The following is a 58683-nucleotide window of genomic DNA, read 5'->3' as shown; positions in this document are numbered from 1 at the left end:
ATGCAAATGAATTAGACTTGTGTCCCTCCCATATCGGCTGCCACCCATGTCTACTAGTTTTACATCATCGATCATCTACGATTGTAACATGGCTCAGTTTCTATTGTTACGAGATCCATTTTGGTTTCACTGTTTGAAGTGTTTAGAAAGATCTAGCAGCATGCACGCTTGTAGTGCCAAGCAGAGATGATAATCTTCCATTACTTAAAAGAGCGATAGAAAACCAATCTTGTTATAGCTTTCACCCAGTGTTCAACTGAATGAAATCAAAATTATGAAGTTGAACGAGGTTGTGTGATCTTTGGTTCATATTTGGCCTCAAAAGAAGAAAAAATGAGCAGCTTATCCTTGATTCAGTCCCCTTGGGAATCTCTGGAGCTTTCAATGTGATAATTCTCTTTTGGAGCTTGCTGTGGAGGTTTCTCCTCCCTGTATAACTTCTTCCACGAGTTTTGAACTAGCATACACGATGATTGTAGGAGGCTTCAACCCATGACGTTAAAGTCAAACCCAGGGTTGGTTGCGTAAATAGTCGCAAACCAAAACCGAGTTATCACTAGGTAAGTCGCCATTTTTCTCAAACTTGAACTAATATTCTTGTGTGAATGGAACTGAAACATAGAAAGTTAGCAACCAGGGTTTAGTTTTTGCGGGGGAGGTGTCATTTGGCTTTCATATTTTCTTTGTTGATGTAGTCAATGCATAAAATAGTTGATTTCTGGACTAAAGAGACGCGGCGTTGACTCAAACCAATTTTAGTCTGAACTCATTTTGGGTGAGACCCTAAACCAGTCACTGATCCCCACAAGAAACACCACCCATGGGGAAAAAAAGTTATTTATTGATTATAGTTTCTATGGCACCTTTAAACAATATTTTTACAGGACTCTTTTCTTAATGAAACACCATTCATCCCTCTACTATTTTGCATATCTTATAAAACAATTCCTGAATCCACCATTGAAATTCTGAAACGAACTTGCCCAAGTTGGCAGCCTATGTGACATTATAATGATAAAAACTGATAAACAAGATTCCAAAATAGTTGTGGAACAAAAACATATATGATCCTGGTTTACATGTACAGGAAAACTGATCATAAATGAACTCCATGAAAGCTAGTCGTATACATGTTGTATGCACTTGTCTTTCTTTCTTCATCAAATGTATTAATGGCTATCTGAAGATATATAAAATCCCATTTAGAGATTAAACAACTCTATAACTATGCCTTTATTTAAGATTAAGAAAATCATGCCAACGGCAAGACGGCTGCAGAGGAAGAAAAATCCTAAAGCTGTGATCACACCTCAGTAGTCCTCAATAGTCAGGCGGGTCCTTGCCCAATTGTCCAAGTTTTCAACCCGGTAGGGCACAAATGGACCCCATAATATTTATGGGTCACAGTAACACGTGTCAAGTAGGTATTGGGAGCTACTTGCTATAAAAGGTCACGTAATGCTTTAGTTTTGCATCATCTGATCAGCCCAAACTCAAAAATGTCTCCCACATACTTGCTAGTGTTGTTCCTTGGACTGGTGGTTCTCACCACCCCATCTCTTGCTGATTACCCCAAGCCCCCTCCAACCAAAAAGCCACCACCGGAGCACAAGCCTCCGGTGGAGAAGCCACCTCCAGAACACAAGTCACCCACTAAACCTCCCAAGGGAGAGAAGCCACTCCCAGAACACAAGCCACCAACCCCAATTGGCAAGCCACCTAAGGGAGAGAAGCCACCACATTATGGTCACAACCCTGGCCACCCTCCTGTGGAGAGCAAAGAAGACTCGTACAAGCCGCCTCATAAGATTGAGCCTCCTTCAGCTCCGATGAAAAAGCCAGAAGCTCCTGGAAAGAAGCCATCAACTCCGCCCCACAAGCCACCGCACAAACCTCCATCTCCCTCCCATCCCAACTGAGTGACTTTGGTTGGCATAAGTAGTATGCAAAATAAGAGCTGCTGTGCACCGGTCTTATCCTTTTCTACGTGTTAATTGTGGCTATGTGTCAGTCACTACTACATCTTGTTGGGGAATGTCTATGTGGGTCACTCTTTGTGGTATTTGTACCTTGCTTGTAGGCTACGATCACTGTGACGCTATTTATTCTATTATATAGAGAATATTGAGTGTTACCAATACTGCTGTCTACAGTTTGGATTTCCTTCTATATAAATTCACTTAGAAACCATTGATTAAGGGTAAGAAACTATATATATCATGAAGTGGTTTATGATGGTCAGCCAAATGATGGACAGATAAAATACTATCAAAATCCAAACAGTAATTTGCAAACTAATTGAGCTTTTGTACACATGGTTTTCTGATCCCTTTTCCCTCCTTTTTTACTTTTTTTGTTTTAAATATTTATTAAAGGAAAAACGCCAATTTGGACTTTTGCACGTTCCATTCACAACTGCGCTGACACATAAAATAAAATACCATGCGATATTTTGAAAAGAACTTCGAGTGAGTGTAACAACCCCTTCTCTCACTAGCATGTGACATGAATTTTACTACTCTTTTTTCCTAGTTTGTTGTTGAGATTTTTTTCTTTCCCCCATTTGTAAATTATAAATATTTTTTTATTCTTGTTTTATTCGAGCATGGAATCCAGGAGGTAGGTGTCGGAGCAAATGGTCCAACTTTTCAACTAAGTAACATGCAAATGGACCCACTCACGGCTATGGGTTACCCAAGAACAAACCTTCCAGAACAGAACTCTAAATGTGAAATGCAAATAAAAAAGACAGTGACCTCAGTGACTTATACCCAAAAAAAAGTAAGAACCCCCACGAACGACCAATTTGTCTTTGATTCAGACTCCTTGGAATTCTCTTGGTGATATCTCCTTAATAATTATCTTTGGTAGCTAACTCTGAAGGTTTTTCCCTGCCTGTATAACATCTTTTTATGGTGTCCAGAAAACAAAATAATTATGGTGCGAATTAACCTCATTTGCCTCTTTTTAGCATGCAGAGCAGTGAAGAGTTTTGTGCCCTCTCTTTACTGTAAACATTGAATGGCAGATAAAGACGTGTATTATTGCACCTCTTAACAAAAATACAGTGGTCCAAGAGATAAAAGTAAACGATAAAATTACAGCCACATTGCACTCCGTTGTCTTTTGATAAAATATAATACGATTGACGGATAATATCTCATTTAAGAATTAAACAACTACATAATTGTGTTTAGTTGATAGAATGGGGCAGGAGGAAAACAAAAGGAAGGAGGGAAAAAGCAAGGCGGCTGTAGAGAAAGCAAAAGGCCAAAAGTGGATGTCGAAGTTTTCAACACTGTAGGACCCAAATCGACCCCATTACACATGGGTCATAATGACACGTGTCATTTCATTATTGGGTGCGATCCGCTATAAAAGGCTAGCCAATTCTCCTAGTTTTGCACCATCTGAGCCCAAACCCAAAGATGTCTCCTACATACTTGCTAGTGGTGTTGCTTGGCCTGGTGGTTCTCACCGCCCCCTCACTTGCTGATTACCCAAAGCATCCCCCATTCGAGAAGCCACCACCAGAGCATAAGCCTCCGGTGGAGAAGCCACCTCCTGAACACAAGCCTCCGGTGGAGAAGCCACCTCCTGAACACAAGCCTCCAGTGGAGAAGCCACCTCCTGACCACAAACCGACCCCATTGGAAAAACCTCCCAAGGGGGAGAAGCCACTCCCAGAACACAAGCCACCAACCCCAGTTGGCAAACCACCTAAGGGAGAGAAGCCACCACATTATGGTCACAACCCTGGTCACCCTCCTGCTGAGAATGCTGAAGACTCATACAAGCCACCTCGGAAGATTAAGCCTCCTTCAACTCCAGCAGAGAAGCAACCAGGTCCTGGAAAGAAGCTGCCAACTCCTCCGCACAAGCCACCCCAGAAACCTCCTACTCCCACCCATCCCAACTGAGTGACTTTGATCAGTATGAGTAGTATGTGAAATAAGAGCTGCTATGCACCCGTAATTTCCTTTCTTGTGACTCTTATGCAGTGTTCTGTATATATAGATCTGTCACCCATGTCCTATTCTGGAATTTTGACGTAAGTTGCTCATAGTAAGTGTTTGCCCCATGCTTATAGCTGATGAGCACTGAGACATGCGTACGCTGTTAATGCTATTTATGTCGATAATATTTTGTGCTATCTATATTTAGCTTTCTTGAATATATCCAGTACTATCAATCACAACTTATTTTCCATGGAGAGGTAGGTTTCTGAAGAGCAAAATTGTGCCAACAAGTCTCATTGAGAAAAAAGAGAATGAAAATATAACTACAAGTATTCATAATCATGAATGCACCTTTATCCCATCCAATGATGAAACCATCAAGCATTTGCATCCAAAAATAGAACAGGTATTGAGTTAGTACTGTCTTAATCGCATTAAACAAATGTTTGCTTAGTATTTAAACAGCAATTTATAATGAGACTAAAGGCAGAATTTGACTTTAAGTATGAAGACTTGTCCTTGATTAAAGTGGCTGGGCCACACTAATATATAGCCTAGTGATTGACTGTTCCAATCTTCACAAAGTGGCATATATGGCTGCAGACCACCTGATATGAATGCTCCAGTCACTTAAAAGCATCGATATGTACATTCTCTTTACTTCTTCACAATGACAGAAACAGCTTTCCTGGAGTAACAGGGAAGTGGGAAGCGGGAATTGGAAGACATGTTAGAGCCTTAGAGGATAAATTGCAACAGAAGGACCAGTAATAGTTGTGTTATGTGGACACAATCTTCTCAAATTTCAACCATTGAAATCAGCAAAGAAAACAATCCATTTTAGATCCTTGTTGAATTCCCAGAAAACTGAACATTTGCCAAGCCTTCCCTCTTATATATACACTCACTCCATTTTTCAATTGATGGACTCTGCAGACGGGCACCATCTATCACATGAGTACTTCCAGAATTTAGATTGAAGTTCACCTGGTTATATATCAATTTTAGTTGCAGAAAGCATGAACCATAAACACATGGTTGCTGATAATGTGACACAAACATGGTCCGAATTTAACATGACTGTCATCTGAACTAGTGCTAGTAATCCTTTATCACGATAAGGTTACTTTAAAGCCGGGAGAAAACTATAATGGTCAAATGCAAATGATATTGACTGTGCCCCACCTTAGCGTCACTGCTTACGCCACCCTCCGGCAGTGAATGAGATGAAGACACACTACTCTCCTAGTAAAGTAAAGCCACCGACACCATCTTATGTCCACCACGTGGATACACTCCTGAGCGTGAGAGTTCTGAAGTCTGGCACGTGCATCTCACAATTTGGGAAACGAACCAACCTTAGATCAGGAAAAGCACTATGAGGCAGTAGAATCTTCTTAGTTAAGTTCTCATTTGTTTCCAAAATGAGAAGAAATGTGGATCAGATTGCATCCACGATTCAGTCCCTTGAAGCTATTGTTTTTGTTCAAATGGCTTTCTCCCTTGACATTAGTGGTAAAGCTCAGGGCGGGTTTGGCAACTGGCTCCAAACCAACATCACTAAAGGTCTGTTACCATTTTCTCAAATTTGAACCAGTTCATCTCGGAATGGACCTGAATAGTAGAAACCAGAGTTGACGTGGTCCTTGAGCTCTCTGAGATAGAGCCAAATCAAACCAAGCCAAGGTTAGCATGGATCAATTGGTTCAGATGAGAGAGGAGATGAAAACAGAGGGAAACAGAGAGAGAGATGAGAGCAAAAATGTTAATATTATTTATCTCTGTTGTCCAGTGAGAACAGTGAGCTTGGACCGTAGAATGATGAAACGTTGGGTGGAGAGAGGCTTGGTCATGCAATCAGTAAGTTGATCATCAGAAGGTGTAAACTGGACAGAGAGAGAGCATTGAAGAACACCTTCCCGGACAAAGTGATAGTCGATTTCCACATGTTTGGTGCGGGCATGCAAAATAGGATTGGCAGCTAAGTATGTGGCACTAATATTGTCACAGAGAATGAGGGGAGGTCGAGTGGGAGTAATGGAAAGTTCACGAAGAAGAGATTCAGTCCAAGCAATTTCAGCAGCCCCATTTGCTATCCCTCGGTACTCTGATTCGGCGCTGGAGCGGGAGACCACTTTTTGTTTGGAAGATGACCAAGAAACCAGATTAGAGCCAAGAAAGAGGCAATAGCCACTGGTGCTACGCTTGTCCTCAGGGCAGGAAGCCCAATTGGCATCTGTATAGCAAGTGATGTTGAAGTCATAGGAAGGTTGTAGGAAGAGATCTAAATGAGATGTGCCCTTTAAGCACCGGAGAATACGTTTAACAGCCTGCCAGTAAACATCAGAGGGTTGGTGCATGAATTGACACACTTTATTTACTGCAAAAGCTATATCTAGGCATGTCATGGTACAATACTGAAGGGCACCAACAAAACTTCAATAATCTAAACCATTTTCAAGAGCCACTCCATCATGAAGAGAGGGATTTGTGTTGGAGGACATAGGAGTGGGACATGGCTTGGCATCCAACATAGCCGCCCGGGTAAGGAGATCAGTGATATACTTTGCTTGGCTGAGGTGAATACTAGTAGGGGTGTGATGAACCTCCAAGCCTAGAAAATAGTGTAAAGGACCAAGATCCTTTAAAGAAAATTGATGATGCAACTGTTGGATAAGGTGAGTAACCTGAGGAGAGTGGCTCCCAATGACGGTTATATCATCCACATAGACAAAAACAAGAAGTAACCCATGAGACGAATGGCAAATAAATAAGGAATAGTCATTCTTAGAAGTAACAAATCCCAAGGCATTATGAACATCTAGCTGTTTAATACACCAATACAAGGAAAGAGCAAGACTGAGCACAATATAGATAGTAGGAGGCTTGACAATCGGGCTGAATGTTTTGAAGTAGTCAATACCTTCAGTTTGATGATAACCCTTAGCTACTAAGCGGGCCTTGTATCTCTCAATTTGGCCATCAAGCTGAAGCTTTAGCTTATAGACCCATTTACAACTGATTACCTTGCTTGAGGAAGGTGAAGGAACTAGATGCCAGGTCTTGTTGTGTTGAAGGGCAGCAAATTCCAATTCCATGGCCTGCTTCCATGAAGGGTCTTTAATAGCTTGAAAAAAGGAAGTAGGCTAACTGAGAGAACCTTTGGAGACACTCAACAACAACTTAGGTTTATAGATACAAACCTTAGACCTGGTCACCATAGGATGAATATTGTGAGTGCGAGAAGAAGTAAGTAAATTTGTATTCACACAAGGTACAGGCAGGTCCACACTCGGAGAAGGTGGATGATTACTACTCAAAAAGTACTCTTTTATAGCTTGAAACTAACTGTTTTAAACACTTTTAAGTATTAGTTAGTACATTTTAACTCAATTGGCACATTAAGGAACTTAGCAAGGGTTACTAATAAGTTTTTGGCAAGTTTTGGTGTTTTTGGTAGCTTTTTTATCATTGAAACAAACCAAGAATGAGGGAGAAGTTGGTAAAATCCATGGCAAAGCAAGTTAAAGCTCAAATACATGAAGAATCCAAGCTTTGGAGTACTTCATAGCTCTTTGCCAAGCCAATCAGATATGTAAGGACGGAAATCTTAGGAAGGAATCCAACAACCAGCAGTTTCACATGGCTGTGCGTAATTTCGCACACCATGCGAAACCACTTGAGGCAACCAATGGATTTCGCACACCATGCCAAATTTCGCATGATATGCGAAATCTTCCTGTGTACCGACTCTGTTAGATTTTTATCTTCAGATATTTTGTGTAATTTCCTAGTTTCTCCTTGTAACCAACCTAGATATTTTCTTTTATATCTTTTTATATATCTTTTAGGTAGCAGATATATAAGGAGAGAGATATGTGTGATATATGTATGGATGTTTTTTCATAAAACAATTGTAAATTCTCGTAGTAAGAAATACAGAGAGCTTTTTGCTCTACCATTCCTTCTCATTTTTGTTTTCATTTTTTCTTTCTAGCCAAACAACCTCTGAGGATGATTTCTCAGGGGATGAGTGGCTAGGTTTTACGTTTCTTGGAGTGATGGAAGCTAGGTGAAGGACCCGAATGCAAAGGTGGGAGATGTCCTTGCTTTAAATGAAAGTAGTTGTTAACCATCAATGGTTTTTATTTCAAGGTTTAGCTTTAAATCCCTTAAAATCACCTTGAATGACCAATACTTGTTAAGCTTTTCGGATTCTATGGATGCTTATTTCTAGATCCATGGATGTCTATTAGTTATCATTTACAAGCCATTGGAAGGTGGTTTAAGGTGAGAATCACCTTGAATGGCCAATACTTGGTAAGCTTTTCGGATTCTATGGATGCTTATTGCTAGATCCATGGATGTCTATTAGTTATCATTTAGGAGCCATTGGAAGGTGGTTCAAGGTGAGGGTCTTTAGTGTTTGAAGCCATTAATGGGAAGCAATTACCATTTTTCATGAATCCTTTGGATCAAATCTTAATTGTTAAATACAAAACCGGTTCGGGAAATAATCATCTTTTATGTTATTGTCCTCAACGCGACGAGAAGATTTGGAATCTCCCTCTTTGCCTAAGGAACCCGATCCTAGTGACCTACAGTTCCAAGAGACCTTTTCTTTATAGTTAATTTCACTTATTGTTTTTTCTTAACTTAAATTCAAATTTTGCAACCACAATTCCATTTTCTTTAAAAGCTAACTTTCATTAGAAAAAGAGTCATGTTATTTCCTTCAGTTAAGTCAATTGTACCATGAAAACCCATCCATATGGACGATCCTAGAGTCACTATACTATGTTAGCTATGCTACCCTAGTGTGAGGTGATTTAGGTTTTATAAATTTTGTTGATAACACCCGTCTAAGCCAGAATCAAATGGCATGACTGCAATGGGGACGAATCAGTGGAGAAGAAGGTGGAATAGATGGAGACACAGAGTGTGAAGAGGAGGGAAGGGAGGTAGGAGCAATGAGAAGGGAACAAGTACTAGAGGTAGAAGAAGAAGAGGGAAAAGAATGAGGTATAGATGGAGAAATAGGATGAGATGGAGAAGCAAGGGAATGGACAGAGGAACTTATAAAGAAGGGGAATAAGAAATGGACTGAGAGAGAGAAGATTTAAATTCTTGAATGGAAAAGAATCTTCATTAAAAGTCACATAGCAAGAAATATACACCCTGCTAGAATGAATGTCAAGACATAGATAACCTTTGTGGTGTGAATTGTAACTAAGAAAAGTACACTCTAGTGACCTGTATTGGAGTTTATGGGTATTATAAGGGTGCAAATATGGAAAACAAGAGGAACCAAAGACCTTAAGATGAGTATAAGCTGGGAATTTGTGATAAAGTGCAAAGTAAGGGGATTGATGATGTAACACAGGGGTAGGGAGATGATTAATAAGGTAAGTGGCAGTTTGAAAGGCATAAGGCCAATAAGATAAGGGCATACCCGAGTGAGCAAGAAGGGACAATCCCATTTCAACCACATGGCGATTTTTTCGCTCAACCCGTCCATTCTGTTGTGAGGTGTATGGACACGATAAACAATGGACAATACCCAGATTTGAAAATAGTATGGAAAGAGATCCGAACTTACCTCCCCAATCAGATTGGACAACCTTAATGTTGGTATTAAATTGATTTTCAATGAGAACTTGAAACTTGAGAAAAGTAGGATATGCTTCATCTTTTTTTTTTTTTTTTTTTGAGGAAATAAAACCAAGTAAAACGAGTATGATCATCAATGAAAAGTAAAAAATAATGAGCACCAGAAATAGAGCGAACGGGAGAAGGACCCCATAGGTCTGTATGAATTAACTCAAAAGGTTTTTCTGCAATGGATGGAGATAGAGAAAAAGGAAGCCTGTGGCTCTTTGCTAATTGACAAGAATTACAAAAATTAAAACGAATTTTCTATGTTCGAGCAATGTTACAAGAATCCAAGATTTGATTAACAACAGATAAAGCTAGGTGGCCTAGTCTCTTGTGCCACATATTTGGATCCTTGACGTTGGCTATGAAAAGTTGAAGAGAAAGGGAAACAACAGAAAGAGAACATGATGACTGAACTTTGTATAAGCCATTATCAAGTTGACCCTGAAGGAAAACTCTCTTCGAAACCTGATCCTTGACAAGAAAATGAGTGGCATAAAATTCAAGAAAAAGTTATTATCAGAACACAATGTTCTAACACTAATAAGATTATTTGAAATTTTGGAGTGTGATAGACCCGATGTAGAACAAGAGGAGAATATGAGGATGGTAGTTTTGCAGTACCAAGATGTGAGATACAGAGTTGCTTACCATTCCCAATTGTCACCTGTTTTGAACCACTAAATGGTGTCACAGTGTCAAGCATGTTGATGTCCGGAGTAAAGTGATGTGTAGCACTTGAGTCCATGTACCAATTTGTATCAGAAATTGTGTTATGCATAGTAGCAGGATGAGCCATTGTAGGGTAAGAAAATTCTGGAGGATTAGGGAGCTAGGAATTTATGGCGAGAACAATATTCAAAGATTTAGGAAAAGGTTGGGGTGAATAGTTTAAATTTGTGCGATGGAAGCAAATAAGAGCAGTGTGTCCAAATTTACCACAAATTTGGCACTGAGGCTTTTGATTCTAGATTGAAAAATGCAGTTTCCATTGAGGTTGAGGCTATCGTGGTTGTGGTTGTGGTTTGCCCAAAATGCTGGGTTGATATTGACTAGTGGTTGGCCTAAAAGGTGGAGAAGAGTATCTAGGTTGAATGTGAATATGATTGAATGTAGGTTGAGGAGTTGATTTATAAGGTTTCTTGTTCAGATGAGTCATATGGACTTGGGCAAAATGGAGAGAAACAGAGTTTTATTGTTCAAGCAGGAAGTCATAGCTAAGCAATAGGCTATGGATTTGCTCAATAGTTGGTTGGTCAGATCGGTTTTGAATGGAGATAACAAAAGAATTATACTCACGATCTAATCCATTGAACAAATAGATAAGATGGTCTTTCTCATAAACTGGTTCTCCTATTGCTGTAAGACTGTTGCAAATGGATTTGAGCCTTTGAATATGTTCACCAACTGAGAGTCCATATTTCTTGAGTGTTTGAAGCTTGGTACAAAGCTCGGTAACCCGTGCCATAGAAGAGGCAGAGTAAATCTAATTAAGGGCGTTCCAAATCTGCACAGCTATTGAATACCCAACAATCTGAGCCATTATATCTTCGAACAAGGATGCGTACAACCAACTCATCAGAAGTCGATTGTAACTCTGGTAGACCGAGTACTCTGGATTGAGGGTTTGTTATTGCAGATCGAGAAATTGAGGAAGGCAGGGTCGAGAACCATCAATGAAATCATCGAGTCTGTTAGCAATGATGACATTTAGAAGCTAATTCTCCCAGATGAGGTAGTTCCCATTATCCAGCTTCACTGTGAGAGGTTGATTCATAGACGGGAAAGAAAAAGAGGGTGTGGCTACTGGTGAAGGAAGGTTGTTTACTAAGATAGTGGGTTTTGCACATTAACAGTGCTAGCAGAAGGTGATTCGGAGGTTTCTTTGAAAGAAGCCATGGAGGCTCTGATACCAAGATGAGAGAGGAGATGAAAACAGAGGGAAATAGAGGGAAACAGAGAGAGAGATGAGAGGAAAAATGTTAATATTATTTATCTCTATTGTTTTCTACAAAAATAGGGTAGGTGTTATATACAATCAGGTCCTAACCAACTGTACACGTGGAGCTACAAGACTAGAGGGAAAAGAATATCCTAACTAATTACATCTTTAGCCTTAACAGGTTTGTGACAACACAAGTTAGCAGCCTAACATTGCTAAAACAACAGAATCTACTTAGTTGAAGGTAATTGTTGATTTCCTAAGGCTATGTTTGGTTATGGAAAATGTTGAGGAAAACATAAGGAAAATAAAATAAAGAGAAAAAATAGAAGAAAATATATATATATATATATATATATATATATATATATATATATATATATATATATCTATATATGTAAGATCAATAAATCACTTTTATATAAAACTTAAAACTCATTTCATTTATATTATATCTTCAATATAAAGATTAAATAATTTGAAAATGTATAAATTATTAATTAATTTAAATTATATTTGATTTTTTTATGATATTTTTCATAATACAATCAAATATAAGAATATTTTTCTTAATATTTATTTTCCTTTTCTTAATATTTCTGAAAACTAAACATTATCTAAATGAATAAGGCTAATGTCATGATACACAAAAACCAATCACAAATTAATCAAAGTGATTTTGGTGCACTAAGGTCATACTCTTCTTTTGAGCATGCACGTGAAAATTAATTAGCATGACAGGGAATATAATTTTAGTCAAACCTATTAGTAGACCGCAAAGAAAAAACAAGTTGCCAAGAAAGAAATTTCTAATACTTCACATGTACATGAAGCACTTCACAGTAGATTTAGAAACGCCAATGTCTACTTATCCAATTAATTTAACTCCAAAACAAGCTAAATACATTGCGCCTCAACAACTCTAATATAAAAATCATGCAATCTTTGTAAGAAGAAATTTCATGTCCCATATACCCACTTGCATGTGCTCTATGTCGGTTGCACTCTTAAAAGTCCTCCACCTAGATATAATATAGTAGCATGCAAATGAAAATCATGCAAATGAAAAAAGAGACAACATGGCTGCAGAGAGAGAAAAAGGCCAAAAGTTGTGATCACATTTCAATGGTCCATACCTACCCTTTCACTTTAGCATTTAGAAACCGGACTTAGGTGTCGCATTGTCCAATTGTCCGAGTTTTCAAATTCAAGAAGGGAGAATTATGAACATGTGGTGGCCTAATTTTTAGGGAATTTGGACAAACAATATTATATAAATATATATATATATATATATATATATATATATATATATATATATATATATATATATATATATATATATATATATATATATCATCTCGATGTTGCTTTCCAAGTACACAATGCTCATGGATTTCATCAACATGCTTTACAAAAAGGCAAAGCACCATATTTTCTTTAGATAAAAGTTTCAAAGTTTTAAAATTTAGATGCCCATATCTGTGATGCCACGACTGAATACCATTAAAACAATGAGGCATTTTATATATGCCTAATACAACTAAGAATTGAATGAAAATTTTTCACAAATGGATGCTCCCTAACCCATCAAGCCTATAGGATATTACTAGACAACAAATATAGAGCAACTAAGTAAAAGAGAGTGAAAAAAAAGGTGCAAACAACGATGTGATGTGGTTTGGTGCAACCCCACCTATTTCAATAGTCTCAAGCTCTATTCTAAATTTTGAGAAAATCTACTAGCAAATGTTTTAATTCCAAGTACACAATGCTCATGGATTTCATCAACATGCTTTACAAAAAGGCAAAGCACCATATTTTCTTTAGATAAAAGTTTCAAAGTTTTAAAATTTAGATGCCCATATCTGTGATGCCACGACTGAATACCATTAAAACAATGAGGCATTTTATATATGCCTAATACAACTAAGAATTGAATGAAAATTTTTCACAAATGGATGCTCCCTAACCCATCAAGCCTATAGGATATTACTAGACAACAAATATAGAGCAACTAAGTAAAAGAGAGTGAAAAAAAAGGTGCAAACAACGATGTGATGTGGTTTGGTGCAACCCCACCTATTTCAATAGTCTCAAGCTCTATTCTAAATTTTGAGAAAATCTACTAGCAAATGTTTTAACTTGTACACTTAGTTTAAGATACACATCGATGAATCTTTACAATATTTATAAGTTAATTTTACTCACTTGAAAACACTCGCTTTCTAAGTTATGCTAAAAATAATACAACAATGAATACAAAAGCTAACTTTGATGAATTACAAAAAAAAATAAAAATAAAAAATAAAAAATAGCTAGGTTCTCATGGTACAATTAAGGGAGATGTGTAAGTTTTAGAACAAAAGTAAAAATGGTGTAATAAAAACTTTCAAAGGATGATAGGATCGTTATCCAAGAATTAGAAGATTTATAAATGAAATGCATTATAGTTAACTATACAGGTGAATTTTGTACAAAATAATCATTATAAACATATTTTTGGCCTGTTGATTGACTACTTAATTGATTAGATGACTAGCTATTAGGATAGCATATGACATTGCAAAGTTAATTGATCAACTACATACTTAGTCAATTTCCATTTTCAAATCCTTTTACTCATGCAAATCTCCAGATGGTCGCTTGGATTTTGTGTGCTTTTTGGTTTTGTCCAAACTCTGATTAAATATAAAATTGTCTTTCAATACTGATGCTTTTAAAAAATACTTAGAAAAAGTTTGATTTTGATCATTTTAACCATTTAAATGGATTTCATCTAATTTTGTACTTTTGATAGGTCAAGTTTCTTAAATTAATGCATTGAACTAACTTAATTGTACCTTAATTTAGCTTAATTCCTAGAGACTATCTTGCTTGAAATGATGTCATATCTTCATATTTGAACTTAGAAAGATTTTTACATTTTATAACTTGCTAAACATGCATTTAAAACAAAGGATTAAACAATAATGGTTTTTTTTTTTTTTTTTGTTATCATAAAAGTAAGTTTTAAGAAAACCTAGGGTAACACAATGTGAACTCTTTGATATAAGCCAAAAAATTTATTTTCCTTCATTGTTGGCTCTCCGTTTCATTTAATAAAAAGCTAGTTCTAGGTATATATCCATTTCTACATTTTTCCTATCTATCTTCATATGATCTACATAGGTTTACATTGCATGTTGGTAGACGTCATATTTCTTTGCAATTGGATGCCAACTCTCCATCCCAAAATTGACATAATCGCCACTAGATGGCTGCCACATGCTTGACACATCATCCAACAAGATAGTGCCACATGTTCTAGCCATTTTTATTCCAAACAGGAACCCACAAGTTACTACCCATGCCCAGAAAGCCAAGAAAAAAAGTTCACTTCCAGCCTTGACAAGCTACAACCAGTAGTCGAACCTTGCTCCAAGTTTCATTCATCTTTTCTACCTTGCGGAATTTGTGTGAAGATGGCTCTATATAAAGGAGGGAAGACTGATTAAAGATGTATGTAGAAATATGGAGTGGAGTAGAAGTAGTGTAGAAATGTAGGAATAAAGAGGAAGAATGTAGTCTTCCTCTAATGTTGTTGTAATTCTTCGTAAAAGTATCAATTTTCATTTTGGTTTCAAGAGTTTCTGTTTCTCAATTTCACCTTCACATTCTGAATCTAAGTAATGAGGAAGGCATGGTTGTTGTATTTCTACATAACGACACCTCATTTTTCTCCATTTTTTTGAGACCAAGTCTAGACTTGTTGAGGGCGAGGAGGGCGAGGAATAAACCCTCTTGGTGTCACCATGTTACCTCATTGCTTGAAAATGTCTCTAATTAATGGGCAAGTAATGGTGTGGTGAGGAGCCTATCTCATAACCTGATCTAGGTTAGCCAAGGTAGTAAAGAGAGAACCAAGGGTATAAGTGTAACCGTGAGTTGGCATCAGTCCAAGACATGGGTCACACTACATGCATGAAGTCCTTATCGTGTACTGCAAGACATTAACTCCCATTTTCTTTCTTTCAATGTAATTTCAGTATGTTTTGCTTGATTTCTCAAATTTTAGCTCTGCCACCTTCAAGAATAAAAACGAAAATACCAAAACAATTCCCTTTTGCACCTTTCTTGAACTAGTTTTCAATCACTTTCTTGGAGTTGGACCATCTAATTACTCATCACGTACTACAAATTTAATGTCCATACACTGGGGACTTGACATATCAACTAGAACACAATTTTGAGTTGCAAGTAATAAGCAAATTCAACATATTAGCCAATGAGTCATTTGATTGAAGATGATCTTATGTATGTTAAGAATAATTATTCTTTTACCATCTTAATAGATTTATCTAGTTAATCCAACCTAGGTTTACACCCAAGAAAGGGAAGGGGAAAGAGAATTAGTGTTGGTTAATTATAACCAATTTTAATATTAATGAATGCAAATGACAATTCAAGTAATAATAAGAAAAAGCAAATAAATAAGAAATCAAGAAATGGGGATTCAAACTCAATTTGTATAATGGTTTGACAAAATTTTGGCTTACGTCCACTCTCCTCAAGATTCAAACACATGTTGAGAGTTCCACTAATCTTCCAAGGCTTCAACCAAGTCTTAATGCCAAGGGACCTTTAACAATATTCAATCAAGAAATGTCTCACTTTTATTTTATTTTTTCTTAAATTTACAATTTAAGGGAAAGGGTTTTCCAAAATCCTAACAACAATTGAGGCTTAAGAAGTAAGAAGTTTAGGATTGAAGTAGATGCATTAAGCAAATGCTAGTTTAGATTCAATTGCACTCACAACCAAAGCCAAAACTTTTTTTAAAATGATGAGAACTAATCTTGTAGGTCAATCGATCAAGCTTCTAGCTCAGTTGGTGGCCACTGCCAAAAAGTGTATTTCAACTAGGGATGACAATTATGTAGGTTACTCAAGTAACCCGGCCTAACCTGCCTCTATTAGGACAAGTATGAAATATAAAAGTTGGGTACATGATAAGTTTGAGGATATTTTAAAAATCTGAACCAAGGTTTGGGACAGGTATGAATTTTGTCACAACTCACCCCACCCCACTCTAAATATTAATTTATGAAATTATCCTCAACTACTAGTAGAATACCAAAAAACTCCTATTATTTATAGGGATAATCATGCAACCATACACCAGTAATAAAAAATATAGCTTTTAGAACTTTGCTTTTACTTCCCCTTATTTATATACTTCTCTCTTCACACTCATACTAATTCCAACAGTTCCTTCTTTTTCTTCTTCTTCATCCTCTAACGCACCACCTAAAACCCTATTTCTAGAATCAATACCACTTCTTCCTCCTTTACACTAACTGAAAGACTCCGAAATCAATTCCATGTTGCTCTTGCTTTAACCTCAATGCCTAAAACTCTTGTACCACGACATCAAACTAGTCATAGGCTACATTGTTCTTATTGACCACTCAATTGTACCCATCATTGGCATCTTCAAGCTTCTCCAATCTCTCCACCCTAAATATGTGTAATGCAATCATCTAGAGCATCACCTCAAAGTCTTTGTTTGAGAGCACAACCCAAGAAGAACACAAAAGCCTTTGAAGTAGTAGATTTGATGAAGTCTTGGTTCAAAGATTGGCCTTGAAAGAAATCCAAATCCATAACTAATGTTGACCCATGTTCATATTTGGTTATTGTTCATTATGTTCTATTGTGAATTCTTTATATGATTTTTATTTTTTTTTTAGTATTTTGCATTAGTTTTTAATCATTTAAGTTATCTATAAGCTTAAAATTATTGATAGTTATGGTGTTAATTTGAACTTCCATACTATTTTTTCTTATTTGCTAGATTATTATAATCTCATTATTTTGCAACGAAAGAAGAATGCAATTAGGTGTAGTATCCACTCATTACCAATTAGGGTTAGGGCTTGGATCAATCATACCTGATCAAGTTTGACAAAATGTACATCTAAGATAAGGAGGGGATGAGGTTATTAGTCATTTCGTCAACAAAGATGGGAACAAATCAACTTGCTCCAACACAAGTTTAGGATAAGGATGGGAGATAACTGTGTAATTGGAATGGAAATGAGATATGAGTGTCATGTCCCAAACCCATCCTATTGTCACTATTTTCAACCCCCTTAGCCCCCAATGCATTTTGAATTAGTCTTGGTTTATGAATTTATAATATTAATTAGTCAATTTTTGAAATTTTGAATTATTTTAAAATACCATTAAACTCATTAAAAAAATCTAAATAGTAAATCTTTCTCAATTTGAAAGCAATATACCTAGTAAGAAAATTCATGTGCACCAAAAAAAAAAAAAAAAAAAAAAAAGGTTGTGGAGTTATTCTCTAATATGCCCCCATAAGATGGAGTTCGGTCAAAGATTTGATCTTAAGAGAAAGAAAATAGATTGCAAAGTATTCGGCTTCCGTGAAGGGAGATCTCTTTGTTTCTATGGAGGGCGATCTCCTTGTTATTGTGGGATCAATCTCCTTGTTTTTGTGGAGGGCAGACTCCTTAGATTCAGGTAATAAGTGGATTCAACTTGATGGTTGAAAGATTAGGTAAGAGTAATGGAATCTTTCTAGCCCGAATTTCCAAAAAAAAGAAAAAATAAACTTTAAGGAACTTGTAAAAAGAAAGTTTGTTGAAGGAATAGTAGGATTAGGAGTATTATTTAGCATCAAACTAAATAATATTTTTGAAGCTAATGTAGTAGATGATATAGGAGGTAAAGAAAGAAGGTAAAGTATAAGGTAGATCTCAAGTAGAGGTAATGTAATATGAGCATGTTTGTTTTCTTAAAACATGCAAGAGAGCAATTAAATCTTTGAGGAAGCTTTTAGAGAAAGAAAGAGAGGTAGAGTTGAAGGTAATAAAGAAGTATGTATTAAATTAGGGGAACTAATATTGGTAGAAAGCAAAGGAGAAGAAAAATTCTGGCAGGTTTGAACCAAGAAAATTTGGAGCTCTTAGTTGTAAAGAGGTATGGAAATCAATATATTGCATTGGAGATAGTAAGTAAAGAGACATTGAAACTAAGATATTACATCGGAGACCATAGAAAATGAGGCATTGACAATACATAGGCATAACAAGGCCACTACTACTATTTGTGGTAGGGGGAGGGGGAGGCGTGCAGGGCCCTGCACCCTAAATTTGCTCTAAATTGAGACTAGGTTTAGGATTTGGAGGCTTAAAGAACCAAACTAGATGGCACATCCCATTCAATGAAAATAGGATATGGCTTAAAGAAGGCATTGATGTACGTAAGCATCATCTGATCGGTTTTACCAAGTCTCGTGGATATTAACTTTGTTTAGAATGTTTCCATTCCAAAATTTCTCAAGCATTAAATTTTTGACATTTTAAAAGACTACAATAAGATGTTGAAGTTAGAGATATAAACCTTACTGACCAAGTAATCGACTATTATCATTTCACAAATAAATCTGCATCCATGTGACCATGTTTAAAGCCCATTTGCCAATTAGCTCAAACAAAACATACTGAGATACGTATTTGATCGAACTTCATGTTAAAAAAATTAAAAACATCATAAACAACCAGCTTAATGAATACCATTAATTAAATAAAGATGCCACCAACATGATTGGGATATTGTTCAATATACCACCTGGATCCTTTCTTGTTTCATCCTGTAGAATACCAGGCACAACTTGAAAATCACCATCATTTATGCTGTTATACGCTCAAGCAATGGACACCGGAGTTTTCACATTATGTACAATTTCGAGCTTGTAGTTGTACCCTCAAACCACATGACATCCAAATGCAAATAACCTCCTTTTTTTTTTTTTTTTTTCTCTGTCCATAGAAGAACACAAGTTCGCCTGCTTAGTTCCTCAATCCAACTCCCCAGCTGGGTCCACCCAAGGGGAATTCCTAACAAAGACAAACAAAACCATAAATAAACAAAACTTGAAAAGAAGATATAATTAAACTTCCAGAACTTTGATAACTCCACAGTTAATATTATATGTATTTCACATAGAAAAAAAACATTATTATTGATAAATCTCTTGATATCTTAATCAAATAGAACAAGTTTCTTGTAATCTTCACCAGAGATGGCGAATTTCATCACATCCTGAGGGGTCAGAATTCCACCTCCTTCCAAAAACAAGGTCAACAGATTCTTCGAAAACCCGCTTACTAAGGCCACCCCGTTCTCTGTGGCCATCACTGGAGTCGCTGATGAGTTTCTAAGGTTCCAAAACACTATCTCTGGAACTTTTCTGTATCCTTTCTCCTGGAATTTCCTCTGTATCACTTCATAATCTGTCTCCCACTTCTGAGATGCCTTCTGACTCTCGTCAATTTCCTCCATATCATAGTCATAGTCACAATAGTTATACCTACCACAAGCTTCATCGAACTCCATATCACTGAAAACGAAAACCCTCTTTATCATTTGATCTTCACTCAGATTTCCCTCCACTGCTACTTGTAAGATTCTGTCAAACTTTCTGAAAGTCAGTGCTCGCACCCCATTCCATCATCCTCACAAATTCAGTCTTGGATACAAGGCTGTCTCCTTGGATCTTGTGAAGCTCAGGATTTGCACTGAAAGTAATTACATTACGTACCTTAATTTCCATGGATCTTCACTGAGCTCTGAAACTGACTGCCCCAGAGCCACACACACCTCCATTGGAGTTCCACTCATACTTCCTAATAAGTCACATACTGCAATGCAATTTGTGAGTCTCCCTTTCTTTGATCAATCTTCCACCATTCTCGCCCACTGAAGCTCGGCAACTCTCTCGGCATCCTCCTCATTCAATGAAGCTATAATCTCATGGGGAAGTAATGCACCAGCTGCAATCTTAGCTTTCCCAGTTTGCACTTTCTCAAGATACTCACCAAACCGCTCTGTATCATGCTTTGAGAAGATGCTCTTGTTTGATTTCATGGCCACTGAAGCCACACGGTTGTAGGGAAGTGATCCCCACTGGTTCGAACACATGAAAACCTCTGGCAACTCCAGGGCCTTATGTAATGGAACAACTACTTGTTTTCTCAACCTATCCCTGACTCTATAAACATAGTGAGCCTCCTCAATTCCATAGTATTCTGGATATTCCTCGCGAGGATAAACCTTTCAAGCAATATTTTCACATATCAAGGTGGATTTATCATAAGAAGAATCAATTGTGGGACATCATTTGGAATTGGATGCGAGACTAATCTTGTAAAGCTCACCGGAGTTTAAATACTGTATCAGATTTCAGAAGCTCAGCAAATAAATCTGAAATCTGATCATGTAAGAACCGATAATTAGAATCAGTAGAATACCTGTGCAGGGCTCTTTTGGCAAGAGCAAGTTCTCTCTCCTTTCTCAGTACCCTGGCCTTTTCTTTATCCACAAATTCTCCCAACATATTCTCCACGTCCTTCTCTTCTACAGGAAATTCAACTCCAGGCCTATTTTCTCGCTTGAATTTTGAAAAATAGTTTTGCAATTCAAATAAATTAAACAATAAATAATTTTTCGTCAAACATGAATAATAATATTATAATAAAATCATAAATTATATATATATATATATATATATATATATATATATATATATATATATATATATATATATATTAAAAAATATACTATTTAAATTTATGTTAGAAATATAATGATATTAATAACTTTGCAATTTTTTTTATTAAAAATTAATAATAATAATTTAAAAACAATAATTACTAAATATTATTTTAAAAACAATAATTATGAATAATATTTTATTTAAAATAAAGAATGAATAAATTTTAGCTTTTGCAACATGTAACTAGTTAAGTTTTCATTACATATATACATTTAGTATTTAATTATCAACATAATATTTTATAATATTTTAAGTTAATTTACAATTAATTGGATCAACTTTTTAAATTTCAAATTATTCCTAAAAATTAAAAGATTCATTCAAAAATTTAAACTATTAATTATGTGTCACATAATTTATAATTTCTTTACCTAGTGAGAAAATTATAAAAATATAATTGTGTGTACAGGAAAAATAATAAAATCATGAATCAGAATATATTACTTTTGATCTATGATTTTCTTAGTAATTAAATCTTTTTTTTTAGTTCCAAATTATTTTTAAAAAATGTTAAATCCATTAATTTAATACAAAGTTTCGCTTGATTTGAAATTCATTTCTCTAATGAGAAAATTTATAAAAATATAACTATGTGTAGCAAAAAAGAAAAAAAAAAGAGTTTCAAATTATCCATAATTTTTTTTGTATTAATGGATTTATTATTTGAGTTAGAAAAAGCCAAAATATTTGATTTTTTCTATTAAGTTAAAAGTAACCTATTGACATCGTCCAACATAACTAAAGTGAACTTGTTATCAATAGGTTTACTTTAATTATATTGGACGATATCAACAAGTTACTTTTAACTTAATAGAAAAAGCAAAATATTTTACCTTTTTCTATTCAGCCAAAAAACAAACACCACATAAGTCTTGTTTAATTTGAAGTATCAGTATTTGAATTTTAAATTATTTTAAAAAATTACTAGACTCATTAATGAATTTAGTACACTTAATCTTGTTTAATTTAATGTTCATTTGTCAAATGAAAAAAATTGAAAAATAATGGTTCTATGCAATAGAGAAACAATATAGTCGTAATAAATCAATTTTCCATGAATTTATGGTACTAATTAATTTAGTATTTAAAATTTAAATTATTTTTAAAAATTATTAGACTCATTAATGAATTTTGTTTAATTTAAAATTTATTTGTGTAGTAAAAAAAATTATAAAAATATAATATATGTAAATAAGAAATTAAACAAGTCATTTAAAATAAATTTTGATACATGACTTTCTAATATTATTAAGTTTCATGACTTTTAATATCAATTAAATTGGTTTTTGAGTTTTAAATTATTTTAAAAATTAATAAATTTTATTTATCATTTTTAATTTGGAATTTATTTGCTTAATGAAAAAAATTAGAGAAATATTAAACAATAAGGTGCTAATATAGTTGTCAGGTGATTTATTAAGGATCATGAGGTGTTATGTTGAAGACACGAAACAAAAAAATATGAGTATCGACTAAAGAATGTCATTGGGAGAAGGCTCCATCTAAGTCATATACAACTTATGTACTTACTTGTCATATTTAGTAGATTTGATCTATGACTTGATTATATAACTCTGGTTTTTCATAGGTTTTTTTATCATGTAATTAAACTTTAAACGATCAATGCATATCATTATGAAAACAATTTTCAAAAACAGTTTTCTTGCGTTTTCTAGAACAAAAGTTTATTAAGGAACTTCAAATGTTCTCAAATTATTTTCTCTATTTTCATATATTTTTTTTAAATGATTTTTATTTGTAATGTTTTATTTTGTATCATTTTTCATATTTTTAAAATAGCCCTCCTTAAAAAAAAGGGAAAATAACTGAAAATAATTAAAATATGATATTAGAAAACATCCTTCTTTCATAATTAGTTTTTTTTTTAATATTAAAAAACTACTATTTATAAAAAATAAAAAATTAAATTTGTTTTGATTTTGAAAACAAAAAAAAAAAAAAACTGTATTTAAAACGGTTGTCAATCAGGCTCATATATATACCAAAAGAGATCGTTGGTGTTTCAAGGACTTCTTATTCATGTTTATAACTTTGAGGTCATGTTTGACACGTGGGAATGAGGAATGAGAATGAATATTTGTTTTCATTCCTATTTTGCCTTGAATATGAATTTGGTGATTTCGATTTTTGTATTTGGATGCATATATGAATGTGAGGTTGGAATGATTAGTTGTTTCCATTTCAATTGTAGGTAACAATGGAAATGAAAATGAAAAATGAAATAAATTAACAATAATATCCACACTTTTACCTTAAACTAATTTTTTATTTTCATTTAAAAAAAATAAAAAATAAAAAACTCTCACACTATACATTATTTTTTTCACTTTAAAAATCATCTTTGAGAGTTTGTTGATCTTAGTGTAACGATTCCTGGTGAAGAAATTAGATAAAAAGAAAAAAACACACAGATTTAACGTGGTTCGATGGATTGTCTAAGTCCACAGGAACAAGGAAGAAAACTTTTATTATATGTAAAATTAGGGTTATATAAAAGGGTATTATACTAATCCTCAGGTAATGAAATTTCAAAAATACCTCTAAACTGTACCAACCTATATCAGTCGCCCTTAACAATAAAAATACAAGCTTGAATGACAAATGTCATCATTCCACTCTGCTCCACTCCGATATTTGGCCATTTTTCTCCATATATGTATTTCCCTCAATATGAGCCACATACTACAACAAAGTTTTTTGCTAAATAAAAGAAAAAATTATTTGGGCATATGATTTTTTTTAAAAAAAATTGTTTTTTAAAATTCATACCATTATTTTATTATTGATCTCTAGAAACAATTTTTTAAAACAAAGTAAAATAAATAACAATTTTTTTTTCAAAATTTTCACTAAAGAAATAAATTTCAAATGAAACGAGACTTTATATTGAATTTATTAATATGTTTAATAATTTTTAAAAATAAATTGAAACTCAATATATATAATGACTATAAAAAATAATGGACATAATTAATGCTTTAAATTCCTTAATGAATAATTTTTAAGAATAATTCGAAATTCAAAAAATAGATTAATTAATTATACATCAAATAAAAAAAATCATAATACCATGTTCATAAGCGAGTACTAAATGTAAAGGAATTATTAAATCAGTAGAATTGATATGATTGTTATGGATGGTCAAACATCGAATAAACGAGTATCTTTGTGAGATGGAATAAGATTCTCCTTGAGAAATGTTTCTAATAAATATTGTTTTTTATGTATGTAATGCAAAATTTGGCTCATCTATACCTTAAAATAATTAAACTTTCTTTATTTTAAAATTCATTTAACATAAAATAATATTAGAAATTATTAATTTTGAATTATTATTATTTATTTTTAACACAATAAATCAATTATCCAATGTTAATATCCATATTTTTATAATATTTATAAAAAAATTAAATTTATTTATGATTTTATTATAATAATACTATTTATATTTTATTAAAAGTATTTATTTTTAATATATTTATAATTAAAAAATTATTTCTTTTTTAATAAAATAAAATTTAGTTTATATATATAAATTGAATTACAATTTGTTTTTTTACAAAATAAAAAAAAATCTTTTTAAAAACAACTTATCCAAAAAACAATTTGATTTTTTTAATTTTGGAAAAATGTTTTTAAAATAACTTGCACTATTGATTCAAAATAATTTCTATTAGAGATTAATTGAAATCGCACTTATAAGTAAGATTTCATTTCCCTTGAATCATTCTTGATTTCATTCTCCTGGTCACTTGAGTTATCCCAACATGTGAATAGATGAAAAAATGAATAAGATGTCCATTCCACTCCTCATTCTCACATACCAAACATCACCTAAGGGAATTCATGGTGTAATATCATCCATGAATGGCCCTCAAAGGGCAAGTTCTAGTTGACTTCATTACAAAAGTCTTGTCCTCCAGTGACCAACAGTGAAATAATCAAAGTAATTAGTGAACTCTCTTTGTCGAAAGATTGTCAAAGGCGTTAGGCACCAGAGTTAGAATCTTCTTATGCTCCTCTAAGGGTGAACAGGTAGAGAAAGTGGTTAGACCTAGCTTCCCAACTTTGAATAATTAATGAGATGGAATACAAATCATTGTTGATAGGCATGGAATTGGGCCCAATCCTCTTAGTTTCGTGTTTGGTCATCAAAAGTGATTTCTAGCTTGTGATGAATCAAAGAATAGCTAACAAATTGATTTAATTCTTCCTATAGAAAAACAATCGAAGATTCATCTCTAAGTGCTTAATCCATATTTTTATGCTCTAATTGGGAGGTATAGCATATAAAGTCTATCTTATTAATCCTTGATTGTCTCATAGTCGTTATTGTGAAATCACTTATGTTTCCAGCAACATCTAAGATAGAGTGACTTTTTGGTACCTTGGATTTATTCCTATTTCCCACTTATTCCAATAATTTCATCTTCTTCTATATATTAGAAACAACAAATGCAATACATTAATGACATAATCATTTTGGTAATATCTAATGTCTTAAACACTAGAAGGCTTGCTTTACTTGACTCGTTACACCAAGTAACCTACGTGACTTTCTTAATATCTTTGGGACTAGGACAATTAGATAACACATGTCCTAACTCTCCACATTTTTATTTTTTACTTTTTGCTTTCCTTTACTTTTCAAGAATCAAGCATAACCTAAAGAAAGTAAAGTTAAATGGAAAATCATCAAGCCTTCAAACAAGATAAGAATATTGAGATGCATTCAATTGATCTGGGACAATTCAACTCAAAATCCAGGAGAAACGCAAAGCACAATATGATGTTTATGGTGAAGAACTAGTCTAAAATATTTGTTGAAGATATTACAAAGGACTTGGTAGATTTTACCTGGTTATGGTAAGTGTCCCAACACAAATTTCCCACATAATTTTTCACCTCATCAACCTAATCCAATCCACATGAGATGGAAAATAAAGAATAACCCACAAAGGTGGTGCTTAAAAGCCCTCTAAGTCAACCTAATCTAATCCACAAGAGATGGAAAATAAATAATAACCCATAAAGGTGGTGCTTAGAAGCCCTCTAAGTCAACCTCATCCAATCCGCACGAGATGGCAGATAAAGAATAACCCACAAAGGCACACGAGATTAATTATGGGGCTCTAGCCCCAACTTGTATTTTATTCCTATTCTAAGTAATAATACTAGACGTAACAAAGCAAAACTCCCACAATATCTTTGGTGAATTCATTCTCTCTCTCTCATGTTGTCCCCTTTTTTTATAAGTGTGGCACCACCTACTCCATATTTGACTAGGAGTAAGCAATCCTAGTCCCTACTCAAACTCTTTTCATAAGGTGTGGCACGAACCACTCCTATTTTGACTAGGGATAAGCAATCCTAGTCCAACTCATACTGCAATTACAATCAGAATCTAAACTCCTACTCAAACTCAAATTGCAATCGTAATTAGAATCCAACTTGTAGCTTTCAAATGTCTTTGATTCATTCCTTATCCATTTGAAACTCCTCATGTTGTTGCCTCTTGGATCTATTCATTTACTTGCCAAGACGTCTCTCTGACGCTCTATTACATTCATCTTTGTGCAACTCATGTGAGTGCTAAGCCTTTCTTGGCATCTATCCCTAGATCGTGTCCCTGCCAAGGCAACATTCCTGCTACTGCAACACCATGCCATCACCAAGCCTCTCTTGGTGCAACAACAAGTCATGACATTGCACCCATGACTCTCCCTTGCTTCCTCTTAGTGCTCTCATGGGTGCAAGGTGTCTGCCCAAGAGGACCTTAGTGCTGCAATGTTCATGTCAAAGGATTATTAGTAAGGAAACACAAGACTTATTAATTGTATTTGCGATTTACTATTGTACAATCTATATAGTCTACTGTAGGATAGAATACGGATGTAGCTCCATTTTGGGTGAACCTTGTGAATTCCAATGAAGTTATTTTTATAATTAGACAATGCTTCATTTTCCTTACCTTTACAAAAATAAAATTCAAAATATGGACTTCTACTACAACATGTCAACATTGTGCATGTGAAATCAATTTACAAAGGCCAATGGTTAGGTTAATTAGGAGTTCCTATTTGACATTAAAAGAAAAATAGCTCAGTTGATTTGCACAATGAGCCAATGTGGATATTAACCGGAGAATCACCTTAACCACAGAAACTAAGGCGATTCTGCTATTTTTTGGGTCATCTCCATTTTGTGCATATGTAGGGCAGCTAGTCAAAGCATGAGATACATATTAATTTGTATTCCGAAGTCTAAATCCTAAATCTTCATTAATATGCTGCAAGAGGGGTCTGATTTAAATCTTGGAACTCAACCCAGGAGTTCTAATCAATAATTCGAATTGTTCCTCAAGACGTTCACATGTTTCCTATATCTTGTTTATAAAGTTAACCATCCGAAGTGAGAAATGGAGAAACTCCAATTTGGACATTTGCAGTTCCAATCACAAAACAAGCTAACTCATTTCATTCATTAGTCTTGACATACAAAAATAAAAAAATAAAAAAATAAATTAAAAATAAAATAAAATAAAAACCATGCATCCATGAGTGGAAGACTATTAATGTCGCTACTTTACCAAGTTTGTGAGATTGAGATGGCAATGACTTTTTTCTCCCTTATTCGCTATCATGCGTTGATATTTAGCAGAGACATATTGCTGTTTTTCCCTCCGCCGCCTTGGTTGGAACAGAAACACAAGAGGCCAAAAGGAGCCCCACTTCACTGACCTTCGGTTCCACGAGCACGAGGTAGGTGCTCCTACTTTTCAACTCGTTAATTGGCATGCAAGTGGATCCACTCAAGAGAAAAAGAATCGCTCCTACTTGGTGCAGTATTTCCAGAACAAATCTTCCAAAACATACCCATCTATAACGCTGAAATGCAAATCAATTAGACTTGTGTCCCTCCCATATAGGCTGCCACCCATGTCTACTAGTTTTACCTCGTCATCTAGTAATGTAGCATGGCTTAGTTTCTATCGTTACAAGATCCATTGTGCTTTCATTGCATGGAGTGTCTAGAAAGATCTAGCAGCATGTGCTGTTGTGGTGCCAATCAGAGATAATAATCTTCCATTACTTGAAAGAGTGGTAGAATTTTTGAATCAATTCTTGTCATGGCCTTCACCCAGTGTTCAACTGCATGAAATCAAACTTATGAAGTTGAATGAGGTCGTGTGATCCTTGGTTCATATTTGGCCTCAAAAGAAGAAAAAGTGAGGAACTTGTCTTTGATTCAGTCCCCTTGGGAATCTTTGGAGCTATCGATGTGATAATTCTCTTTTGGAGCTAGCTTTGGAGGTTTCTTCCTTCCTGTATAATTTCTTCCACGAGCTTTGAACTATCATACATGATTGTAGGAGGCTTCAACCCATGACGTTAAAGTCAAACTCAAGGTTGGTTGCGTAACCAAAACCAAGTAAACCCTAGGTAAGTTGCCATTTTTCTCAAACTCGAACCAATATTCCTATATGAATAGGACTGAAACATAGAAAGTTAGCAACCGGGGTTTAGGTTTTGCAGGGGAGGTGTGATTTGGCCTACATTTTTTCTTTATTGATTCATTCAATGCGCAAAATAGTTGATTTCTGGACAAAAGAGACTGCTTTGACTCGAACCAATTTTAATCTGAACTCATTTTGGGTGATCCCCAGAAGAAACACCACCCATGGGGAAAAGAAGTTATTTATTTATTATAGTTTCTATGACACCTTTTAACAATATTTTTACCGGACTCTTTCCTTAATGAAGAAACACCTTTTAACAATTACTGAATCCACCATTGAAATTCTGAAACAAATTTGCCCAACTAGATCTTTGGGTGCCCAAGTTTGCAGCCTATGTGACATTATAATGATAGAAACTGATAAACAAGATTCCAAAATAGTTGTGGAACAAAAAACTGGTTTACTTGCACAGGAAAACTGATCATAAATGTACTCGATTGAAGCAAGCCGTATACATGTTGTATGCACTTGTCTTTCTTCATCAAATATATTAATGGCTATCTGAAGATACATAAATGTACTCTATAACTATGCCTTTATTTAAGATTAAAAAAATAATGCCAACCGCTAGACAGCTGCACAGGAAGAAAAATCCAAAAGCTGTGATCACACCTCAATAGTCCATAGTCGGGTGTGTCCTCGGCCAAGCGTCCAAGTTTTCAACCCGGTAGGGCACAAATGGACCCTATTATGTTTATGGTCACAGTAACACGTGTCATGTGGGTATTGGGAGATACTTGCTATAAAAGGTCACGTAATTCTTCCAGTTTTGCATCATCTGATCAGCTCAAACTCAGAAATGTCTCCCACATACTTGCTAGTGTTGTTCCTTGGAGTGGTGGTTCTCACCACCCCATCTCTTGCTGATTACCCCAAGCCCCCTCCAATCAAGAAGCCACCACCGGAGCACAAGCCTCCGGTGGAGAAGCCACCTCCAGAACACAAGTCACCCACAAAACCTCCCAAGGGAGAGAAACCACTCCCAGAACACAAGCCACCAACCCCAATTGGTAAACCTCCCAAGGGAGAGAAACCACCACATTATGGTCACAACCCTGGCCACCCTCCTGTCGAGAGCAAAGAAGACTCGTACAAGCCGCCTCATAAGATTGAGCCTCCTTCAGCTCCGATGAAAAAGCCAGAAGCTCCTGGAAAGAAGCCATCAACTCCGCCCCACAAGCCACCGCACAAACCTCCATCTCCCTCCCATCCCAACTGAGTGACTTTGGTTGGCATAAGTAGTATGCAAAATAAGAGCTGCTGTGCACCGGTCTTATCCTTTTCTACGTGTTAATTGTGGCTATGTGTCAGTCACTACTACATCTTGTTGGGGAATGTCTATGTGGGTCACTCTTTGTGGTATTTGTACCTTGCTTGTAGGCGACGATCACTGTGACGCTATTTATTCTATTATATACAGAATATTGAGTGTTACCAATACTGCTGTCTACACTTTGGATTTCCTTCTATATAAATTCACTTAGAAACCATTGATTAAGGGTAAGAAACTATATATATCATGAAGTGGTTTATGATGGTCAGCCAAATGCATGCTTCATAATTAAACCGAAATTCCTGATGGGAGGAAGAAGACTGTTTGATTTGCAAGTATATATACATGGCTGATGTTGTTCAGTCAAAGCCCAATGATTGACACTTACAGACTGATCACTAAGTGGCATGTATGCATGACCACAGAACAATGCAACCAAACGAGAGCATGGAAGCCGTCATATGTTTTGACAAATGACGGAGTCGCAATTTCAGGCTTCAGTATCAATCAGGCCTTCACCTGTTTCAACCATTGAAGTACTGAAAAAAGTCGACCTCACTTCCATGTGATCCTTGCCCCAGTTCCCACAAAATCCAAATTAATCCAACATAAATGCATGCTTTAAAAAACGATGCTCTTCTGTGTATGTGTGAAACATATGAGAAATGCCGAAATTGACATGGAGCAAACTAATGCTTTTGTTTCGGAAATATCTTAAATTCTCTTTTACATCAAATAAAATACTATCAAAATCCAAACAGTAATTTGCAAACTAATTGAGCTTTTGTACACATTGTTTTATCTTTTCTGATCCCTTTTCCCTCCCTTTTTTCGTTTTTTGTTTTAAATATTTATTAAAGGTCACCATCCTACATGGGAAAAGGAAAAACGCCAATTTGGACTTTTGCACGTTCCATTCACAACTGCGCTCACACATAAAGTAAAATACCATTCGATACTTTGAAAAGAACTTCGAGTGAGTGTAACAACCCCTTCTCTCACTAGCATGTGACATGAATTTTACTACTCTTTTTTCCTAGTTTGTTGTTGACATTTTTTTCTTTCCCCCATTTGTAAATTATAAATATTTTTTTATTCTTGTTTTATCCGAGCATGGAATCCAGGAGGTAGGTGTCGGAGCAAATGGTCCAACTTTTCAACTAAGTAACATGCAAATGGACCCACTCACGACTATGGGTTACCCAAGAACAAACCTTCCAGAACAGAACTCTAAATGTGAAATGCAAATAAAAAAGACAGTGCCCTCAGTGAGTTATACCCAAAAGAAAGTAAGAACCCCCCACGAACGACCAATTTGTCTTTGATTCAGACTCCTTGGAATTCTCTTGGTGATATCTCCTTAATAATTATCTTTGGTAGCTAACTCTGAAGGTTTTTCCCTGCCTGTATAACATCTTTTTATGGTGTCCAGAAAACAAAATAATTATGGTGCGAATTAACCTCATTTGCCTCTTTTTAGCATGCAGAGCAGTGAAGAGTTTTGTGCCCTCTCTTTACTGTAAACATTGAATGGCAGATAAAGACGTGTATTATTGCACCTCTTAACAAAAATACAGTGGTCCAAGAGATAAAAGTAAACGATAAAATTACAGCCACATTGCACTCCGTTGTCTCTTGATAAAATATAATACGATTGACGGATAATATCTCATTTAAGAATTAAACAACTACATAATTGTGTTTAGTTGATAGAGGGAAAAAGCAAGGCGGCTGTAGAGAAAGCAAAAGGCCAAAAGTGGATGTTGAAGTTTTCAACACTGTACGACCCAAATCGCCCCATTACACATGGGTCATAATGACACGTGTCATTTCATTATTGGGTGTGATCCGCTATAAAAGGCTGGCCAATTCTCCTACTTTTGCACCATCTGAGCCCAAACCCAAAGATGTCTCCTACATACTTGCTAGTGGTGTTGCTTGGCCTGGTGGTTCTCACCGCCCCCTCACTTGCTGATTACCCAAAGAATCCCCCATTCGAGAAGCCACCACCAGAGCATAAGCCTCCGGTGGAGAAGCCACCTCCTGAACACAAGCCTCCGGTGGAGAAGCCACCTCCTGAACACAAGCCTCCAGTGGAGAAGCCACCTCCTGAACACAAACCAACCCCATTGGAAAAACCTCCCAAGGGGGAGAAGCCACTCCCAGAACACAAGCCACCAACCCCAGTTGGCAAACCACCTAAGGGAGAGAAGCCACCACATTATGGTCACAACCCTGGTCACCCTCCTGCTGAGAATGCTGAAGACTCATACAAGCCACCAACCCCAGTTGGCAAACCACCTAAGGGAGAGAAGCCACCACATTATGGTCACAACCCTGGTCACCCTCCAGCTGAGAATGCTGAAGACTCATACAAGCCACCTCGGAAGATTAAGCCTCCTTCAACTCCAGCAGAGAAGCAACCAGGTCCTGGAAAGAAGCTGCCAACTCCTCCGCACAAGCCACCCCACAAACCTCCTACTCCCACCCATCCCAACTGAGTGACTTTGATCAGTATGAGTAGTAGTACGTAAAATAAGAGCTGCTATGCACCCGTAATTTCCTTTCTTGTGACTCATATGTAGTGTTCTATATCTGTCACTTCTATGTCCTATTCTGGAATTTTGACGTAAGTTGCTCATAGCAAGTGTTTGCCCCATGCTTATAGCTGATGAGCACTGAGACATACGTACGCTGTTAATGCTATTTATGTCGATAATATTTTGTGCTATCTATATTTAGCTTTCTTGAATATATCCAGTACTATCAATCACAACTTATTTTCCATGGAGAGGTAGGTTTCTGAACAGCAAAATTGTGCCAACAAGTCTCATTGAGAAAAAAGAGAATTAAAATATAACTACAAGCATTCATAATCATGAATGCACCTTTATCCCATCCAATGATGAAACCATCAAGCATTTGCATCCAAAAATAGAACAAGTATTGAGTTAGTACTGTCTTAATCGCATTAAACAAATGTTTGCTTAATATTTAAACAGCAATTTATAATGAGACTAAAGGCAGAATTTGACTTTAAGTATGAAGACTTGTCCTTGATTAAAGTGGCTGGGCCACACTAATATATAACCTAGTGATTGACTGTTCCAATCTTCACAAAGTGGCATATATGGCTGCAGACCACCTGATATGAATGCTCCAGTCACTTAAAAGCATCGATATCTACATTGTCTTTTCTTCTTCACAATGACAGAAATAGCTTTCCTGGAGTAACAGGGAAGTGGGAATTGGAAGACATGCTAGAGCCTTAGAGGATAAATTGCAACAGAAGGACCAGTAATAGTTGTGTTATGTGGACACAATCTTCTCAAATTTCAACCATTGAAATCAGGAAAGAAAACAATCTATTTTAGATCCTTGTTGAATTCCCAGAAAACTGAACATTTGCCAAGCCTTCCCTCTTATCGATACACTCACTCCATTTTTCAATTGATGGCCTCTGCAGGCGGGCACCATCTATCACATGAGTACTTCCAGAATTTAGATTGAAGTTCACCTGGTTATATATCAATTTTAGTTGCAGAAAGCATGAACCATAAACACATGGTTGCTGATAATGTGACACAAACATGGTCCGAATTTAACATGACTGTCATCTGAACTAGTGCTAGTAATCCTTTATCACGATAAGGTTACTTTAAAGCCGGGAGAAAACTATAATGGTCAAATGCAAATGATATTGACTGTGCCCCACCTTAGCGTCACTGCTTACGCCACCCTCCGGCAGTGAATGAGATGAAGACACACTACTCTCCTAGTAAAGTAAAGCCACCGACACCAGATCTTAAGCCACCATCTTATGTCCACCACGTGGATACACTCCTGAGCGTGAGAGTTCTGAAGTCTGGCACGTGCATCTCACAATTTGGGAAACGAACCAACCTTAGATCAGGAAAAGCACTATGAGGCCGTAGAATCTTCTTAGTTAAGTTCTCATTTGTTTCCAAAATGAGAAGAAATGTGGATCAGATTTCATCCACGATTCAGTTCCTTGAAGCTATTGTTTTTGTTCAAATGGCTTTCTCCCTTGACATTAGTGGTAAAGCTCAGGGCGGGTTTGGCAACTGGCTCCAAACCAACATCACTAAAGGTCTGTTACCATTTTCTCAAATTTGAACCAGTTCATATGGGAATGGACCTGAATAGTAGAAACCAGAGTTGACGTGATCCTTGAGCTCTCTAAGATAGAGCCAAATCAAACCAAGCCAAGGTTAACATGGATCATTTGGTTCAGATGAGAGAGGAGATGAAAACAGAGGGAAACAGAGAGAGAGATGAGAGGAAAAATGTTAATATTATTTATCTGTTGTCTTCTACAATAACAGGGCAGGCATTATATATAATGAGGTCCTAACCAACTGTACACGTGGAGCTACAAGACTAGAGGGAAAAGAATATCCTAACTAATTACATCTTTAGGCTTAAGATCCCCCCTCAAGCTCATTGGTCTAGTGAGAACAGTAAGCTTGGAGCGTAGAGTGATGAAACGTTGGGTGGAGAGAGGCTTGGTCATGCAATCAGCAAGTTGATCATCAGAAGGTGTAAACTGGAGAGAGAGAGAGTTGAAGAGCACGTTCCGGGACAAAGTGATAGTCGATTTCCACATGTTTTGTGCGGGCATGCAAAATAGGATTGGCAAAGTATGCGGCACTGATATTGTCATAGAGAATGAGGGGAGGTCGAGTGGGAGTAATGGAAAGTTCACGAAGAAGAGATTCAGTCCAAGCAATTTCAGCAGCCCCATTTGCTACCGCTCGGTACTCTAATTCGGCGTTGGAGCGGGAGACCACTTTTTGTTTGGAAGATGACCAAGAAGCCAGATTAGAGGCAAGAAAGAGGCAGTAGCCACTAGTTCTACGCCTGTCATCAGGGCAGGAAGCCCAGTCGACATCTGTATAGCAAGTGATGTTGAAGTCATAGGAAGACTATAGGAAGAGACCAAAATGAGATGTGCCCTTTAAGTACCGGAGAATACGTTTAACAGCCTGCCAATGAACATCAGAGGGATGGTGCATGAATTGACACACTTTATTTACTGCAAAAGCTATATCTGGGCGTGTCATGGTACAATACTAAAGGGCACCAACAAAACTTCGATAATCTGAACCATTTTCAAGAGCCACTCCATCATGAAGAGAGAGATATGTGTTGGAGGACATAGGAGTGGGACATGGCTTGGCATCTAACATAGCCGCCTAGGTAAGGAGATCAGTGATATACTTTGCTTGGCTAAGGTGAATACCAATAGGGGTGTGATGAACCTCCAAGCTCAGAAAATAGTGCAAAGGACCAAGATCCTTTAAAGAAAACCGATGATGCAACTGTTGGATAAGGTGAGTAACCTGAGGAGAGTGGCTCCCAGTGACGATTATATCATCCACATAGACAAGAACAAGAAGTAACCCATGAGACGAATGACAAATAAATAAGGAAGAGTCATTCTTAGAAGTAACAAATCCCAAGTGTAGCAGAGAAGTACTCAGCTTAGTATACCAAGCCCGAGGTGACTGTTTAAGACAGTAGAGAGACTTATCCAACTTGCAGACATGAGTAGGATAGAGAGGATCAACAAATCCAGGCGGTTGTTCCATGAAAACGTCTTTAGCTAAGAAGGCATTATGAACATCCAGCTGTCTAATACACCAATTCTGGGAAAAAGTAAGACTGAGCACAATACAGATAGTAGAAGGCTTGACAACCAGGCTGAATGTTTCGAAGTAGTCAATACCTTCAGTTTGATGATAACCCTTAGCTACTAAGCGGGCCTTGTATCTCTCAATTTGGCCATTAGGCTGAAGCTTTAGCTTAATTATAGACCCATTTACAACCGATTACTTTGCCTAAGGAAGGTGAATGAACAAAATGCCAGGTCTTGTTGTGTTGAAGGGCAGCAAACTCCAATTCCATGGCTTGCTTCCATGAAGGATCTTTAATAGCTTGAAGAAAGGAAGTATGCTTAGTGAGAGAACCTATGGAGACACTCAACAGCAACTTCGGTTTATAGATACAAACCTTAGATCTGGTCACCATAGGATGAATATTGTGAGTGCGAGAAGAAGTAAGTAAATTTGTATTCACACAAGGTACAAGCAGGTCCACACTAGGAGAAGGTGGAGAAGGATGTGGAATAGATGGAGATAGAGTGTGAAGAGGAAGGAAGAGAGGTAGGAGCAACGAGAGGGGAACAAGTACTAGAGGTAGAAGAAGAAGAGGGAAAAGAATGAGGTATAGATGAAGAAATAGGAGGAGATGGGGAGAGGAGAGGCAAGGGAATGAACAGAGGAACTGATAAAGAAGAGGAAGAAGAAATAGACTGAGAGAGAGAAGATTTCAAATTCTTGAATGGAAAAGAATCTTCATTAAAAATCACATGGCGAGAAATATACACCCCCCTAGAATGAATGTCAAGACATAGATAACCTTTGTGGTGTGAACTGTAACCAAGAAAAACACACTCCAGTGACCTGTATTGGAGTTTATGGGTATTATAAGGGTGCAAATATGGAAAACAAGAGGAACCAAAGACCTTAAGATGAGTATAAGCTGTGAGTTTGTGATAGAGTGCGAAGTAAGGGGATTGATGATGCAGCACAAGGGTAAAGAGACGATTAATAAGGTAAGTGGCAGTTTGAAAGGCATAAGGCCAATAAGATAAGGGCATACCCGAGCGAGCAAGAAAAGACAATCCCATTTCAACCGCATGGCGATTGTTTTACTCAACCCGCCCATTTTGTTGTGAGGTGTATGGACACGATAAACGATAGAGAATGCCCATATTTGAAAACGGTATGGAGACAGATCGAAACTCACCTCCCCAATCAGATTGGACAGCCTTAATCTTGGTATTAAATTTATTTTCAATGAGAGCCTGAAACTTGAGAAAAATAGGATATTCTTCATCTTTTTTTTTTTGAGCAAATAAAACCAAGTAAAACGAGTATGATCATCAATGAAAAGTAAAAAATAACGAGCACCAAAAATAGAGCGAACGGGAGAACGACCCCACAGGCCTGTATGAATTAACTCAAAAGGTTTTTCTGCAATGGATGGAGATAGAGAAAAATGAAGCTTGTGGCTATTTGCTAATTGACAAGAATTACAAAAATTAAAACGAATTTTCTATGTTCGAGCAATGTTACAAGAATCAAAGATTTGATTAACAACAGATAAAGCTGGGTGGCCTAGTCTCTTGTGCCACAGATTTGGATCCTTGATGTTGGCTATGAAAACTTGAGGAGGAAAGGAAACAGCAGAAGGAGAGCATGACAACTGAACTTTATATAAGCCATTATCAAGTTGACCCTGAATGAGAACTCTCTTCGAAACCTGATCCTTGACAAGAAAATGAGTGGCATAAAATTCAACAAAAACTTTATTATCATAACACAATTTTCTAACACTAATAAGATTATTTGAAAATTTTGAAGTGTGATATACCTGATGTAGAACAAGAGGAGAATACGAGGATGGTAGTTTTGAAATACCAAGATGTGAGATACAGAGTTGCTTACCATTCCCAATTGTCACCTGTTCTGAACCACTAAATGGTGTCACAGTGTCAAGCATGTTGATGTCCGGAGTAAAGTGATGTGTAGCACCTAAGTCCATATACCAATTTGTATCGAGAACCGTGTTATGCGTAGCAGCAGGATGAGCCATTGTAGGGTAAGAAAATTTTGGAGGATTAGGGAGCTAGGAATTTGTGGTGAGAACAGTATTGAAAGATTTAGGAGAAGGTTGGGGTGAATAGTTCAAATTTGTGCGATGGAAGCAAATAAGAGCAGTGTGTCCAAATTTACCACAAATTTGGCAATGAGGTTTTTGATTCTGGATTGAAAAATGTGGTTTCCATTGAGGTTGAGGCTGTCGTGGTTGTGGTTGTGGTTTACCCAAAATGCTGGGTTGATATTGACTAGTGGTTGGCTTAAAAGGTGGAGAAGAGTATCTAGGTTGAATGTGAATATGATTGAATAAAGGTTGAGGAGTTGATTTATAAGGTTTCTTGTTCAGATGAGCCATATGGACTTGGGCAGAATGGAGAGAAACAGAGTTTTGTTGTTCAAGCTGGAAGTCATAGCTAAGCAATAGGCTATGGATTTGCTCAATAGTTTGTTGGTCAGATCGATTTTGAATGGAGGTAACAAAAGAATTATACTCACAATCTAATCCATTGAACAAATAGATAAGATGGTCTTTCTCATAAAATGGCTCTCCTATTGCTGCAAGACTATTGCAAATGGATTTGAGCCTTTGAATATATTCACCAACTGAGAGTCCATCTTTCTTGAGTGTTTGAAGCTTGGTGCGAAGCTCAGTAACCCGCGCCATAGAAGAGGCAGAGTAAATCTGATTAAGGGCGTTCCAAATCTCCACAGCTGTTGAATACCCAACAATTTGAGCAATTATATCTTTGGACAAGAATGCGTACAGCCAACTCGTCAGAAGTCGATTGTATCTCTGCCAGACCGAGTACTCTGGATTGAGGGTTTGTTGTTGCAGATCGAGAAATCGAGGAGGGCAGGGTCGAGATCCATCAATGAAATCATCGAGTCCGTTAACAATGATGACATTCCGAAGCTAATTCTTCCATATGAGGTAGTTCCCATTATCCAGCTTCACTGTGAGAGGTTGATTCATAGACGAGAAAGAAAAAGAGGGTGTGGCTACTGGTGAAGGAAGGTTGTTTGATTGAGATAATGGGTTTTGCACATTAACAGTGCTAGCAGAAGGTGATTCGGAGGTTTCTTTGAAAGGAGCCATGGAGGCTCTAATACCAAGATGAGAGAGGAGATGAAAACAGAGGGAAACAAAGAGAGATGAGAGGAAAAATGTTAATATTATTTATCTCTGTTGTCATAACAGGGCAAGCATTATATACAATGAGGTCCTAACCAACTGTACACGTGGAGCTACAAGACTAGAGGGAAAAGAATATCCTAACTAATTACATCTTTAGGCTTAATAGGTTCATACCAACACAAGTTAGCAGCTTAACATTGCTAAAACAACATAATCTACTCAGTTGAAGGTAATTGTGGATTTCCTAAGGCTATGTTTGGTTCCGGAAAATGTTGAGGAAAACGTAAGGAAAATAAAATAAAGAAAAAAAAAAGAAATATATATATGTAAGATCAATAAATCACTTTTATATAATACTCAACTCATTTCATTTATATTATATCTTCAATATAAAGATTAAATAATTTGAAAATATATAAATTATATTTGGTTTTTTTATGATATTTTTCATAATACAATCAAATATAAGAATTTTTTCTTAATATTTATTTTCCTTTTCTTAATACTTTGTGAAAACTAAACATTATCTAAATGAATAAGGCTAATGTCATGATGCACAAAAACCTATCACAAATTAATCAAAGTGATTTTGGTGCACTAAGGTCATACTCTTCTTTTGAGCATGCACGTGAAAATTAATTAGCATGACAGGGAATATAATTTTAGTCAAACCTATCAGTAGACCGCAAAGAAAAAACAAGTTGCCAAGAAAGAAATTTCTAATACTTCACACGTACATGAAGCACTTCACAGTAGATTTAGAAACGCCAATGTCTACTTATCCAATTAATTTAACTGCAAAACAAGCTAAATACATTGCGCCTCAACAACTCTAATATAAAAATCATGCAATCTTTATAAGAAGAAATTTCATGTCCCATATACCCACTTGCATGTGCTCTATGTCGGTTGCACTCTTAAAAGTCCTCCACCTAGATATAATATAGTAGCTTAAAGCTGGATGAAATCCCATTTAGAGACTAAACAAGTCTATGATTCTGTTTAGGTAAGAAAATCATGCAAAAGAAAAAAGAGACAACATGGCTGCAGAGAAAGAAAAAGGCCAAAAGTTGTGATCACATTTCAATGGTCCATACCTAACCTCTCACTTTAGCATTTAGAAACCGGACTTAGGTGTCGCATTGTCCAATTGTCCGAGTTTTCAAATTCAAGAAGGGAGAATTATGAACATGTGGTGGCCAAATTTTTAGGGAATTTGGACAAACAATATTATATAAAAATATATATATATATATATATATAATATATATATATATATCATCTCGATGTTGCTTTCCAAGTACACAATGCTCATGGATTTCATCAACATGCTTTACAAAAAGGCAAAGCACCATATTTTCTTTAGATAAAAGTTTCAAAGTTTTAAAATTTAGATGCCCATATCTGTGATGCCACGACTGAAAACCATTAAAACAATGAGGCATTTTATATATGCCTAATACAACTAAGAATTGAATGAAAATTTTTCACAAATGGATGCTCCCTAACCCATCAAGCCTATAGGATATTACTAGACAACAAATATAGAGCAACTAAGTAAAAGAGAGTGAAAAAAAAGGTGCAAACAACGATGTGATGTGGTTTGGTGCAACCCCACCTATTTCAATAGTCTCAAGCTCTATTCTAAATTTTGAGAAAATCTACTAGCAAATGTTTTAACTTGTACACTTAGTTTAAGATACATATCGATGAATCTTTGCAATATTTATAAGTTAATTTTACTCACTTGAAAACACTCGCTTTCTAAGTTATACTAAAAATAATACAACAATGAATACAAAAGCTAACTTTGATGAATTAAAAAAAAAAAATTAGCTAGGTTCTCATGGTACAATTAAGGGTGATGTGTAAGTTTTAGAACAAAAGTAAAAAGGGTGTAATAAAAACTTTCAAAGGATGATAGGATCGTTATTCAAGAATTAGACGATTTATAAATGAAAATGCATTATATTTAACTATACATGTGGTTTTTGTACAAAATAGTCATTATAAACATATTTTTGGCCTGTTGATTGACTACCTAATTGATTAGATGACTAGCTATTAGGATTGCATATGACACTGCAAAGTTAATTGATCAACTGCATACTTAGTCAATTTCCATTTTCAAATCCTTTTACTCATGCACATCTCTAGGTGGGATCAAGCGACCATCCAAGCTAGAGATGGTCGCTTGGATTTTGTGTGCTTTTTGGTTTTGTCCAAACTCCGACTAAATATAAAATTGTCTTTCAATATTGATGCTTTTAAAAAATACTTAGAAAAAGTTTGATTTTGATCATTTTAACCATTGAAATGGATTTCATCTAATTTTGTACTTTTGATAGGTCAAGTTTCTTAAATTAATGCATTGAACTAACTTAATTGCACCTTAATTTAGCTTTACATTAATTCCTAGAGACTATCTTGCTTGAAATGATGTCATATCTTCATATTTGAACTTAGAAAGATTTTTACATTTTATAACTTGCTAAACATGCGTTTAAAACAAGGGATTAAACAATAATGGTTTTTTTTTTTGTTATCATAAAAGTAAGTTTTAAGAAAACCTAGGGTAACACAATGTGAACTCTTTGATATAAGCCAACAAAAATTATTTTCCTTCATTGTTGGCTCTCCGTTTCATTTTATAAAAAGCTAGTTCTAGGTATATATCCATTTCTATATTTTTCCTCTCTATCTTCATATGATCTACATAGGTTTACATTGCATGTTGGTAGACGTCATATTTCTTTGCAATTATATGCCAACTCTCCGTCCCAAAATTGACATAATCGCCACTAGATGGCTGCCACATGCTTGACACATCATCCAACAAGATAGTGCCACATGTTCTAGCCATTTTTATTCCAAAAAGGAACCCACAAGTTACTACCCATGCCCAGAAAAGCCAAGAAAAAAAGTTCACTTCCAGCCTTGACAAGCTACAGCCAGTAGTCGAACCTTGCTCCAAGTTTCATTCCTCTTTTCTACCTTGCGGAATTTGTGTGAACATGGCTCTATATAAAGGAGGGAAGACTGATTAAAGATGTATGTAGAAATATGGAGTGGAGTAGAAGTAGTGTAGAAATGTAGGAATAAAGAGGAAGAATGTAGTCTTCCTCTAATGTTGTTGTAATTCTTCTTAAAAGTATCAATTTTCATTTTGGTTTCAAGAGTTTCTGTTTCTCAATTTCACCTTCACATTCTGAATCTAAGTAATGAGGAAGGCATGGTTGTTGTATTTCTGCATAACGACACCTCATTTTTCTCCATTTTTTTGAGACCAAGTCTAGACTTGTTGGGGGCGAGGAGGGCGAGGAATAAACCCTCTTGGTGTCACCATGTTTCCTCATTGCTTGAAAATGTCTCTAATTAATGGGCAAGTAATGGTGTGGTGAGGAGCCTATCTCATAACCTGATCTAGGTTAGCCAAGGTAGTAAAGAGAGAACCAAGGTATAAGTGTAACCGTGAGTTGGCATCAGTCCAAGACATGGGTCACACTACATGCATGAAGTCCTTATCATGTACTGCAAGACATTAACTCCCATTTTCTTTCTTTCAATGTAATTTCAGTATGTTTTGCTTGATTTCTCAAATTTTAGCTCTGCCACCTTCAAGAATAAAAACGAAAATACCAAAACAATTCCCTTTTGCACCTTTCTTGAACTAGTTTTCAATCACTTTCTTGGAGTTGGACCATCTAATTACTCATCACGTACTACAAATTTAATGTCCATACACTGGGGACTTGACCTATCAACTAGAACACAATTTTGAGTTGCAAGTAATAAGCAAATTCAACATATTAGCCAATGAGTCATTTGATTGAAGATGATCTTATGTATGTTAAGAATAATTATTCTTTTACCATCTTAATAGATTTTATAAAATCTAGTTAATCCAACCTAGGTTTACACCCAAGAAAGGGAAGGGGAAAGAGAATTAGTGTTGGTTAATTATAACCAATTTTAACATTAATGAATGTAAATGACAATTCAAGTAATAATAAGAAAAAACAAATAAATAAGAAATCAAGAAATGAGGATTCAAACTCAATTTGAATAATGGTTTGACAAAATTTTGGCTCCACTCTCCTCAAGATTCAAATACAAGTTGAGAGTTCCACTAATCTTCCAAGGCTTCAACCAAGTCTTAATGCCAAGGGACCTTTAACAATATTCAATCAAGAAATGTCTCACTTTTATTTTATTTTTTCTTAAATTTACAATTTAAGGAAATGGGTTTTCCAAAATCCTAACAACAATTGAGGCTTAAGAAGTAAGAAGTTTAGGATTGAAGTAGATGCATTAAGGAAATGCCAATTTAGATTCAATTGCACTCACAACCAAAGCCAATTTTTTTTTTTTTTTTTTAAATGATGAGAACTAATCTTGTAGGTCAATCGATCAAGCTTTTAGCTCAGTTGGTGGCCACTGCCAAAAAGTGTATTTCAACTAGGTATGACAATTATGTAGGTTACTCAAGTAACCCGACCTAACCTGCCTCTATTAGGACAAGTATGAAATATAAAAGTTGGGTATATGATAAGTTTGAGGATATTTTAAAAATATGAACCAAGGTTAGGGACGGGTATGAATTTTGTTACAACTCACCCCACCCCGCTCTAAATATTAATTTATGAAATTATCCTTCAACTACTAGTAGAATACCAAAAAAACTCCTATTATTTATAGGGATAATCATGCAACCATACACCAACAATAAAAAAATATAGTTTTTAGAACTTTGCTTTTACTTCCCCTTATTTATATACTTCTCTCTTCACACTCATACTAATTCCATCAGTTCATTCTTTTTCTTCTTCGACATCCTCTAACGCACCACCTAAAACCCTATTTCTAGAATCAATACCACTTCTTCTTCCTCATTTACACTAACTGAAAGACTCCGAAATTAATTCCATGTTGCTCTTGCTTTAACCTCAATGCCTAAAACTCTTGTACCACGACATCAAACTAGTCATAGGCTACATTGTTCTTATTGACCACTCAATTGTACCCATCGTTGGCATCTTCAAGCTTCTCCAATCTCTCCACCCTAAATATGTGTAATGCAATCATCTAGAGCATCACCTCGAAGTCTTTGTTTGAGAGCACAACTTAAGAAGAACACAAAAGCCTTTGAAGTAGTAGATTTGATAAAGTCTTGGTTCAAAGATTGGCCTTGAAAGGGATCCAAATCCATAACTAATGTTGACCCATGTTCATATTTGGTTTTTGTTCATTCTATTTTCTTTTGTGTATTCTTTATATGATTTTTTTTTTTTTTTAGTATTTTGCATTAGTTTTTAATCATTTAAGTCATCTACAAGCTTAAAATTATTGATAATTATGGTGTTAATTTGAACTTCCATAGTATTTTTTCTTATTTGCTAGATTATTATAATCTCATTATTTTGCAATGAAAGAAGAATGCAATTAGGTGTGGTATCCACTCATTACCAATTAGGGTTAGGGCTTGGATCAATCATACCTAACCAAATTTGACAAAATGTACATCTAAGACAAGGAGGGGATGAGGTTATTAATCATTTCGTCAACAAAGATGAGAACAAATCAACTTGCTCCAACACAAGTTTGGGATAAGGATGGGAGATAACTATGTAATTGGAATGGAAATGAGATATGAGTGTCCTGTCCCAAACCCATCCCACTGTCCCTATTTTCAACCCCCTTAGCCCCCAATGCATTTTGAATTAGTCTTGGTTTATGAATTTATAATATTAATTAGTCAATTTTTTTAATTTTGAATTATTTTAAAATACCATTAAACTCATTAAAAAAAAACCTAAATAGTAAATCTTTCTCAATTTGAAAGCAATATACATAGTATGAAAATTCGTGTGCACCAAAAAAAAAAAAAAAAAAAGGTTGTGGAGTTATTCCAAACCAATTTTGGTTCATTAATTTTTGGTATGTATTGTGTCTATTGTTGAGTTCCAAATTAATTTTTAAAATTGCTATTCTAATAAAAATCTAATGCATTAAATCTCACTTGATTTAAAATTCATTTTTGTTTTGTAAAAAATTTTACAAAGCCATTCTATACCAAATTTGATTTTTTTTTTTAGCATTACTTGAATTGATTTTTGAGTTCCAGATTATATTTTAAAATTTAAAATTTATTGTTAACAAATTTAGCCTATTAAATCTTACTTGATTTGAAGACTATTTTCCAACAAAAAATAAAATTAGAAAAGTAAAATTATGTGTAGATCTTCTCTAAACCTATTTTTGTTTATAAATTTTGTGACATTGATTATGTATTTAAGTTTTAAATTATTTAAAAAAAATGTTCGACCCATTAATGAACCATATCTCTTGCATGACTCAGAGTCCATTTACTTAATAAAAAATTGTCCAAAAATGAAAACACCAAAATTTTTTAATTGCAAGTTATTTTAAAAATTAAGAAATCCTACTCAAACTTGATTTGATATTCCTTGACCCATTGAGAAAAATTCAAAAAAGTTAGAATATGGGGAAATTATTTCTTTTCTATGATTTTTTGTTTCTATATGTTTTTTGTCAAAACAACTTTTACTTTCTTTTTGTTTTAAAACTTGCCCAAAAATAACTTTTACTTGTTAAAATTTTCCATAAAACAACTAAACATCACCATAATTTTTATTTTTATTATTTTTTTAAAAAATAAATCTCAACCACAATTTCTAGTTTTCTACTACGTGCGCTCCTAAGAGTGTGTTTGACAGTAATTTTCAAAAGTGTTTGTAGTATTTCTAATACTTGAAAAATAAAAAATTTCAAGTGTTAGAAAGGCCAAAAACAGTTCCTAGAATTACTATCAAACGCACTCTATCTTTGGTGAATTCTCTCTCTCTCTCTCTCTCTCTCATGTTGTCCTTTTTTTATACGTGTGGCACCACCAACTCCATATTTGACTAGGAGTAAGCAATCCTAGTCCCTACTCAAACTCTTTTCATAGGGTGTGGCACGAACCACTCCTATTTTGACTAGGGATAAGCAATCCTAGTCCAACTCTTACTACAATTACAATCAGAATCTAAACTCCTACTCAAACTCAAATTGCAATTGTAATTAGAATCCAACTTGTAGCTTTCAAATGTCTTTGACTCACTCCTTATCCATTTGAAACTCCTCATGTTGTTGCCTCTTGGATCCATTCATTTACTTGCCAAGACGTCTTTCTGATGCTCTATTACATTCATTTTTGTGCAACTCATGTGAGTGCTAAGCCTTTCTTGGCATCTATCCCTATATTGTGTCCCTGCCAAGGCAACATTCTTGCTACTACAACACCATGCCATCACCAAGCCTCTCTTGGTGCAACAACAAGTCATGACATTACACCCATGACTCCGCCTTGCTTCCTCTTAGTGCTCTCATGGGTGCAAGGTGTCCGCCCAAGAGGACCTTAGTGCTACAATGTTCATGTCAAAGGATTATTAGTAAGGAAACACAAGACTTATTAATTGTATTTGCAATTTACTATTGTACAATCTATATAGTCTACTGTAGGATAGAATACGATGTAGCTCCATTTTGGGTGAACCTTGTGAATTCCAATGAAGTTATTTTTATAATTACACAATGCTTCATTTTCCTTACCTTTACAAAAAAAAAAAAATTCAAAATATGGACTTCTACTACAACATTATGCATGTGAAATCAATTTACACAGGCCAATGGTTAGGTTAATTAGGAGTTCCTATTGACATTAAAAAATAAATAAAATTAGCTCAATTGATTTTGCATAATGAGTCAATGTGGATATTAAGCGGAGAATCATCTTAACCACATAAACTAAGGCGATTTTGCTATTTTTTGGGTCATCTCTGATTCGTCCCCATTGCAGTCGTGCCATTTGATTCTGGCACAGACGAGTGTTATAAACAAAATTTATAAAACCTAAATCACCTTACACTAGGGTAGCATAGCTAACATAGTATAGTGGCTCTATGATCGTCCATAGGGATGGGTTTTCATCGGATAGTTGACTTTAGTGAAGGAAATAAAATGGTGTTTTTCCTTATGAAAATTAGGTTTTAAAGAAATGGAATTGTGGTTGCAAAGATTGATTTTAAGTTAAGCAAAAATAATAAGTGAAGTTAACTACAAATAAAAGGTCTCTTGGAGCTTTAGGTCACTAGGATCGGGTTCCTGAGGCAAAGGGGGAGATTCCTGGATCTTCTCCTCGCGTTGGGGACAATAACATAAAGAATGGTTATCTCCCGAAGCGGTTTTGTATTGAGCAATTAAGATTTGATCCAAAGGGTTCATGAAAAATGGTAATTGCTTCCCATTAATGGCTTCAAACACTAAAGACCCTCACCTTGAACCACTTCCAATGGCTCGTAAATGATAACTAATAGACATCCATGGATCTAGCAATAAGCATCCATAGAATCGAAAAGCTTACCAAGTATTGGTCATTCAAGGTGATTCTCACCTTGAACCACCTTCCAATGGCTCGTAAATGATAACTAATGGACATCCATGGATCTAGCAATAAGCATCCATAAAATCCGAAAAGCTTACCAAGTATTGGCCATTCAAGGTGATTTTAAGGGATTTAAAGCTAAACCTTGAAATAAAAACCATTAATGGTTAAGAACTACTTTCATTTAAAGCAAGGACAACTCCCACCTTTGCATTCAGGTCCTTCACCTAGCTTCCATCACTCCAAGAAACGTAAAACCTAGCCACTCATCCCCTGAGAAATCATCATTAGAGGTTGTTTGGCTAGAAAGAAAGTGAAAAAAAACGAGCAGGAAAGGCAGAGCAAAAGCTCTGTATATTTCTTACTACGGGAATTTACAAGTGTTCAATGAATTCCTTCATCCATCTATGTGTCTCTCTCTCTGTCTACAAAAGATGTTACCAAAAGATATATAAAAAAGATATAAAAGAAAATATCTAGGTTGATTACAAGGAGAAAATAGGAAATTACACAAAATATTTGGAGATAAAAATCTAACGGAGTCGGTGCATAGGAAGATTTTGCATACCATGCAAAATTTCGCATGGTGTGCAAAATTTCTTTGGCTGTCTCTTGTGGTTTCGCATGGTGTGCAAAATTGTCTTTCACTCAGTCCTGCTGCTGCTCCTCCTCTTGATTTCGCATGCTATGCAAAATTTTCGCATAACCATGCGAAAATGCTGGTTGTTGGATTTTTTCCTCTAGTTTTCTTCCTTGCATCTCTAATTGGCTTGACAACCTATTGTCAAGCTTGGCAAAGGGCTATGAAGTGCTCCAAAGCTCGGATTCTTCATGTATTTGAGCTTCAACTTGCATTGCCATGGATTTCACAAAATTCTCCCTCATTCTTGGCTTATTTCAATGATCAAATGGCTACCAAAAACACCAAAACTTGCCAAAAACTGATTAGTAACTCTTGATAGGTTCCTTAATGTGCCAATTGAGTTAAAATGTATTAACTACTACTCAAAAGTGTTTAAAAAAGTTAGTTTTAAGCTATAAAAGAGTACTTTTTTAGTAGTAATCAATCTCCATTTTGTGCATATGTAGGGAAGCTAGTCAAAGCATGAGATACATATTAATTTGTATTCCGGAGTCTAAATATCCTAAATCTTCATTAATATGCTATAAGTTGCTAGGTACCCCTGAAGCTGCTAGAGGGGTCTGATTTAAATCTTGGAACTCAACCTAGGACTTCTAATCAATAATTCGAATTGTTCCTCAAGACGTTCACATGTTTCCTATATCTTGTTTATAAAGTTAACCATCCGAAGTGAGAAATGGAGATACTCCAATTTGGACATTTGCAGTTCCAGTCACAAAACAAGCTAACGCATTTCATTCATTAGCCTTGACATACCAAAAAAAAAAAAAACATCTATCATGCGTTGATATTTAGCACAGACATATTGCTGTTTTTCCCTACTCCGCCTTGATTGGAACAGAACCACAAGAGGCCAAAAGGAGCCCCACTTCACTGACCTTCGGTTCCGCGAGCACGAGGTAGGTGCTCCTACTTTTCAACTCGTTAATTGGCATGCAAGTGGACCCACTCAAGAGAAAAAGAATCCTACTTGGTGCGTTATTTCCATAACAAATCTTCCAAAACATACCTATCTATAACGCTGAAATGCAAATCAATTAGACTTGTGTCCCTCCCATACAGGCTGCCACCCATGTCTACTAGTTTCACCTCGTCATCTAGTACTGTAGCATGGCTTAGTTTCTATCGTTACAAGATCCATTGTGCTTTCATTGCATGGAGTGTCTAGAAAGATCTAGCAGCATGTGCTGTTGTGGTGCCAATCAGAGATAATAATCTTCCATTACTTAAAAGAGTGGTAGAATTTTTGAATCAATTCTTGTCATGGCCTTCACCCAGTGTTCAACTGCATGAAATCAAACTTATGAAGTTGAATGAGGTCGTGTGATCCTTGGTTCATATTTGGCCTCAAAAGAAGAAAAATTGAGGAGCTTGTCTTTGATTCAGTCCCCTTGGGAATCTCTGGAGCTATCGATGTGATAATTCTCTTTTGGAGCTAGCTTTGGAGGTTTCTTCCTTCCTGTTTAATTTCTTCCACGAGCTTTGAACTATCATACATGATTGTAGGAGGCTTCAACCCATGATAAAGTCAAACTCATGGTTGGTTGCGTAAATAGTCGCAAACCAAAACCAAGTAAACCCTAGGTAAGTTGCCATTTTTCTCAAACTTGAACCAATATTCCTACATGAATAGGACTGAAACATAGAAAGTTAGCAACCGGGGTTTAGGTTTTGCAGGGGAGGTGTGATTTGGCTTTCATTTTTTCTTTATCGATTCATTCAATGCGCAAAATAGTTGATTTCTGGACAAAAGAGACTGCTTTGACTCGAACCAATTTTAATCTGAACTCATTTTGGGTGACCCTAAACCAGTCACTGATCCCCAGAAGAAACACCACCCATGGGGAAAAGAAGTTATTTATTTATTATAGTTTCTATGACACCTTTTAACAATATTTTTACAGGACTCTTTCCTTAATGAAGAAACACCTTTTAACAATTTCTGAATCCACCATTGAAATTCTGAAACAAATTTGCCCAACTAGATCTTTGGGTGCCCAAGTTTGCAGCCAATGTGACATTATAATGATAGAAACTGATAAACAAGATTCCAAAATAGTTGTGGAACAAAAAACTGGTTTAATTGCACAGGAAAACTGATCATAAATGTACTCGATTGAAGCAAGCCGTATACATGTTGTATGCACTTGTCTTTCTTCATCAAATGTACTCTATAACTATGCCTTTATTTAAGATTAAAAAAATAATGCCACCCGCTAGACAGCTGCGCAGGAAGAAAAATCCAAAAGCTGTGATCACACGTCAATAGTCCATAGTCAGGTGTGTCCTCGGCCAAGCGTCCAAGTTTTCAACCCGGTTGGGCAGAAATGGACCCTATAATATTTATGGTCACAGTAACACGTGTCATGTGGGTATTGGGAGATACTTGCTATAAAAGGTCACGTAATTCTTCTAGTTTTGCATCATCTGATCAGCTCAAACTCAGAAATGTCTCCACATACTTGCTAGTGTTGTTCCTTGGAGTGGTGGTTCTCCACCACCCCCATCTCTTGCTGATTACCCAAGCCCCCTCCAACCAAGAAGCCACCACCGGAGCATAAGCCTCCGGTGGAGAAGCCACCTCCAGAACACAAGTCACCCACTAAACCTCCCAAGGGAGAGAAACCACTCCCAGAACACAAGCCACCAACCCCAATTGGTAAACTCCCAAGGGAGAGAAACCACTTCCTGAACACAAGCCACCAACCCCAGTTGGCAAGCCACCTAAGGGAGAGAAGCCACCACATTATGGTCACAACCCTGGCCACCCTCCTGTCGAGAGTAAAGAAGACTCGTACAAGCCGCCTCACAAGATTGAGCCTCCTTCAGCTCCGAAAAAGCCACAAGCTCCTGAAAAGAAGCCACCAACTCCGCCCACAAGCCACCGCACAAACCTCCATCTCCTCCCATCCCAACTGAGTGACTTCGATTAGCATAATTAGCATGTAAAATAAGAGCTGCCGTGCACTGGTCTTAACCTTTTCTACGAGTTAATTGCGTCCATGTATCAGTCACAACTACATCTTGTTGGGAATGTACCTTTCTTGTATGCGACGATCACTATGATGTTGTTTATTCTATTATATAAAGAATATTGATAGTTATCAATACTGCTGTCTACAGTTCAGATTTCTTCTGCATATATTCACTTAGAAACCATTGATTAAGGGTAAGAAACCATATCATGAAGTGGTTATAATTGTCAGCCAAATGTATGCTTAATAACATTTAAACCGAAATTCCTAAGGGAGGAAGAAGACTATTTGATTTGCATGTATGAAAATCCGTCAATGGCTGATGTTGTTGAGCCAGAGTCAAAACACTAAGATTGACAGTTACAAACTGGTCACCAAGTGGCATCTATACATGGCCACAGACCAAACATATGAGAGCATGGAATCTGCATATTTTTTACAAAATGACAGACGCAATTTCAGGCTTCAAAATCAATTAAGCCCCACAAATGCCCGTGCTTCTCCTATTTCAAATGTTAAAGTACAGAAAAAATCGACCCACTCTTCCATATGATCCTTGCCCCAGTTCCCACATCATCCAAAATCCAACATAAATGCATGCTTTCACAAACATCTGAGAAATCAGTAATGTTGAAATGCAAATTATACAGTTTTAAGATATGGGTCCGAAATTGACATGAGGCATGATCACCGCTGATTGCAGATAACTAATGCTTTGCTTTAGGAAATATCTTAAATTCTCTTTTACATGAGATGGAGAAAGACAAATAAAATACTATTAAAATCCAAATATTAATTTACAAACCAATACTTTTCAATTCCTTTTCTTTTTTATATAAAAGACTAGAAGAAAATTAATTGAGCTTTTGTACACTTTTTTTTAATCGTCATTTCTCACTTGTCCCTCCTTATTTTCCTTTTATTTTGAAGATTATGTTTGGTTGCTTAGAAATTTTAAAATATTTAGAAAAATGATTTTCTATGTTTGGTTTATCATTAAAAATATATAAAAAATAAAATAAAATTAAATTAAAATTAGTTATTTTTTTTTTAAAAAAATAGAGTATTTTTTTTTTTAAAATATATATATATATATATTTATTTTTAAAATATGATAACTGAATTTATTTTCAAATCAAGGGCAATTTATGAAGATTAAAATAAGACTTTTTTTGAAGAGATAACTTCAATAGTATTTTCAAACAACTATAGTTTATAAGGATTAAAATAAGAAGATATTTTTTTAAAAGACAATTTCAATTGAGTGTGAATTTTAAAATTTTATTTTAAGGAAATAATTTTAGAATTTAAAACTTAGATTAAAATTATTTGTTCAAAATAAAAGTTTAATACGATAAAACTATACTAAGTTTGAGAGATAATTTTTTATTAATATTTTATAAATTATTATAGATTTGAAAATATTTTTTTATCCTTTATAAATCTTAAATTATTTTTGTAAGTATCAATTATTTATAAATATTTTTTGAAAAAAGATTGGTACACATGTCAAAAGGTGGTCTAATGTGGAATTAATTGCCTGGATGCGACTCTAACGTAAATGAAGTTTGTGAATTTCATCCCATGTGGAATTTTGCTTTTATGGATGGCTTTCCTTATTTTCCTCTTCTTTACCAAATGTAATGTCACCTGCATAAAGTTTCGAGCTTTTACTGCAACGTTGCCCTTGTTAAGTCAAATCCCTAATGAGCAAGGTTAGTTTATGTAATGGATTCAGCCACAATATCAAAGTGTATATTTTTTTGGGAGAATTACCCTTAAGGGTAGGCTAAGGAAAAAAATGACCAATGAGGGTGGGTAAATTTAATAATTATTGTAAAGGGTAGGGTAAAATTATGATAATTCCTCCAAAGGCCTTATTTTGTTTAAATGTCAATACTACCCTTAATAAGTGAAAAGCAAACAAAGTGAAAAGCAAGCAAAATGAAAAGCAACAGAAAATAAAAAAGAGTTTATTCTCCTTTTCTTTAACCTACCTGGAGCCGAGTTGTAGAAGAAAAAGGGGAAAGGAAAAAGGTGCGCACTTCAGGTCATTCTCTGCAACCGATACACAAAACTTGTTTTTTTTTTTTGTGAATCTAGCAAGAAATCCATTAAAGGTCAGTTTTTTTTTTTAATACAAAAAAAAACGTCAGTTTATGGAAAAATAAATAAATAATTAAAAAATCGGATTGAATGAAGGAAAAGTTAATAATTTTAACAATGTAGCTGTAAGATATTAGATCTGAAATATTGAATGAGGTTTTGAGAAAGAAATTACATTTTTTTTAAATGTTATTTAAATTTATTATTTTGATTTTTTTTATATTATTTAGGTCATATTGAAGATGTGTTTTTATTTTTAATTTATTTTCTGGGTGGGTTGCTTGATATGATTATTATTGATTTCCATTGAAAAGGTTTGCACTTTAGTTTTGTTGTTAAGACTTTTTGACATGATTGAAGAAAAATGTTCTCAGTTGTTTTCATGCTTGTTTGGGACCACTTTGTTTGTGTATTTATAAACATATTTGGATTGTCATTGAAAACTGAAATCCCCTTTGTACGAGACCACTTTGTCTTTTATTATGAATTTGTTAAAGAGTTAAGATCACTATATTTTTGTTATAAATTTGTTACCTTTTTTGTATAAGTATATTTTTGGTATGATGAGTCGATGCCTAGTAGTTTGAAGGTTTGTGTAAAAGAACCATTATTTCAGTTATAAAGTATAAATACAATACAAATGCAATATAGTTACAATGAAAAAAATATTAACATTATGATACATTACAATATACCAAAATGACAAAATATTGAATTATTTTTTACTGAATTGACATTTCTAGGCTATCATGTTGTATTCCTATCATAAAGCATCCTTGCAAGCCAAAATTATAAAAAAAAAAAAACAACAACAAAAATACACTATTGTAATTTCAATACATGAAGTTGTTGATGATAATCCAATGATGGATAAAAAAAAAATCTATAAAATTAATTTTTTTTATATAAAAATATAGAGGTATAATAAAAATACAGTACAATTACAATACAAATACAATAACATTACATACATTACATAAGGTAAAATTTTGAAATGTCAAATTTCTTATGAACTGGGCAATTATGGGTTCTTTGGCATATCCCTAACATGTATAATATACAACAAATATTGTTATTTATTATATAAATATGTCTCAATTGATTATAATTTTCATTTGTTTATTTTGTATTCGTTGTAAATTTTCATTGATTGTAATATTGTAAATAGTTGTTGATGATAATCCAATGATGGATAAAAAAAATCTATAAAATTAATTTTTTTGTATAAAAATATAGAGGTATAATAAATACAGTACAATTACAATACAAATACAATAAATTACAATACATTACGCTAAGGTAAAATTTTGAAAATGTCAAATTTCTTATGAAACTGGGCAATTATGGGTTCTTTGGCATATCCCTAACATGTATAATATACAACAAATATTGTTATTTATTATATAAAATATGTGTCTCAATTGATTATAATTTTCATTTGTTTATTTTGTATTCGTTGTAAAATTTTCATTGATTGTAATATTGTGAAATAGTTGTTGATGATAATCTAATGATGGATAAAAAAAAAATCTATAAAATTAATTTTTTTATATATAAAATATATAGGTATAAAAATACAGTACAATTCATACAAATACAATAACATTACCATATATTACGATAAGGTAAAATTTGAAATGTCAATTTCTTATGAAACTGGGCAATTATGGGTTCTTTGGCATATCCCTAACATTATATATACAACAAATATGTCTCTCAATTGATTATAATTTTCATTTGTTTATTTTGTATTCGTTGTAAAATTTTCATTGATTGTAATATTGTGAAATAGTTGTTGATGATAATCTAATGATGGATAAAAAAAAAATCTATAAAATTAATTTTTTTTTTATAAAAATATATAGGTATATATAAAATACAGTACAATTACAATACAAATACAATAACATACCATACATTACGATAAGGTAAATTTTGAAAATGTCAAATTTCTTATGAAACTGGGCAATTATGGGTTCTTTGGCATATCCCTAACATGTATATATACAACAAATATTGTTATTTATTATATAAAATATGTGTCTCAATTGATTATAATTTTCATTTGTTTATTTTGTATTCGTTGTAAAATTTTCATTGATTGTAATATTGTGAAATAGTTGTTGATGATAATCCAATGATGGATAAAAAAAAAAAATCTATAAAATTAATTTTTTTATATAAAAATATAGAGGTATAATAAAAATACAGTACAATTACAATACAAATACAATAACATTACGATACATTACGCTAAGGTAAAATTTTGAAAATGTCAAATTTCTTATGAAACTGGGCAATTATGGGTTCTTTGGCATATCCCTAACATGTATAATATACAACAAATATTGTTATTTATTATATAAAATATGTGTCTCAATTGATTATAATTTTCATTTGTTTATTTTGTATTCGTTGTAAAATTTCATTGATTGTAATATTGTGAAATAGTTGTTGATGATAATCCAATGATGGATAAAAAAAAATCTATAAAATTAATTTTTTTATAAAAAATATAGAGGTATAATAAAAATACAGTACAATTACAATACAAATACAATAACATTACGATACATTACGCTAAGGTAAAATTTTGAAAATGTCAAATTCTTATGAAACTGGGCAATTATGGTTCTTTGGCATATCCCTAACATGTATAATATACAACAAATATTGTTATTTATTATATAAAATATTGTCTCAATTGATTATAATTTTCATTTGTTTATTTTGTATTCGTTGTAAAATTTTCATTGATTGTATATTGTGAAATAGATTGATTTGATTGTCGGTGAAAGAAGACGTACTTCGGAATTGTAAATGGACTTGGAAAATTCCATTTATGGCTACCTTCATGAAGGAGGGGAGATTGTACCTAAGGAGGATAAACAAATACAATACAAGGGTGGACAACAAAAAGGCATGTACATTGGACAAAGGATGTCATATGCTGAATTTGTTTCAAAGGCATGTGAACGGTTGGATATTAATTCAAATGGATATACATTTCATTACACCCTTGAGTTTGATCCATCTGCACTTCAACAGTTGGATGATGATGAGGACATGCATATGATGTTATCCATAGTTATGATTATGCTCGTATTTATGTATTAAAACGGACTCGAAGAGTAGAAGTTGAAGGAGGTATAGTCAATGTGCAAAATGATTATTGGTAAGTGATATATCTTGTATTAGTTGTCATTAATTCCATGATGCAAAGTGCTTTTAATATTAATTAACTGAGTGTGCTATAATATGTAGTCACAATAGTACGAAGGAAACACACAATTCAGTTACATCATGTCAAGCAAACAATGAGTCTAATTTAGGACTTTCTCAAGGCTTCATGTCTAGATGTGCAGAAACTGAAGTTATGCCACATGATTTAAGTCTTTGTCCTCAACCTATTATTGGGAGTGGGCATAGTTTTCCTAATGCAGATGAATTTAGAAATGCATTATATACGATGTCATTAGTTGGTAGATTTCAATACAAATTCAAAAAGAACTCTCCAAAGCGAATATCTGTGTGTTGTTTAGTGGATGGGTGCCCTTGGAGAATAACTGCTAATTCAGTAGGCACAACCAAAATTTTTGAAGGTTAACATCTTCATTGATGTACACAATCATTGTGCAGATGTTGAGTGTTCAAGCCAACCTTCAATGCGGGGAAGGAGAGGTGCTCGTGTCATAGAGCAAGTAATAAGGGCAACCCCTCAGTATTTGCCCCATCAAATTTGCAAAGACTTCAGGAGTCGGTATGGTGTTTCATTGAGTTATAAGCAAGCTTGGACATACAAAGAAATGGCAAAAGAGAGAATATATGTAGATCATGGGATATTTTAACATCATTTTCATCTAAAAGCTTTTTGAATCACTAGAGTGAAAGTTATAATTGAATGAGACCTGGCTAATGACTAGAAGAGAATGATTTCAGGAACAGGTAGAGGCATGTATGAACAGAAACTAAGGTAATAACTCACCACAGCCAGCAACTGCACAAACAACAGATCCGGAACTACATTCAAATCATGGACAATCATTTTTATCCAACATATTCTTGGTAGAGAAAAAAAAAAAGTGACAAATAAGTTTATCAAGATTAACTCAGACTTTGAATGGCTAAAGACAATCTACAAAAAATGTAACCAATTTCTCATAATTTTCAAGGGTTAGTGCAATTTACAAACAGAAATACACTTTCATAATTTCATCAACCAAAGACAATTTAAGAAGCTGTTTGAAATCCCATTGCACTGTGAAATCCCATTTAGAGACTAAACAAGTCTATGATTCTGTTTAGGTAAGAAAATCATGCAAAAGAAAAAAGAGGCAACATGGCTGCAGAGAAAGGAAAAGGCCAAAAGTTGTGATCACATTTCAATGGTCCATACCTACCCTCTCACTTTAGCATTTAAAAACCGAACTTAGGTGTCGCCTTATAAAAAATGAAAAAAAAAAAAAAAAAGTCATCTCGATGTTGCTTCCCAAGTACACAATTCTCATGGATTTCATCAACATGCTTTACAAAAAGACAAAGCACCATATATTCTTTAGATAAAAGTTTCAAACTTTAAAAATTTAGATGCCCATATCTGTGATGCCACGACTGAATACCATTAAAACAATGAGGCATTTTATATATGCGTGATACAACTAAGGATTGAATGAAATTTTTTCACAAAGGGATGCTCCTACTAACCCATCAAGCCTATAGGATATTACTACACAACAAATATAGAGCAACTAAGTAAAAGAGAGTGAAAAAAAAGGTGCAAACAACAATGTGATGTGGTTTGGTGCAACCCCAGGCCTATTTCAATAGCCTCAAGCTCTATTCTAAATCTTGAGAAAATCTACTAGCAAATGTTTCAACTTGTACACTTAGTTTAAGATACATATCAATGAATTTTTACAATATTTATAAGTCAATTTCACTCACTTGAAAACACTCGCTTTCTAAGTTACAATAAAAATAATACAGTAATGAGTACAAAAGTTAAACTTTGATGAATTACAAAAAAAAAAAAAAACTAGGTTCTCGTGGTATAATTAAGGGTGATGTACATGTACAAGTTTTAGAACAAAAGTATAAAAGGTGTGATAAAAACTTTCAAATGATGATAGGATCGTTATTCAAGAATTAGAAGATTTATAAATGAAATGCATTATATTTAACTACATAAGTGGTTTTTGTACAAAATAGTCATTATAAACATATTTTTGGCTTGTTGATTGACTACCTAATTGATTAGATGACTAGATATTAGGATTGCATATGACATTGCAAAGTTAATTGATCAACTAGTCAATCAATGAGTAATTGATTGACTACATACTTAGTCAATTGTCATTTTCGAATCCTTTTATTTATGCACATCTCCAAGTAGGATCAAGAGACCATCCAAGGTAGAGAGCTAGAAAATATAATTTTTTGTGTGCTTTTTGGCTTTGTCCAAACTTCGACTAAATATAAAATTGTCTTTCAATATTGATGTTTTTAAAAAATACTTAGAAAAAGTTTGTTTTGATCATTTTAACCATTGAAATGGATTTCATCTAATTTTGTACTTTTGCGATCACTTATTAAAATGTTAGTTGGAAGAAAAGAAAAAGAGGCTTTGAAGTAAGACAAGGTTTTGATAGGTCAAGTTTCTTAAAATAATGCATTGAACTAACTTAATTGCACCTTAATTT

General features: G+C 34.7%; 4 protein-coding genes and 1 pseudogene across 4 annotated transcripts; 4 read left to right on the top strand and 1 right to left on the bottom strand.

Moving 5' to 3' along the window:
• The first annotated feature begins 1499 nt into the window (after positions 1-1499).
• On the top strand, positions 1500-1919 carry LOC117914529 (early nodulin-75-like). Its single transcript, XM_034829879.1, has one exon. It carries the CDS (start codon positions 1500-1502, stop codon positions 1917-1919), a length of 420 nt encoding a protein of 139 aa, XP_034685770.1.
• Positions 1920-3409: 1490 nt separating this feature from the next.
• Positions 3410-4198, top strand: LOC117913778 (proline-rich 33 kDa extensin-related protein-like). Its single transcript, XM_034828813.1, has one exon. It carries the CDS (start codon positions 3429-3431, stop codon positions 3918-3920), a length of 492 nt encoding a protein of 163 aa, XP_034684704.1. The 5' UTR covers positions 3410-3428; the 3' UTR covers positions 3921-4198.
• A 15410-nt stretch (positions 4199-19608) lies between these two features.
• On the bottom strand, positions 19609-28142 carry LOC117914528 (annotated as a pseudogene).
• Positions 28143-29520: 1378 nt separating this feature from the next.
• Positions 29521-29940, top strand: LOC117914527 (early nodulin-75-like). The gene has a single exon (XM_034829877.1). It carries the CDS (start codon positions 29521-29523, stop codon positions 29938-29940), a length of 420 nt encoding a protein of 139 aa, XP_034685768.1.
• Positions 29941-31883: 1943 nt separating this feature from the next.
• On the top strand, positions 31884-32779 carry LOC117913777 (early nodulin-75-like). Its single transcript, XM_034828812.1, has one exon. It carries the CDS (start codon positions 31902-31904, stop codon positions 32493-32495), a length of 594 nt encoding a protein of 197 aa, XP_034684703.1. The 5' UTR covers positions 31884-31901; the 3' UTR covers positions 32496-32779.
• The last annotated feature ends 25904 nt before the right edge of the window (positions 32780-58683 follow it).

Source organism: Vitis riparia, chromosome 5, assembly GCF_004353265.1.
Source record: "Vitis riparia cultivar Riparia Gloire de Montpellier isolate 1030 chromosome 5, EGFV_Vit.rip_1.0, whole genome shotgun sequence".
NCBI classification, from domain to species: domain Eukaryota; kingdom Viridiplantae; phylum Streptophyta; class Magnoliopsida; order Vitales; family Vitaceae; genus Vitis; species Vitis riparia.
Note: the sequence above shows the minus strand (reverse complement) of the source record. Positions and strands in the feature narration are given on the sequence as shown.

What these genes read in the sequence shown, in the direction of transcription:
- LOC117914529 (XM_034829879.1), top strand. Translation starts at nt 1,500, where the DNA reads ATGTCTCCCACATACTTGCTAGTGTTGTTCCTTGGACTGGTGGTTCTC.
- LOC117913778 (XM_034828813.1), top strand. Translation starts at nt 3,429, where the DNA reads ATGTCTCCTACATACTTGCTAGTGGTGTTGCTTGGCCTGGTGGTTCTC.
- LOC117914527 (XM_034829877.1), top strand. Translation starts at nt 29,521, where the DNA reads ATGTCTCCCACATACTTGCTAGTGTTGTTCCTTGGAGTGGTGGTTCTC.
- LOC117913777 (XM_034828812.1), top strand. Translation starts at nt 31,902, where the DNA reads ATGTCTCCTACATACTTGCTAGTGGTGTTGCTTGGCCTGGTGGTTCTC.